At 41.5% G+C, this 70,793-nt stretch overlaps 5 protein-coding genes and 1 long non-coding RNA gene across 13 annotated transcripts; 4 read left to right on the forward strand and 2 right to left on the reverse strand.

The window, feature by feature from the left end:
- Positions 1-2,232: 2,232 nt before the first annotated feature.
- Positions 2,233-5,322, reverse strand: LOC143140590 (uncharacterized). Of its 7 annotated transcripts, none has more exons than XR_012990667.1 (10): positions 4,728-5,322; positions 4,261-4,383; positions 4,043-4,123; positions 3,655-3,762; positions 3,457-3,549; positions 3,309-3,350; positions 3,046-3,210; positions 2,860-2,952; positions 2,680-2,748; positions 2,233-2,578 (listed from the first exon to the last, which is right to left on the reverse strand). It is a non-coding gene; the product is annotated as an uncharacterized LOC143140590 (long non-coding RNA). The 7 variants fall into 7 exon arrangements; XR_012990664.1 differs by having other exon boundaries at positions 3,457-3,492; positions 4,261-4,388; XR_012990669.1 differs by having other exon boundaries at positions 3,532-3,549; positions 4,261-4,388.
- Positions 5,323-21,178: 15,856 nt separating this feature from the next.
- Positions 21,179-22,094, forward strand: uqcc6 (ubiquinol-cytochrome c reductase complex assembly factor 6). The gene is made up of 3 exons (XM_076301638.1): positions 21,179-21,287; positions 21,650-21,792; positions 21,898-22,094. Exons 2-3 carry the CDS (start codon positions 21,685-21,687, stop codon positions 21,985-21,987), a joined length of 198 nt encoding a protein of 65 aa, XP_076157753.1. The 5' UTR covers positions 21,179-21,287; positions 21,650-21,684; the 3' UTR covers positions 21,988-22,094.
- Positions 22,095-23,635: 1,541 nt separating this feature from the next.
- nt5dc3 (5'-nucleotidase domain containing 3) lies at positions 23,636-31,305 on the forward strand. Its single transcript, XM_076269385.1, has 14 exons — positions 23,636-24,075; positions 24,504-24,688; positions 24,860-24,934; positions 25,800-25,855; positions 26,032-26,122; positions 26,461-26,598; positions 27,388-27,448; positions 27,657-27,759; positions 27,861-27,962; positions 28,267-28,348; positions 28,549-28,635; positions 28,769-28,909; positions 29,418-29,482; positions 29,598-31,305. The coding sequence occupies exons 1-14, from the start codon at positions 23,769-23,771 to the stop codon at positions 29,839-29,841; spliced, it is 1,737 nt and encodes a 578-aa protein (XP_076125500.1). The 5' UTR covers positions 23,636-23,768; the 3' UTR covers positions 29,842-31,305.
- A 377-nt stretch (positions 31,306-31,682) lies between these two features.
- On the forward strand, positions 31,683-33,787 carry parietopsin. Its single transcript, XM_076298965.1, has 4 exons — positions 31,683-32,016; positions 32,566-32,894; positions 33,153-33,398; positions 33,578-33,787. The coding sequence occupies exons 1-4, from the start codon at positions 31,683-31,685 to the stop codon at positions 33,710-33,712; spliced, it is 1,044 nt and encodes a 347-aa protein (XP_076155080.1). The 3' UTR covers positions 33,713-33,787.
- A 2,069-nt stretch (positions 33,788-35,856) lies between these two features.
- On the forward strand, positions 35,857-39,564 carry LOC143138524 (D(2)-like dopamine receptor). The gene is made up of 3 exons (XM_076298974.1): positions 35,857-35,920; positions 36,343-37,538; positions 39,172-39,564. Exons 1-3 carry the CDS (start codon positions 35,857-35,859, stop codon positions 39,325-39,327), a joined length of 1,416 nt encoding a protein of 471 aa, XP_076155089.1. The 3' UTR covers positions 39,328-39,564.
- Positions 39,565-41,428: 1,864 nt separating this feature from the next.
- cax2 (cation/H+ exchanger protein 2) lies at positions 41,429-51,354 on the reverse strand. Of its 2 annotated transcripts, none has more exons than XM_076269387.1 (20): positions 51,205-51,354; positions 50,121-50,270; positions 49,815-49,921; positions 49,202-49,310; positions 48,906-49,022; positions 48,748-48,809; positions 48,186-48,338; positions 47,548-47,736; positions 47,364-47,463; positions 46,122-46,263; positions 45,429-45,612; positions 45,031-45,130; positions 44,755-44,885; positions 44,509-44,546; positions 44,242-44,354; positions 43,943-44,088; positions 43,749-43,843; positions 43,570-43,648; positions 42,625-42,733; positions 41,429-42,013 (listed from the first exon to the last, which is right to left on the reverse strand). In XM_076269387.1, the coding sequence occupies exons 1-20, from the start codon at positions 51,287-51,289 to the stop codon at positions 41,940-41,942; spliced, it is 2,283 nt and encodes a 760-aa protein (XP_076125502.1). In that variant the 5' UTR covers positions 51,290-51,354; the 3' UTR covers positions 41,429-41,939. The 2 variants fall into 2 exon arrangements, with proteins under 2 accessions (XP_076125502.1, XP_076125501.1); XM_076269386.1 differs by having other exon boundaries at positions 50,121-50,273.
- Between the last annotated feature and the right edge of the window lie 19,439 nt (positions 51,355-70,793).

Below are 70,793 nucleotides of genomic sequence, written 5' to 3' on the forward strand. Positions count from 1 at the left end.
GGTACAACACTGAGGCTGTGTACAAGAAGGGTAAGAGCAGACTCTATTTCTTGAGAAAGCTTAGGTCATTTAATGTGTGCAGCAAAATGTTGCAGATGTTTTGTCAGAGTGTTGGTGCAAGTGCAATTTGCTTTTCTACCATCTGTTGGGGCAGTAGTATTACAGCCACACTAAAAAACTGAATAAAATCATAAGGAAGGCTGGCTTTGTTTTGGGGACAGCTCTAGAGCCCCTGGAGTTGGTGGTGGAGAGAAGGATGCTGCACAAACTGTCAACTATTGGACAATACCTCACATCCACTACACAACTTACTGGTCAAACAAAAAAGTGTTTTCAGTTAGAGGCTACGGCAACTAAGCTGTAAGAAGGACAGATACAGAAAGACTTTTTTACCCACTGCAATCGCTATCAGCCAGCGCAGCTGTTGAGATGGCCCAGGAAGAGATTCCCGGAGCCACAGAGCCCAATGACACAGAAACAGAGAGCAGGGCAAATAAAGCTTATTAAAAGAAGGACAAGAGTGTGAAGAGGAGAGTTTTTGAATGGGTTAATAAACAATGGGAAGAGTCCTGGCAGAAGAAGGAGGCCAAAAGGGCTGAAAAGAAAAAGATGGAAAAACAAGAAATAAAGGAAATGGAAGAGTCACTGTGGTTTGCCGAGGACATGGGTTCAAGAGGATTTACACGGTTTGTAATTAGTCTTCATTTTTGTAGAGCTATAATATACAATAATTTGCCACATTTGAAGAGTGTTTTCTGAGCAACAACTGCTTGATGGCAGTTAACATGTACACATGTTTGAGATCAAATCTTCATAACGCTTTATAAACTAAAGTTTTTCTTCTTATTTTAGGGAGCAGTTCAGAAATACCCAGAAAGACTGCGCTCCAGACAATACAGAAGGTCTATAAACATCGGCATTTTTATGATTCTATCTGATTATCGTAATTTTTTATTACTTTTACTTTATTACTCAAAAATTACAATAAACACTATTTTCACATCATTTTTTGGACTGGTTTTATTTTGCTGTCACATCAGGATACAATCCTGATAAATGTTCATAACTGTTCATGTGGGTCCATACAAAGTGTGAAAGAGCCAGCTTGAACAGGCCAGGACAAATGGCCATAACACTCGGAGGGAGTGTCAAAAGGTTGGCAAAAGCTCCCAAGACACAACATAGATCAAGGAACTTGTTATACAGTCTGACTGGAAACGTCCTAAAAGCTATTTTCAAGAGAGCAGAAAAAGAGCACACAGCCCACCCTATACTAATGCCACTTACTGTATTCATCCTCAGAAATTGTGAATCCAGTGAATGAATATATCCAACACCTTTAAGTTGACCCTTTTGCTGGCCACCCTAACACAGAGATAGATAGACAGCTCAATAATCCCCATGGGGTAGTTTTCAGCACAATCACAAGGCACTTTGTCGTAGGGACTTAGACATAGACATCAGACATATAGGGCCCTATCATGACATTCTAAAGTGCATCGTCACTCGTCAAAAGTCTATTCAAATTTAGTAGGATGTCCAGTTCACATTGGGAGGGTTTTCGTCCTCAAAAGTGGAGCGCATGGCGTAACAAGGTGTTCCTAGGTCTTTTAATCAGTCATATGGGTGTGTTTGGGGCGTAACATCATTTTAAACCAATGAGAATGACATCTGTCATTCCCTTTAACGGCGCAACGCGCGATATGTCAAATAAATGCATCGGTATTTTGGCATTCAACGGGGCATTTGAAGGAGGCTGCTTGCGAGACCGTATGCACTGTAAAAATTATAAGATCCTGGAGGAACTTTTAGGGGTTCTTCAATTTGAAACTGTGGGGGAACCTCAAAAGGTTCTTCGAAGAACCTTCAAAGAAAGGTTCTTTGAAGAACCTTTTCAAAGGTTGCTTGAGGAACCTTTTGAAGTTCATTACAGAACCTTCATTATTATTAACCTTTATTATTATTATTATTATTATTATTAGAATGTATTAACCTTTATTGTTATTATTATTTTTATTATTAGAATGTGGGATAAATGTATGAAACAACAGATGTATTTAAGCAAGAATTTAATCAAAAGCGTCAAAGCATGTCAATGGCAAAATATTAGGAATACTGTACATGAAAGGATGGACAGATAGATACATAAATAAATATATAAATAAACAAATAATACACAGGCTACATAGATGAAGGCATGAATGAAAACATCTATTAAACAATGCTATTAACAAGAACACAATTAACTTCCTAATCTAAATGAAATAGTCAATAAATGATTGATTGAACTATTGAGTATTTAATTTAGAGTATGAAATTTGACATCCGAAATACGGCAATGGGGATTTTTTTCTTTTGTCTTAATATCACACATAGACTGTAAAAACAACAATGTCTTGTTCACGGCCTTTGGGTATTCCATATTGAAAATTAAATAAACTGCTAGCAATGCTCCAATGCCCATCAACACATCTTCTGGTGTTACGACGTCTTGTCCGTCCATGCAAAGTGTAATGGTGGTGTCTTCCTCAAAGGGGTTGCCTCTCATGTATAGGGTAGGTGTGGGTGTCTTGGATATCTGAAAAGTACAGAATAACAGTATTTAGAATGGGGATTGGTGATATTCAAGCCCATTGGCAGGGGAAGTTTCTAACAGTGTCAAATGACTGGTACTCTTACCTTATCCACAACGTATGAGCCTGTCAGGATTGTCCCCAAACAGATATGGCCGCTCTGCTGCAAAGAGTCCTGAATTTGAACAATATACTGGATAAGTCTTATAGCAGTAATAACATACTTGTAATTCCATACAGTTTTATAGCAGTAATGACATGAAGTGTAAATCAAACTTCTTAATACCTTTGTATTTGTAGGTTGTCTCCTCACAGGCCTGATTTAGTGCAGATTGGTACTTAGGTCAATGTTATGCAGGTGCTGAATTTCAGAGAAAACCTTTAAAAAGATAAGAACAAATTACATGTTTGCTTGGCAGAAGAACATCTGAAAAATAATTTGCAGTGAACTAAATGCCAAATGTTAACTCACAGTTCAAATGTGGTGTAAAGCTGGGTATTCAGTAAGGATTTCCTGTGTGGAGTGGCGTTGAATAAATGCCACTCTGTCACTGATTGTTCTCCTTATTCTGTTTTCAATCGTATTTAGATCAGGGTTTACTTTTTAACACTCCTCCTTCATTTTTGTCTCATTGTCCTGTAAATGTTACATTCAATTTAAAGTAAAGGTCAATTTGGTTAAAGAAATGTAATAAGTAGTAATATATGGTGTTTAATCATCATCTGAAAACTTACATTGGATTTGGATACGCTTTCATCACCAAGAACATCTACAACCTGTCAGTGTAAAAAGATCATCAGTGAACATATGCACACGCACGCACGAACACACACACACACACACACACACACACACACACACACACACACACACACACCATACCTGAACTACAGTGTTTGCATCCTGGGTAGCAGGTATCTGTGTGAATAGAAAAAAAATAAGTGTGGTTTCCCTCACATTGGATTGAGTTTTGTCCTGGAATCAAAGTAAACTGCAATAAGGATCACAGTGAAGTGTAATTCTGAAAGCTTCTGCTTGAGATACAGATGCATTTTGCTTTGTGAGGAAAAGGTGACTTGCCTGTGATGAATTTTGCCTTTTCCCATACTTTGCTCGATGGTATCCAATTTCAGGAAGGCTCAGTGGGATTCTTTCCTTCTTGAATTTGTTTTTAGCATTCCCAACCAACTATAATATGAAAGGTTATATAAACCAATTAGCCTAAAGGAAAATTCAAATGCAATGGCCTGTTTTATACAGGTGTTAAGCAACACACCAACAGAAGTGAAGAGTGTCATAGGCATACATGATTCAATTGCATCTGTAAGTGAGCAGACTACAACAACCTGAATACCCCTGACAGGAATATCCCATCCCATTATCCCTACTTGTTAGGTGCCCTAAAAAAGGACCCTCACTACAGCCAGTAGGCCTAACTGTATGTTTATTACTTTAATAATCTACTTACATGCATATCCTGGTCCTGTGCGATCCCGGAGGAAAGGGTGCTTAGATACAGCAGCAGCACAAAGGTCATGATACTGGATACCTTTGAAATTAAACATAGAGATGCAGTAGCCTATATTTTAAATGACTTAATGATTGAAATGACTGGTTGTTGTTTTGCGTGAATGCAAATGAAGAACAGTAAGTAAAGCTGTAGGCTACCTCATGCTACACACTTACCACATAGAAATTGAATCAAATAGGACCTGTATAATCTGTGTGCAGCAGTATGAACGTCAGGACTTCCTCCATTAATGTTAGCTTTCATTTCAGGAGAGTTGGAAACACGGGAAGTTGAAAAGTCTGTGCTGAAGGAGTAAAATAGACAGAATATTTGGCTAACATTCAGTTTAAGCATAGCATACAAGCCAAGGCATAATGCTATCTTATAACTTAAAAAAACTAACGGTAGGCTAAATAAGGCTGCTAAGCTCTAACGTTAACAAAAAGTTAAGGTTAAGTTAACGTTCACGAACGGTGACACGTTGATCTTACCTTTAGTTGTATGCTATAGCCTATAATGAGGTCATGGTTAAAACGTCTCGTTTCCATTTAATATGTAGAATATGTATCATTTAAGGTATAGTTTCTGACAAACGTCAACATTAAAAAAGCTTGAGATAGGGCTGTCAAAATGTTGCACTCACCTCCTGTAGTAACGTTGACTCAACTGTCAAATTCTGTTGCCATTTTTAAAGAAGATTCCACACGCACGTCATCGCCTCGAGCAACACCTGTGCGCCCATGGAGTTATCCGACCGTGTTCTGCTGCTATTTTGGCATAGGCAGTAGGCTAGACTATGCTCGTCTAGTTTTTCAAAATAGTTAATTACACACAATTAACAAAACACCACACAAGTAGCTGAATGCTTCAGATCTTTTGCGCAATTAAACACTAAGGCGATTACTCATCAAAACTCTTATTTTGTTGTCATAGCCTATCATAGGCCTAGCATCATATTATCTGATTAGGTTAGCCTATGTTTTGAATCAGTTAGGCCTAGGCTACACAGCAATATAGGCCTGTAAAAGATAAATTCAAGAAAATTATTCTTTCTCAGCTGGAGATCCTCCAGGAACCTTGATTAAATTGGGTTCTTTGAGGAACCTCCTTTCATACTGAAAAATCGTTAAGGTTCTTGCAGAGACCTCTAAGAGCATCAAGGCACGTTTGAGTTCTCAGAAGAGCCCCTGGGTTCTTGGAGTAACATTGAGGTTCTTCAAGGAACTATCCAATTTTTACAGTGTGGAATAGTCATTCTTAAACCATGCTTTACTAAAACTTAGCATAGCCTTCACGCATTTGCACTCGTCTATTATTTGAACTCATTGGCAAAGTGAAACTAACTTCACCAAGGAGTCAGTCAACGACAAGACAGTTATATGCAGTTACTTTCACTATTGACTGACAATGGGTTACCATCGAAAACATAGGCTGGAAAAAGCAACACTTACCCTAATGTTGCTCAAATGACTGAATAAAACAACATTTATCCTGCAGAGGAGTTGCTTATATCTCGTGACAGTGCGTCTTCAGCTGTGCTCCATACGTGTCTCTCACCTCTCCCCTAATCACTTTTAACCGTCATTACCAATTTGCAAATGATGGTGAATAACTACTCATCATGAGATGTACAGTATTTCGTAATATCTTTATTCTAATTATGTTTACCATTGTAATCGTGCAATTTCTAATGCTTTGCATGGACGTGCGCTGGTGTGCGTTCATGAATGATAGAAGGATGGTGCGTGCACCTGCCAATATGACTGTTGACATGCGCTCTTAAAATAGCATATGAACAACTCGCCATTGACTTCTGACCAGGTTTAGGTGGTGTATGATAGCGATTTTTAGACAACGCGCCAGGGCCCGCCCTAGGTTGTTAATTGCCACACCCCTGGGCGCAATGCTTAAAAAATAAAGGTGCAAAATACCGAATTCAATTTCGCGCGACTGAAAAACGAACTGTACGCCATGCGCTGGTGCCCCAAAATATAGCCCATAATCACATGAGGGTCATTCTCTTGCATGCCAGAGGACATTCTTCCCACCCACACATACCAACACCATCCACCATAGGTGCCTAGGCCAGCTAGACAATTAGCTTATTTTAACTGCCTATACAAAATTTGGATGTATTTTTTGGTCAGAAGAGGGGGCAAAAACATTGCCTATGGTAGCAATTTAAATGAAGAGGCAACCCTCATATGAAGACTTGGAAAACAGGAGCCTGTTCCAATTTTCTCTCAGGTCACCTTGAGCCGTTCAACATTCACACCAGAGGGGACACTGGTCATGGAAAACTGAGTTGTGGCACCATCTAGTATGTCGGTGTAGTGGATGAAGCATTTTCTGAGGTCTCTTTTTTTCCAGAACTCTTCACACCTTTCACACAGCTGCACACAAACACATGTACAACAGCACACATCTTGCATGTGTCCAATCACTACATTCTATTGTGATAAATAAAAAACTCAAGGCCTTTTGCAGCGACAGTATCAGAGTGCATTGTATAGAGATATCTGACATAACTGGTACAATATATAGCTTACTGTAAATGCATAAATAATATGCTCAAATGTGCTTTTCAGTCGTCCAAAACACTGTACACACTGAATGTGCCTTTGTCATGTTCAGTGCTACATGCCCTGATTGGTAGAGAGAGTTGTTGTCAACCTTTTTGTGTTTGAAAGGGGCTATGTAACAAAAAATATATACGAGCATGACGCCATTTAAATCCAGACATCTTTGCACGGCCTTGATATATTCTGTTAATTTAGAGACTTAGCATTATTAGTTATGCTCCTCAATAAAACAAATTAAAGGGTTCTTCACTCCAAATCATTGTCTAGGTGTAGGTGATCATAAATTGAAATGGAATTAACTTAAACGATTATTTCATAGGCTACTGTATGCCATAAAATCTCTCTACCAATGCGTTTCTAAAATTATTTGAAATGCAATGCACCAGGCTAAAATGTCTCATTTTATCTTCACTTTGCACATAACTGATTTGACTAGGGTCTGTTTGTGGATAATAACAAGTGTAATTTCTCATTTGGGACCAAACAACATCAATTGGTGCAGTTGGTCCATGGCCGACTTCCTGAAGAGCTCTGTCAATCACTGAAGAAGGGAAGATCAGTTAATGAACCCTTTGATCAAATCTGCACAAATGAGGATGACAGCACTGTTGCTACTTCAAGGTATGAATCCCTGTGACATAACTCTGATCACTGCAATCATCATTGAAAAATCCATTTCAGCATCATGATTTTTTAGCACGGTACTTCATGGATTTGAACATCATGAAACGTTTTGCACCTACAGGGCTGAGACACACCGAAAAGAGGCAAAAGGGGTGGTGTGGGCCGAGCACATGCCTATACTGTGAAGCCAAAGGCAATGAACAAGAAGCAGGGCAGGCAAATGGACAGAGAGAGGCAACAACTAAAAGTTCCTTCCAACCTGGAGACATATGATTATGCCCAGGACCTGCCAGACAGAGGAAGGTTCAAGGTGGCCGACCATGTAGACATTAACCTGCAGTACCAATCTGACAGTGACGAAGAGTCCATGAACTGCTGGGGATGCTGGAACAAACTGAGAACTCTGCTGAGACTCAGAGAGGGAAGGAGGCAGCCAGAGGAGGGCTGGTACAGGATGGGCATGAGGGCCCAGGAAGAATGGGAGCTGCAGAGAAAGATGGAGGTGGAGAGGCAAAAAGAGCTGCAGAGAAAGATGGAGGTGGAGACGCAAAAAGAGGTGAAGAGGCAACAAAAGGCAGCACAGCTGCTGGAGATGAGGAGAAAAATGGAGAAAGAGATGGAGAAAGAGCTGCAAACACTGAAACAGGTAGTGCTGCAGGAGTGGGCCAAGACAACCAGTCAACAGACCTGGAGACTGACCAAGGAAGAGATTGAGGAGTTGCAGAGGCTCCGAGAACAGGAGGGAACACTTCATCTTAAGATCCAGAGATTGCAAGATAAGGAGGCCAAGGCTGAGGTGTGGACCTCCTCGGACAGTGAGGACATGAGTGAGGATGAGAGAGAGCAGCAGCAGAGACTGAGGGAGAAGGAAAGACAGTCGCGCCTGAAACAACAACAACTGGAGAAAATGACGAGCAGCGAAGCTCTGAGCAAGCCCCAAGGTCAGCCCAACTGGCTTCTCACTGAGCTGAGGAGATTTTGGGAACAGCAGGACAGGATACTTTTAAAGTTCCAGAGACTGGAGGCCAAGGGGGCCGTGCCAGAGACTCGGATCAGCAAAGAGAGTGAGGATGGGAGAGGAGAAATGGAGAGGCTGACGCAGAGAGAAAGATCATCCCACCTGGAAGATGGAAAGCTACTGGGAGACATGCAGCACCTAGGGAAACCAGTCACAAAGACAGACAAAGTAAGTGTAAAGCCATTTAACAATAGCGATAGAAAATGGCTGTTAAGATGTGGTACAATACTGTATGTTATCATTATATATTTACTATATTAAAGCCACAGACTATATGATTGTTAAAACATAATATGGATTACTTTATATTTTAGGAACAGATGGGGAGAATCGGCACCAGTGAGATCAGCAGAGAAAGGATAAGCAACTTCTCGCTGGAGGGAAGGAGAGAGGAAAAGAGAGAGAGATAGAGGAAGAATGGATCAGGCAGAGAGAGAAGAAGCAAGAGGAAGAAAAGAAGAAAGATAAGGAAAGGGAGTGGTATCAGAGACAGAAGGCACTGGAGACACAAATTGAAGAGCTAAAGAAGAAGCATGAGCTAAAGATGCCGCTTAAAGACATGGAGAAACACTAAGTGAGAGTTTGATGAAGAAACCCAACAGTTTGAGGCAAAATTTTTGGAGAAGGAGCAAATACTTGAAAAACAGGGAGCAATGGCTCAGAGAAGAGAGGAGGAACTCTCTTCAACATATTGAACACTTGGACAAAACTCACATGAAGGAGACACAGTGAAACAAAAATGGAAAAAGAAAGACATAGACCCCTGGATATTGGATCAGAGGAAGAGACAGACAGACAGGCTGCTATGAGGGAGAGAGTGGGAGAAGAAAGAAGGCTGGAAAATGAGTGTGAGAAAGAAATCCGACGAGAACAGAATAGACAGCAAGAGCTGAGAGAACAAATGGAGCAAAACTTTGTGATGGAGAGAGAGATGGACAAAAAGAGACAAGAGGAAAGATGGAGGGAAAATGAGGAGAAAAAACAGAAGGAATGGGAGGAGAAGACCAGAGAGCTGGAGAGAAAGCTAGAGGCCAATCAGGAGATGTTGAAACTGAGAGAAGAAGAGCACAGCAAAAATAAAGTGATGGAAATGGAAAGGCAGAGAGAGACTGAGAGGAATGAAAGAAGAGCAACAGTGGTGGAGACACACAGAACAACAGAAATGGAGAAAGTGATCGACAAAGGTAAAGAATGGATGAGAGAAATCAAGCAAAAGGTGGAGAAAAAGAAAGATACAGAGAGAGATTTGCAAGAGGGAGAAAATAATCCAGAGAAAAGACAAGTGAGGAAGATGGAAATAGAAAATGAAGAAATAACATCAAATGAGGAGAGAAAACCAACCATTGAAGGGATGGACTGGCTGAGTGACATGAGGCAAAAAGCAGACAAAAACGAAGATGTCACCCAGCAAGAGGAACAGATATTTCTGCAGGACACCTCAAAAGGAAGAGCAGAAGACAGAAGACAAATTAACCCAAGGGATGGACTGGCTGGGAGACATCAGACAAAAACAGGAGAAACTGGTGGATTCAGGAAGTGAAATAACGATCAAGGAAGAAAGAAAACAAAGAAGAACAAGTAGAAGAATGCTCACAGAGGGAAAGGGAGAAACTGAGCGAAAACACGAGGAACTGGAGGATGACTGGCTTGGAGATGTGGGCCGTCAGAAAGGTGAGGACAAATGGAGTGAGATCAGGAGGAAACATCAACAAAGCAGAGAGCAGAGTAGACAGGAGCTGGAGAAGCAAACTGAACCAAATAAAAGCACTGTGGTGAGAGCAGGAGGACGACGTGCGGCACAAACAGATGCTGAAGAACAAAGACTGACTGAGGTGAATAAAGCGGAAATAAAAGAGGCAAAGAACGTTGGAGATGAGGGAATGGACTGGTTCGATAAAATAAAACAGAAAAAGGAGAAAGGAAGGAGAGAGAATTTGGAAGAAGAACAGCAAGTTATAGGTGAAGAACTATTTATTCAGAAGAAACGTATCCATGTCAAGAAAAACAAGAGAGAAAGAGATGGGGATAAAGAAGTGGAACAACAGCACGTGAAAGGAAAATCAGATGACAGGCTTAGAAATATTGACAAAAATGTTGAAACAGAGAGAGTGATGGATCAAAACAAAAGTGAGGAGAGGAGTGAATGTAGACAAAATCGTCAGAGGAAGTTTGAGGAATCACAAGAACTTGAAAAGCAGCAGAGGCAGGAGGCAGAGATGCAAGTGACTAAAGAACCAGAGCTGGTGAGACAGACAGAGGCAGAACGCAAAGCCACAGAGAGAGAGCTGTGTGAGAAAAAGGCACCGTGCATCAAAGAACACACAGAGACTCAGAGACAGAGCCAGGCAGAAAAGCAGAAAGAGAGGGAAGAGCAGCTTGAAATGGAAAAGCAACAAGAACTGTTGCAACAAACAGAGATGGAGAGAGAGAAAGAGATTGCAAGGCAGAAAGAGAAAGACAGAGAGAGACAAATAGAAAAGCAGCTTGGAATGGAAAAGCAAAAAGAACTTGAAAGACAAAAAGAGATGGAGAAAGAGAAAGAGATTGCAAGACAGAAAGAGATACACAGATAGAATAAAACGGAAAAACAGGACCTGGAGCAACAAAAGACCCTATTCCCAGAAAATGATAAACTTGTGGAGTTCAGTAGGCAGAGATCTGAATTCCAAAACACAAAACAGAGACAAAATAACATGGAAAAACAGGACCTAGAGCAACAAAAGATGGCAGTAAAGACCCCATTCCCAGAAAATGTGGAGGTCACTTGTGGAGTTCACTATAGGCAGAGATCTGAATGCCAAAAGCCAATGGATAAAGGAGCAATCCCGTCGTACCCTGCAAAGGTGAGAAGTTCTAGACCACTGTATCAGCCTGTCGTCCAGCCTACTACAATTAATCGAAAGCCAAAATCCCGCCGTGGGAAGCCAAACAATCCTGAACGGTCACCTAAGGCTCTGCCTGTTACTGAGCCAACACCTTCTACAAAATACCCAAAACCGACCTGTCAGGTAGAAGATCCCAAGCAGGAGGAAAACACTGTCATGCTATCAGCATTTGCCACAGTGAGTGAGAGGGTGGAACAAATCTCAGAAACAAATGAAACTGCAGGTCAGTTGGCACAGGTTGAGGAGGACAATGAAGCTCAAGTTTGCACAGAAGATACGCTATCCCTGGGAAGCTGGGGTCAGTCGAGTCACACATCAGATGTGAGGGATGAGGAGGAGCAGGCTGAAAATACTTCACTGAAAGCGCTTCACTCAGCTGATGAGATTCCAGGGGAAGCAGAGACTAAACAGAAAGACAAGAGTGTGAGGAGGAGAATGGTGGGGTGGGTTAATAAAAGAGTCAAAACCTACTACCAGACAAAAATTGGTAGGACACATGAGAGAGAAGAGAAGGAGGGAGACGACAACTTCTATCCATGTAAGATATCCAACATGTTTATGCTGTTTCACTTGTGCATCCCTGAAGAATTTGTCTGTAAAGAAATGCAACATCTTCAGAAAGATCACTGTTGTTTTGTGTAGCTACAGTACTAACCTTTTGTTCTGTGTTCAGGGTATCTAGATGCACCCATTTCCAGAGCAGAGAGGGAGAGGCAAAAGAGAGAGGAACTACGGAGGTCAGAGGAGAAATGGCAGCAGAAGGAAGAGTCCTGGAAAAAGTGGGAGGCTAAACGGGCTGAGAAAAAGCAGAAGGAGAGGGCTGAAAAGCAAGAAAAATTGGAGCGGAAAAAGGCTAAAAAACAAGCATACCAGCAGCAAAAGAAGGACATATACGAAAATATGCGACAACAACGCGAACAAAAATTGCAGCAAGAGGCTACTCGTAACCAGGTCTGTATTCTGTTATTTTCTCTTTTTTCAGATATTCATTTCATAGCCGTGCCAGTTGGTGTTTTTATTACTAAAAGTTATTTTCTCATTTCAGTGAGCAGTTCAGAAATACTCACCCTCAAAAAGGATGTAAGCTTCTCTGATGAGACAACAACAACAATTTTTTCAGGGACTTTATTTTTCTTTCATTCATTTATTTCCAAATCATAATGTTATGGCTATTGAATAAAACATATTGCAAGCAAAGGGGTATTTGTTGTTTATAGCTGGTTGAGTGTTGAGTATTATTCCTCTAAACTCATTCTTACTTTGAGTTGAAATAATCAATTTAATGGAATCAATAATAGTAGACAAAACTAGAAATGTAATGCCAGAGAAATTACAATAGTGGATGGAAAGCTGCTGGGTTAATGTTGGTGGGGAGATTCCTGAAAAAAAAAACATTGAATCACTTAGGGCTGTATTTTCGGTCACCAGCGCATGGCGTAAAGTTCGTTATTCACTGGCGCGAAGTTGAATTCGTTATTTTGCACCTTTATTTTTTAAGCATTGCGCCCAGGGGTGTGGCAATTAACAACCTAGGGAGGGACCTGGCGCATTGTCTAAAAATCGCTATCATACACCACCTAAACCTGGTCAGAAGTCAATGGCGAGTTGTTCATATGCTATTTTAAGAGCGCATGTCAACAGTCATATTGGCAGGTGCACGCACCATCCTTCTATCATTCATGAACGCACACCAGCGCACGTCCATGCAAAGCATTACAAATTGCACGATTACAATGGTAAAAATAATTAGAATAAAGCAAATTGGTAATGACGGTTAAAAGTGATTAGGGGAGAGGCGAGAGACAAGTATGGAGCACAGCTGAAGAGATATAAGCAACTCCTCTGCAGGATAAATGTTGTTTTATTTAGTCATTTGAGCAACATTAGGGTAAGTGTTGCTTTTTCCAGCCTATGTTTTCTATGGTAACCCATTGTCAGTCAATAGTGAAAGTAACTGCATATAACTGTCTTGTCGTTGACTGACTCCTTGGTGAAGTTAGTTTCACTTTGCCAATGAGTTCAAATAATAGACGAGTGCAAATGCGTGAAGGCTATGCTAGGTTTTAGTAAAGCATGGTTTAAGAATGACTATTCCATACGGTCTTGCAAGCAGCCTCCTTCAAATGCGCCGTTGAATGCCAAAATACCGATGCATTTATTTGACATATCGCGCGTTGCGCCGTTAAAGGGAATGACAGATGTCATTCTCATTGGTTTAAAATGATGTTACGCCCCAAACACACCCATATGACTGATTAAAAGACCTAGGAACACCTTGTTACGCCATGCGCTCCACTTTTGAGAACGAAACCCCTCCCAATGTGAACTGGACATCCTACTAAATTTGAATAGACTTTTGACGAGTGACGATGCACTTTAGAATGTCATGATAGGGCCCTTAATCTTTGAGTTCATACAAACCCTTTTACCAAAAAACCTTGTGCGTCAGGCATTCTTGAGATATCACACTCAAGGTGGGCTTGGCCTTGACATTTGACTTCATCATTGAGTCCATACAAATGTTCACACCAAATTTGAAGCATGTGCGTCAAGCCGTTCTGAAGTTGTGACACAAGCACGAAAGCTGGCCTTTGGAAAATGTAGTTCAGAGTATGCAATGCAGGACTACTGTACCTGCAAAACGGGGCTTTCAGTTGGTGTTGATGACTGCTCATTCTGCACCCAGCTAACAATTACTTTGTCAACATTAAAATAATTGAATCAACGTCGCACTGCAACATTTATTCTACATCACTTTTGCACCCTTCATTAATAAACTGTGTACAACTGTTTTGTCGTTGCCTATAAGACCACAGTGAAGTTAGTTTCACTTTGCCTATGAATTCAAATAATAGGCGAGTAAGTTGAAATTCTGACTACAGATCAATGGGATTTCAATGGTATTTCCACTAAAATAAATATTGAAACAATGTTGAAATTACAACCAAACTAAAGATCAACGTGATTTCAGTGGTATTTCAATTGATATTAAACCTCAGTAAACCACTATTAGCCTAGCCTGGCCTTGTCTTCCTACGTATTTCCGCTCAATTTTCATCTCCCTCCACGACTCCGTCTGGGATTCCGGCCATTGGCCTCGCTCGCAACGAGCAATTCGACCCCGAGCCAATCAGTGAGCAGGAGGCGGGAGTGGTGAGAGACGACGTCGAGATTCTGCGCTGTGTTTGACTTATAGTATAGTCGCTGTGCGCTGTGTTTGACTTATACGTATAGTCCTCAAAGAGTTGGAAATGGCGGAAGTTAATAAAGCAATTCAGTCCGTGCTGGCTACACTTCCAAATATTCAGGAATTGAAGTTCGAACAAAAGGAGTGTTTAACACATTTTATTTTGGCCAAAGATGTCGTGGACCTACTCCCTACGGGATTTGGGAAAAGTTTGATTTGTATCGCGCAGTAGCCTCGATATTAAATTAGCCTACCGCATGTGTGGCAGACCCGGTAGCCTATGAACGAAGCGGCGTGTTTTCAATGATCACAGCTGATATATTGTAGCGCCGAGGCTATTTGCTCCCGTGTTGGGCTTTCCCCTGTGTCCTCTGTTTTCCCGGTGTGTGTGTGTGCGCGCGAGAGTGTTTGTGTCTCCCTCTCCCTCCTGTGTCATGGAATGTGTCAATGAGTTCTGATGTGTTTTGATTGGGGGGAGGTCCGGGAGGGAATATTTAGGGGTTCAGATAAGTTAGCGATTGATAAGGGGAGGGAATAGAATAGGGGGTTTTAAGACGTCTAGTAAGTTTAGTCAGAGTAGAAGTGGATTACTTGTGAGTGAGTTGTGTTGCGTTGTGTTGTTGGCTGATGAGTGTGAATGACGAGTGATTGAGACCGTGATTTATCAGCGATCAGTTTGTTGTTTTGTAGTGGACACCTCCTGTTGCCCGTGGACTAGCCTGTAGCCTACATCTATAGGAAATAAATGACCGGAGTTTTGGAACGATATATCAGCCTCCCCGTCTCCTAACTTCTCATCGGCGTTAGGCCTACAATATGTTATCTTCAACCTTACTGTTGAATAGTAATCTGCAATTTGCTATTCTTCCACTAACTCTTAAATTTGTATCGCAAAGCCGGCATCGGTCATTAACATCCATCTTGTTCGCTCTGGTGGGGAATGGTTGTTGTATACAGCAGCACACGTATAACCTGCACACAAGTGAGCGTTGTAGTGTAGCTTACTTCACGATCGAGGTGGCGCATAACATACGTCACGGCCAAACGTTAGCAATTGGGTGAAATCAGATCCAATCGTTTCAAAGTTCTACAGAGTCTATGCATCCAGCTTGCAAACATTCGTCAATAGCCGAGATCCCAGACCCTTGTAGAAGCGAAGCACGTATTCATCAGTGTGGTTTATTTTTAGGTCTTTCCGACATTGCCCTTTGCATCTCGCGTAGGCCTACCCCCTAGTGGAAGCTCGCGTACCACCTGTGGTACGTGTAGGGCCTACCACAGTTTGGGAATCCCTGGTTTTAACCCTTAGAACCCGATTGACGCAAAGTGCATCAAAAAACACACCCTTTCTTCTCTGTTACATTGCTCCGGAATGGTTCATCGCAGCGAGATGAAATCTTTATTGCACGACAGAGCAGAAGTGGGGCTTTCCAACGAGACTACACACTTGTCTGTACGATCAAGTATGAAAATAAAAAAAAATCATGAAATTAAATCAAATTGCATCATATTTACAGTTTATACTTCTCTGCGTTCACCTGCACACACATTACTCTAGTTTGAATTACTCGCGAACCCGTGATCGCATCGATATGGCAAGTATATCAGATGAAAGAGGGGGCACAGGGCTATCCATTGGTACCATGTTTATCGATCCTTCTGGCTTATAAAACCAGACGAAGTGACTGCAAAATAATAACAGTCATGTACACAAACCAACGCTGCACACTCATTACTCTGGTTTGAATTACTCGCGGACCCGTGATCGCATAAAACAGACGAAGTGACAGCAAAATAATAACTTCATATAGCTGGACTTACCCCACGTTTTTGTCTGTTCTTGTGGCAAAGCATGTTTATAATCCAATGCTATCATGTGTTTCTCTATGGCAAAGCATGTTCATATTCCGGTTTTGTGATCCTAGCAAATTCCTGCATGGCATCCAATTCAAGGCTCACATTGCATCCCAATTTGTTCAACAAATAAACACCTTTTTTGCCTTTACTTTGTTCATGGCAATGCAGTAAAGAGTTGAGAATTATTATGACTGCATACACACAGGCACGCAGGCTAACATGCAACCTCGGGTCAAGTCAGGTCAGATCAGTTCGTGTCACAGATATGGAGCGCAGAAAGGTCATTTTTCATCACTAAATAAAAAATGGCATTTATTTCCGTAAATCACACAGCAAATATTTCTGTAAATTGCTCAGCCCCAGAGTATCCCTCCAACATGGCAATTATATTGCCCGATTCAGGACAGTCTGCCCTACACACACATGAAATGCATGTAGAGCTGTGAGCTTGCTGTGGTGAGATACATGTCGAAATATAAGCATTTTTATAATACACTTTTTATATTTTAATTCTTTAAAAATCCAAATAAAATCAATGCTAGTATTAATACATGAAATGATGGCAGATCTGAATAGCCTAAACTCTCCTGAAAAAAACAATATATAATATATGTGTGTGGCACTTACAATGACCAGAATAAATCCTTATGAATAAAGGTAGTGAAAATGCCCTAAAAACAGCTTAGGGTTCTAAGGGTTAATTGGAGACCTGTGGAAATACTTGGTAACAGATATTGTTATGTTAATTAAGTTACTTATGAAGTGATACAGTTGCCTCTACATCCTAGATAACATTCACTGACTAGGCCTACGATGTAGTGTGTCATAGGTATATGACACAGTTAATGGCAATATTGATGTATTAATGATGCTGGTCTCTTGTAGTTCCCCTGTCCTCCCTGCGTCTCTGCGTGTCACCACTGTGGCTGCTCTCAGCCATTATGTGGCAAGTGGCAGAGCAGTGCCAAGTCAAGTACTATACCAGGCTGGAGGAGTTTGTCTGTGTTGTTTTGGAGGTGCTGCCAGATCTCCTGAGTGCTAAGAAAAGGGCTGAACTACTTCTTGGTCTCAGAGCAAAGGTGGAAGAGAAGTGAGCATGTTGGGTGTTGCATTGCACTCTTGTCTAAAACTATTTGCCAATTTTATGGGAAACTTCCTTTCTAGAATGGTATACAATTTGGTATAATAACACATCTCTTGCATATTCATTAAACAAATGCACTCAGAGAATTCAGAAGAAATCAGATAATGTAGAGGAGGCTACATGACCAAAGCCTGGCATAAAGCATACATTTTCTGGTCCCATTTATTCATTCCATTTGACTAACAAACATTTATGTGTACAATATTGATTATGCCCTCTGTGGTAGATTTCAGGCAGTGATGTTTGAGACGATTGAACTCCCTAAAGTCACAAAGATCTTACCTTATTTTGCCATTACAGGTAGCTTCTTGGTTTGATGAAGACCCCTTACACTTGGAGGATTCCCTAAAAATAGAACCAAAAGAACTTCAGAATTTGTTGCAATACGTCAAAAATGGACTTTTAGATCCAGGTTAGTACAAAACAAATGTAAACCACTGTGTATTATTTTATTCTATCAATCATATGATTTTAGGTTAACTACAAGTTTGTAAAGATAGGGTATATTCTGGAATTAGTTGTCAATTAATTATTAACATTTTAATTGTTCGGGGTGTTCCAGGATCCTCATCTTCAGCCATCAAGCCAAATACTATTCTCTCCACACTGTCTGTGTCCATTACTTGGCCCCGTGAACAATTAGCTGACTCTGAGAAAAGTGTGTCATTGTCCAGTGACACCCAGCCTTCAGTCAATGAAGAAGATGGACAAAGAGCTGTGGATAAAAACATGGGCAGATAGATGATGAATGATGACGATCTGGATGAAGAAGACATTCTGAGATGCTTAAATGAAGATCCACAGAGAGACTCGCATGAAAAACATTTGAATGAACAGAAGGTGGAGATGACTGGACATAATGGTGAGATTATTGCTGTCAGAGTAATTTCTCAATGAAATCACTCCAATCATAAGTTGGCATTCTATTCCTGATGTTTACTGCCCAGAAGACATATTGGGCAGCCGTGGCCCACTGGTTAGCACTTCGGACCTGTAACCGGAGGGTTGCCGGTTTGAACCCCGACTAGTAGGCACGGCTGAAGTGCCTTTGAGCAAGGCACCTAACCCCTCACTGCTCCCCAAGCGCCGCTGTTAATGCAGGCAGCTCACTGCGCCGGGATTTGCTGTGTGTTTCACTAATTCACGGCTTGGGATAAATGCAGAGACCAAATTTCCCTCACAGGATCAAAAGAGTATATATAGCCTACTTATACTTATATTCGTACTCAAGGCTTAAAATGAATAAACCTGCAGGTTATACGAGTAATCAGGAGAGCACTAACACCAGCAGGAGTGAGAAGAGGGCCCCAACATCCACAGGAAGTGATACCGGAGGATCCTCACCAAACAGCAGCTCGCCGGGGACGGTCTCTCAGAGGACTGACACAGCTGTCAGCTGTCCACACTCCCATCCCAAAGAGAATTTACATGTCTCAGTCACTTTTGGGAGGAATCACTTGTGCAAAGTGTGTGGATTTGGGTTTGCAACTCTGTTGGATCTGAAACGGTATCAGACTATTTACCCAGAGATGCTCACGGCGCAGCACTACCGCCTGTGCTCCTACTGTGTCGGTTCACGTTGGATTCCCACACACGTGTGCACACAGGGGAACGACCATACAGCTGTTCAGTCTGTGGGGGAGAGATTTACCCATCATTTAATTCTGGCCTCGCACAGGCGATTGCACAGGGGAAAAACCCCACATGTGTTCTGTCTGTGGAAAAGGCTTTGTTAGCTCTTTTGCAGCTTCATACCGGAGAGCGCCCGCATAAGTGTGAGTTGTGTGGAAAAGCTTATACCTGTAGGATGGCATGCCATCTGACTGTACACAAGAGATTCCACACAAAAGAGAGAGCCTATCCCTGTACTGTGTGTGACAAACGATTTAGCACAAGTAACCTGCGGACGAGACACATGCGTACACATACAGGGGAAAAACCCTATCGGTGTCAATTGTGTGAAAACAGATTTTCAACTTCAACCACTATGAAAATACATTATAGTGCATGGGTGAGCTAGTAAGCTGTCAGACATCAGAGTTTTTTTTTAATAGTTTGCATTACTACGATAGTGCCACAAATCTCAGTCACATGGGTATAACTTTTGTGACTAATATAAAAGCTTCCTGAATTGTGTATCAAGCAAGCATTAAGATGAAAGCAAGCTGTATGTTTATAAGCAAGTGTTTCCTTCTGTGTCTGCTGTTAGTTTGTTTTTATGAACACAAAGTCACTTTGTCTTGTCAACAAGTTCCCATTCTTGGACGGTTACATTTAAGTATTCTAAAATGAACAATTCTGTTAAAATTGGTGATTATACCTGTAATGACAATTGTATAAAAAAGATAAAGTAGAAATTAAAAAGCCTTTGTATTGGGTTTGGGTAGCATTGGCACTGGGACATGTGTGGTGTGTGTGAATGCACAGCATGTTCCATACTTGTGTATTAGTCTCTCGTTTAATAGGAATCGGCTCTAGAAATGGATTATTCATGGAAGTTCTTTACCAGCCCCCACAGACTCCTTCTTCTTAAATAAATACAGGTGCTTAACATATATTTCAAGCTAATTTTTGTTTTATTCTTGATTGATTATATCTTACAGCTCATGAAGCTACTGTCCGACTGAGGCCATTATTAAATGTAATTAAATAGCATATAAATATTATATCAGTGTATGATGCTTGCATGAGGGAAACATCCCAAAACAACGGCACCCATATGCTGTTGTTTTGAGAAGTATTTCTCATGCAAGCATCATGCAACAATGCAACAACAATTAAACTATTGTATACTATAGGCCTAATTATATTTTACATTAGTAAAGCAGTACTCTGATGTGCATGTTTTCACAAACTTTTGTGAACAATCTTAGCACTTTAAACATTGACTGTTTTGAAGTGCATGTATAGCAATATAGTATAAAAATAATAATAATTGTGATATCATTATGATAATTTGATGGGGGGTGGGAGGAGGGGGTGGGTTCATGTAGGTGGGCCCTATGACCCCAAAGTATGCCTTGACTGGGCCTCAGGTCAACAAAGAAGTTTGAAAAAGGCTGATGTAGACGACAAAGCAGCAAGGAGGCATCATATGAAAATGTAAACAAGTTTTATGACAAGGTCGGTGAGGATGGAAAAAATCGTACATTTCTGTGCAAACTTTGCCCGCACTTCAGTGACAGTCATTATTCATTTAATCATTAAATAAAATACAGTAGGCCTACACGTCTTGGTTCAATAGGTTACGTGCAGTCCTTTTAATATGTTTTAATAAACATTGAACCAGTCCGGCCCCCGGCTTGTAGCAAATTTGTTTTTGTTGCCCTCTAATGTATTTGACTTTGACATCCCTGACTTAGGCTATTCCGCTCCAGGTCCCTACTACGCACCCGAACCAGCAGGTTCAGAGGAAACGTATTCCTACGGCTGTCACCCTACTGAACACTAACTCTGTGCATCGATGACAACCAACCAAATAAGAGCAAGTGAAGAGGGCAGTAATGCACTTCAAGCATCATTTGATCAAAATAATTCAAACTGAATTAAAGATCGCATTGTCACTTGTAGGCTATACTACACATTGCACAGTGTATTTTCAAATTGCATGAATAAGTTGCTCGGTGAATTGCCAACTACAGATTAGAACGCATTGCCATTTTCTGCCAATACCATAGTAGAGTATCGGATCGAAAACAAAATTAGTGGGATCATCTAATTTTTTGCCTCTTCCAAAAGGTGGCGGTAGCGCATTACAGCCATATGCCAACAATCACTAACCAAAGAAGAAGATGATTTTTTACTGTCTATGGTTGGTTGTGCCCAAGGTGGTGTGGTGTTTCTTTTACAATTAAAGGATGTGCCTGTTGCATAAACTATTAACAGATTATTGACACAATCCGTGCGGTAAGTTTGGTCGTTGATTATCTGTGGTATCAGAAATGTCTCTAAAATATGTCGGTCTATAGCCAGTTAGTGAACCTAGCAAGCTGGCTAGTAATCCGTCATCAGAGTCAATGACTCACTGTTGTTTGGATGTCATTGACATTGCTAGTCAATATGTAAGAGCACTGTAGAGACTAAGTAATTATTTCAAGTAAGACTATGTTTATATCGAAGGTAAGCTGCTCACGACGAAGCCTGTTTACCAGTTGTTCGCCCAGTGTCCATGTCCATGTCCATGATGCAGCGTTAGCATGCAAAGTATTTTCTGTTATGTAAAAGGCTGCAGTTCTTAAGTAGGCTACTGTTTATGGTGTCTTCTTTAGATTCATCTAGCTGAATACCACCGCAGTCATTTAACATGCCAGCTGGGGTGTCATGGCCGAGGTATCTGCGAATGTTAGGTGCTAGTATACTGTCCATGTTTGCAGGAGCGCAAGTGGTTCATCAATACTACAGACCAGACCTGGTATGCATTATCCAATGTTGTACTATTTATTGTACTACTATACTAACATTGTTGTACATGATGTGTGCAACATTAAACTTAATCTGTTTTTATGTTTCTCTTAAGACCATTCCTGACATCCCACCCAAGCCAGGCGAACTGAGGACTGAGCTGCTGGGGCTAAAACCAGCAGACAATAACACTCAGAAACAATGACATTTTTTCTTGATCATTTTTACATGTATATATGTACAGTACATATAACTCTAGGGAATGATTCTGTATGCCATCATAGGCTACCTCTATTAAATAGATGCCAACTATTTGATTGTGCACATCAAGCTCTTTTGTTTATCTTCACAAAGCTTTTAAAAAAAGTTATATTCTGTTATTTTGTTGTCTTTGCTAAGATTTGTCACATATTCAATAGCCTAACTAATTGAGGTCATGATTTCCAATCCCCTATCCTTGCCCCATCATTTCTGTGTCCCACTGGTCAGGTAATCAGACTTGTGTCTGAAGAGTGGCCGGTTTCATCCCTGGCTGGTAGGAATATGGATGGGATGGGGGAGTGATTGACCAGTGCAATGTTGAAAAGTAACAACTCAAGGTATACAGTACATTGACAGATATTGGAGGAGAAGCAATATGATGATGTTTTTCAGTGGTCCACAGCCTACTGATGGTCTATGAAGGTGCTCCCTGGGCCAGAATCAGTTGAACATCTCTGGTCTATGCAATGTAAGCGAGCGACAGCTTAATCAATATTGGACTCTTGTGATGACACATGCACAAACAGGGTACTCTTGTATTGTGAATGTTATACGTTACTGTCAGGTTTGAAGAATGAGAGTAGACTGCAAAAAAACTACCTTACAGACCGTGTCTGATTCAGCAATAGAACCTTATTGATCAGATTCTCTCATCAGTGTGGAACGTGAATCTTGCTGTGTTGTAGCTGAAAAGAAAAACATCAATCTTTTGTCTGAATATATGATGGCACACTTCATATCACCACGGAGATACATGTAGACCTTCATATTCAGTTAAATTTCATCTGAAACACTGAGAAATTCAGAACACCAATCTGAAATAAGCAATGCTCTGAATACAATACTGCGCAAACGTTTTAAACACATTTGAAACAATGCTGGGGGGTATTCCAAGTATGTGTTTTAGTGGCAAACCTAGGTAAGTTAACTAAGAGGAAGTGGTAAACCTCCTACAAGAGCCCTATGGCATTGTTTTGTTAGGAGAATGAACAGCTCTCCTATCAGGAGGTTTACCACTTACTCTGAGTTAACTCAGAGTAAGTGGTAAACCTGATAGGAGAGCTGTATCAGTGCTGTATGGCTTCATTCTCCTAACAAAACAATGCCATAGGAGGTTTACCACTTACTCTTAGTTAACTTACCTAGGTTTGCCACTAAACCATGTACTTGGAATACCCCCCAGCTACCCTGGCAGAAGGATATCATTGTATAATATATCCTTAAAACTGTTGCACAGTAGGCCTACTGCACACATGAAACTTCAGATCAGTTGTGAACAGTAGCCTAGGCTACACCGTAAACTAAAGTTTTTTTTGGATTACAGTAAACCAAAGGTAAGAACGAGTAAACACCGGTAAACACATAACACTGGGCTCATTCGACTTCATGTAGCGCTTTGCAGATCTGGCTAAACGAGATAGATGCTGGACTTCTGTACAGTGTATTCAGTCATCATGCGCAGCCTGATCTGTGCAGCGCAAGGGCTCTGTAAACGGGCTCTGACTGAGCCGTCAGAATCTGGCCAATCTGCTGCGCGATTGGCTTGGTAAATCCAGGAAATGACGTTTACCGTTTACGACTCTGGCCAGTAGCAGGGCTCTGGTCTGTGGTCGTGAGGTCAACAAAATTTTGACTGGTGCGTCCCGTCAAGAACTTTTGAAGACCAATGTGATGTGGGATCCTGGACAGTTATAGTAACAAGCAGGGCTGTCTATCTGAAGAATCATGCCGCCCTTGGCGCCCCCGCTTTCGAAGCTTTTTAGATACAATAATAAGGATAATTTGCAAAGGCTAGCAACATGGTGCTGTGCCTTACACACAGACGGTGGAATTTGGTCACTTGGTAGCAACAGATCCTCAAATAAGGCTAATTTAATGGTGGCGACATTTGATTCGGTGCCTTTAGCGCAGACTGCTCGCAAAGTCTGGGGACATTTGTTAGCACCAAACATGTGCTACAGCTCCATCAGCAGCGAGGAAAGGACGAACTGGTTGTGGTCAATATACAACGAAAATAAAACGCAGATAGAAGGTGAGTTTGAATTGTGGTTTTTGATGATGTTGTCAAACTTGATCTTATATTAAATAATAATGGCATTTGTGGCCTATAGTGGGCCGCCGTATATTCCTTGTTGGTGAAAGGTTACCATGTCATGTGTTGTGTCTTGTGTGCTTTCTGTGGTGTCCATCATATCATGTCAACGTAATGGAAAAGTAATGTCTACACACATGACATCCTATGTGTGCTATTTCGTCTTGATGACTTCACTGCTACAGGGTTACCCAGAAACTTTTGTTTACATTAAGAGGGTAATTGGACGAGTGCAGACTGAGTAGGCTACTCAAGTAGGCAATAATTTGTCAATTATTGTTAATGTGCATAACGTAGCCTACTGATGATGTATGAGTAGCAAATTACGAGGTGAAATGTTGCATTATGTGTTTGTTCATTGTTTTCAGCATTGGTCCCTGGTATGTTAAACAATTCAGTGAATCCTGACACAATATTTGCCAACAATGAAATGAGCCTACAAGACATTGAGATCTATGGTTTTGACTATGACTACACGTTGGCATTTTACTCCAGTCACCTTCACACACTAATTTTCAATATTGCACGTGACATCCTCATTGAACAACACAGGGTAAGTATACCTTCTTCATCCTATTTATTGGTTAAAATGAAATGCATTCATTTTATGGCACCACATGTTTTTAAGACACAGATAAATATTATCTTTGCTAGGATGTGTCTGGTTTTCATTTAGCAGTTCTATGTTTGTAGTGATATTCATGTGCTTTTGACTTTGTTCCAGTATCCTGAAGGATTACGGGAATATGAGTACATCCCCAACTTTGTGGTGAGAGGACTTCACTATGATGTGCAGAAGGTAAGTGGAAGTTTCTTTCTCAGGTGATGTTTCTCCTATGACAGCAACTATTTTTTGTGTCCTGTATACCATTACCTCCGATTATAATTGAATGTATAAAGCTCCCTTAAATTGACCTGTTAGTTGTAAACAGAATAGTGGGCTGGTGGTAGCACAGGGGTTAAGGAGCTGGGCTAGTATGTAGTAGCCTAAAACGTTGCAGTTTCAATTCCTGGCTTGCACCATTGTGCCCTTGATCAAGGCACTAAACTCTTAAGATGCTCCTGGGACAACGGCCCTTGTAATATAACTGACATATGTAAGTCGCTTTGGATAGAAAAAACTGTATTTTTTTTTGTGAAGAAAATCAAACATTTTTCATTGGAATAAACTAGGATCAAGAATCTTAATATAGTGAATGTTTGTAATGGTTGATTTTGAATGGAATACCAATACCTACAATACTTAACTACAAAAGTTGTGTCCTTGAAGAAAACAAAAAGTTTGGAATTAATCATGTGGAAAAGGGCAAGCGCCCTATGATTTAGAGAGCAATGAAACGGGCCTCCTTGGGGCTATTTCTATCCTAGTAAACATAGTCAATGTTTTTGATTGTCCTTTTAAATAACGTGGCACCTATCTAACCTTAGATAGAAATATGGGTCTTCCTGGAAAACTTGTCACTTTTTAGGTTTACAGTATACCTACCCAAGAAGTGTACTATATTATGTGATGTGCACTTAGTGGAACTGCTACATTTGAAACTGTAAAGTTAGCAATATAAGACTAATAATCTTATGGAACAGTTCAGCATCAGGTTTTGTTTTGTGTTAACACTGTTAAAGCTGCAATTACAATGTCTAAACTAATTATTTGTATGATCTAGGCTTTACTAATGAAGATAGATGCATTTCATTACATCCAGTTGGGCACGGTGTACAGGTATATTGATATGATATCAAACTGAAATTTACTACTGTGTTATGTGGTGTGTAAAGAATATATTTAAACCCTATTGACAATGATGGTGGTGGTGTAGCTTGGAGTGACTAACTACCCATGCGTTCACAGCGTTATTGAGCAGTAGCTGTAGTGCCATGTGTGTATTTGTTTTTCAGGGGCCTTCACCCAGTGCCAGATAAAGAAGTTATCGCAATGTATGAAGGTTCCCATGTGCCTCTGGAAATCATGAGTGATTTCTATGGCAAGGTGAGATGTTGGGTCAAGTTGGCTCAGAGGTTCTGGTTGGTTATGTTGGTGTTGGTTAAATCAGTGCCCTTTTATGCATGAAGTGTAACAATGCAATGTACAGTGGTTATATGATGTTGTCAAACTTGATCAAAGTTGTTTATAATGAGTTGACGTATGTCATTTCTTATACCTTATTTTGTAAATATAAACTGATTGCAAACCAATAGCCAAGACAGAAGTCCTAGAGGGCAAATGTTTTTTAATGGATATTCACTCTCGTGTGAACTGTTTGCCCCCTGTTGACATTCTAAACCACATTAAATTGCTGCTGCTTCCCTCTCTTCTCTCCTTACTAGAGCTCTCATGGCCATACCATGAAACAGTTCATGGACATTTTCTCCCTGCCCGAGATGAATCTTCTGTGTTGTGTTAATGATTACTTCATGAAGCATAACATCGATTATGAACCAGTTCATCTATACAAAGATGTGAAGGTACAGTAGTGATTATTATGGCATTGCAGTATGTTTAAAGGTGCTCTAAGCGATGCTGGGTAACGTCACTTCTGTTGACTTTCAAAACAGTGAGCTAGCTCGCTACTTCCTCCCCCTCCCTCCCGTGCTGCTCCTGTGCAATTGAAACTCTCCTAAACGCGCATCTCTTCTGGGATTTGCTGGAACAGTTTGTTATGTTTTTATGGGCTAGGTTTGCCCAGGTTGTTTTTGTTGCCGTTTTGGAGCCTGGGCTGTCCACAGAGATCACTTTTTGTTTTTACAGTGTATTCAGGACACAGACAGCTAGCGGTTGGTTAGGTGATGTTTGCAGTAAGTGACATAAAATGTTTTAGCCTAAAAAACGCGTGGCATCGCTTAGAGCACCTTTAATGTTGATGCTAACTGTTAACTGTAGCCTGTATTTATGAAATATTCAGATGCATTAACTTTAGATGATTCTCACAGTCTGTCAAGTGACAAATTACATTTCACTGGCTGCTTGGGGTCATACAAGGTAGTGCAGAATGTAATTTAGGGAGGGCTGGTCGGACGGCACCATCTGTCGGGCCCCTGGTGGTTATCAACTGTCTATAGGTCAGATGGGGTATGGGGGACAGTCAGTGGGATGAGCATTTGTATTTAGTGGCCTAAAATGCTAAATTGATTTGCAAATGAGGCAGTGTTCCCTTGTTGTTGTTATAGGATTATTAAACTGGGCTATTGTTTGTCATTGTTTTGTACCTTTCCCTCTGTTGTTTTTATTATGATTATTTATCTCTTGTTCTCTAGGAGGCCATAGGAGACGTCCATGTGAAGGGTATCATGTATCGAGCAGTTGAGGCTGATATTGGTAAGACTGCATTAAGACTTTTAAATAAAAGTAATTGAGTCACAGCATATTACATTTTAGCAGTTCAGTGCACTCATGAGGAAACGCAGCTAGGTCACGTCTCTTCTCTTGGCATTGTTTCCCGGAAAGCAAAACTGTTTTGATATTTATTTCTCCAAAGCAAATGACTAATTTGTCCTGTGATCTTTCTTTGATCTATGTTTTGTAGATAAGTATATCTGTTATGGTGAGCAGACCCATGCTGTGTTGCGAAAACTGTTTGAAAATGGGAAGAAAATGTTCTTGGTCACCAACAGTCCATTTGACTTCGTGTAAGTAAACGTGTCTGGTTTTTGGGTATGATAAGATATTCTTGCCTTAGGTGATTAATTATATCAGTCTTTCTCCTTTGTTGTGTGTCATTAATTGACAGTGATCGAGGGATGAACTACATCGTGGGGAAGGACTGGAGAGATCTCTTTGATGTTGTCATAGTGCAGGCGGACAAGCCTGGCTTCTTTAACGACAGGAGAAGGTATGTTTAGGTTTATGGCATTTTGTCCAAACCAACTTACAGTATATAAACATTATATTATAAATTCAAAATAATAGTTTCAAATAATGTCCAAAAGCCTACATAAGTATAATAATGTTAACAAATTTCACCCCAGGATTACATCAATTCTGGATAAAAATGAGTCATGAAGGCTCACAGAAAGGCTTTAGTCTATTTAATAAACATACTTAACTTAATAATTACTTTGCCCACCACAAAAACTGCATTGCACAAATAAATAAGTCCAAGCATGTTAGCTTGTATTGTGTCTGTTTGTTTGAAGGCCATTTAGACGTGTTACTGATAAAGGAGTGCTGCTGTGGGACAGGATTCATCGCCTGGAGAAAGGACAGATTTATAAACAGGTACTAAAACCGTTATAAATTCAATGGAAAGTGAACTTACTGTGTTTTTGATGTACAGTACTAAATGCACACATAGTCATTGACATGCATTTAATCATATGCTTAAATTATATATATATTTATTGATCTGTACTTACTATAAATACTGTATCATGGCAGGTTTGGGTGTGTTGGTTTAATGTAATGTTTTCCTTTTGAAGGGAAATCTGTATGAGTTCCTTAGACTCACAGGTTGGAGGGGCTCTAAGGTGCTGTATTTTGGTGACCACATATACAGTGACCTGGCGGTAAGAAATTTAAGATATATGTGAATAAATGAATCCATGTAAATGTAAATCTGTTGTTTCCCATGTTCACCCACACCTGTGTGAAGGGGAAGGTCAGTGATTCCAACTAAGCATGGCGTCTCTGCCCTCTCAGGACCTGACTCTCAAGCACGGCTGGCGGACGGGGGCCATCATCCCAGAGCTGCGCAAGGAGATCAAGAAGATGAACACGGAGAAGTACGTCCACAACATGACGTGGCTCCAGGCCCTCACCGGATTGGTGGAGCGCATGCAGGTTGGACGGTCACTTCTGATACGCATTCTTATACTTGTCAGTTGTTATCCAAAGCAACTTAATAGAACATACAGTATGCAATTTATTATAAGGGTCAGTCACCGCGGAGCAACTCGGGGTTAAGTGCCTTGCTCACGGAAACGATAGTGGCAGCCAGGAATTGAATCAATAACTTTCCTGGATATTGCATGCTAGCCCAGCAAGTGTGATGTCCCACCAAACCATCAGTAACCATGGTTCATATGCCTCTCCAGTTCCAATGGGTTTCCAAACAATCCTGTTAGTTCTATGGATCTTGTTTCAGATCTTGTAAAACATGTCTTCTCTTTTTCTGCCATTATTGTGGGTGTAGAAGCATTTTTATTTACCATGACAAAAACACAATTTTCTTACATATTTCAGGATACACAGAATTAAGTATTTAACAGGTGTCAAATCATTATCATTATGAAGTCGGCTTGTTTGCCGTATACTGCTTCTTAAATGGCTTTGAACATTTTTTTGACAGGTGCACCGAGATCCAGCATCTCAGGCAGTAGTTCAAGAATGGATCAAAGAGAGGGAGCACTTAAGGTAAACCAGACTGCACCACTCAACCTCTAACATACAAAGACCCTTCACAATTTATCAGCTTTGCGCAATATTGAATCAAAGTGCCATGGGATTTATGTTTGATTGATCCTGGCAGATCCCAAACCAAGGACATCTTCAACGCCCAGTTTGGGAGTCTCTTCCGCACCTACCACAACCCCACGTATTTCTCCCGTCGCCTCTCGCGCTTCGCGGACATCTACATGCCGTCCCTCAGCTGTCTGCTCAACTACGACCTCCAGCACACGTTCTTCCCCAGACGCACTCCGCTGCAGCACGAGTCCCCCCTGTGGCCAGAGCAGGGCAGTGCAGGCGTTCCGTGCACTCCCCCTCCATCGTAGAGATCAAACGGACTGAGCACACCTCCCACATGCTAATCCCTGATTGGCATATTGCACCATGACTTTTTGGTCAGGTATGTTACCGTTGGAAAAGAAGCACTCTGTGATGTTAGCACTAAAGGGAACGTCTTTATTTTTTAATAATAAGCAAAAAAGTCCAGAATATTGGCTTTGCTTTGCACATTTGCTCGTCATTGGTGCATGTTGAGTTCTACACAGCCCTTATGGAAATAACAGATACAATTTATATTGTAGTAGCATGTAATTTTTAGGTTGGGGAAAAAAGAATAGTCTCTAATGTTATATGACTAGAACTTACATTTAACTTCTTACGTACTACATGGATTTCCTTTCTTGTTCAATGCAGGCATAAAAAAATGGAACTAATTCAGAATGGGAACACAGGATAAAGTTTGTGTAGTGTCAGAATGTACTACTCACTTGCCTTTGTATCTGTGGTATCTGTGTTTGGAAATAAGGGAAGACTTGAAATCCTGTTAAGTCACTCAGGACTCCAGGGCTCATCTCTCTGTAATGCTGCTTAAGACCAAGCAGCCTGTAATGGAAGATGACTGGATCACTGCTGATGTGATTGTGTACAAGCCATTTAACCTTTTCCTCTGTAAATGCCTTATGCTCTCACAGAAACGGCACCCATTGCGTCTTGAGCATTGTAATAACCTATATATTTAACATTTAGTAATTTAGCTGATGCTTTTATTCAAAGCTTCTTCTGCAATCAAATCTTAAGCTCATCTGCATAGAGCTTTTGCTTCGGTGTCACATGTCACTGGATCACATTACACTCTTCTTATACATGAGTAAGGCCTACTACCTATTTTTATAGAATAGTTTTATTTCTAGAGTGCTGAAGTGGTGTGAATGTGTGTGTTTGTGTCTGTGTTTGTGGCAAAGGTTTCCATTTAAATGGATTACAGTTTCTCGCCCAGGAGTTATGAATAAATAATATTTATTCTGAAGTGCAGAGAGATGAGAAGTTCATGTGGAGCTCTATGCAGAGGTGAGAGTAGGTATTTATAAAGGCTTGATTTGCAGCTGTAGTATGACTTATAGCAATGTTGTAAATACATGAACATCTCATGTACAGAGACTTTTGCTGTTTTGAACCAAAGTGTGTTACTGTAAAATCTGTTCTATTTATTTAGTGACAGGACTTGCACTGAATGTGGTCTGTTCAAACGTCTTGCACATGAGTTAACCAGTATCTCAGTAAGCAATACGATTAGACTAGACATAAGTCATGGTGTAGGAGTCATGTTTTATTGAGACTGGGAAGAATGCTCTCAGGATATAAAACAGTTTGCAGTCCAGCAAATGTATTGTTTTTAGTGGAATTTAATATTGAAACTGAATGATAACTTCTGTACTCTATTTTACTTCAGAATGTAACTGGTCCTTCGTTGTATATTAAAACTAGTTTGGTTCTCAGTCAAAAATGTGAAACAGTTGTGTTGTTGTTTATCACTTACGATCAAAATATACCACTTTTTACATGAACAACTGAAATATTACTTGTGAGATGTGTTATAGTTATGAACATTCATATGTGTGACAATAAACACTTGCTTCAGAGAAACAGAACATGCAGCTGAGATTAATTCATAGTAAACCCCAAAGCTACTTTGTCAAATTGGAAAGTAATCAATCAGATAGCACATAAGTGGAACCATGACAATCCTGTCAAAGACAAATCTGAGCCTTCCCCCTTCTTGGGAATTAAATATGGATAATAATCAGATCACTAGCCTTGAGCAGAGCAGACACACTGATGAGGAAGCCTAGTTCAGAGCCTAGCTGATTCACTGGTGAATGAATCCAAGATGAAGAGCAACTTCACCCCGGCAGACATGGACCTGTGGACTGAGGCTCCGGAAGCGCCCACTATTTTCCCCCGGGTGGGCTACAGCATTCTCTCTTTCCTCATGTTCATCAACACGCTGTTATCGGTCTTCAACAATACACTGGTGATATCGGTGATGCTGAAGAACCCTCAGATCCTCAACGCTATGAACGTCATCATCCTGAGCCTGGCCACGTCTGACCTTATGATTGCTTGTTGTGGCTCTGCCATTGTGACACTCACCAACTACAAAGGCTACTTCTTCTTGGGGGAGGAATTTTGCATATTTCAAGGATTTGCGGTGAACTATTTTGGTAAGTTGCCCAAGTGTTTGTATTTTTTTTGCAGGGCTCTGTACTGTACCTGTAGTAATAGAAATGCTAGTTTGTGTGGAAGGTGAGAGAAGTTGTTTATAATTGTTATTATCAGTGTACTGGTAACATTAAGCTTCACACTGACTTCTTCATCTTGTCTATAAAAGATATTGTAGTCTCATTACACCTGTGGTATCCTCTGAAAACCCCTTTGAATTGGTGTCACAATATCACATCACCTCCTTAACACTTTAATGTCTTTTTCATCAACTTATATTAGAAAGACATCATGCTCCTGACTTGAAAGTTCATTTCCATTAGCACATCACTACACACATTCACATGTATTCATTTAGCAGATGCTTCTATCCAAAGCGACTTATGTCAGTTACATTTCAAGGGACTATTGTCCCGGAGCAACCTGAAGTTAGGTGCCTTTGCTCAAGGACACAACAGTAGAAGTTGGGAATTGAACCCACAACTTTTCAGGCTACAACATGCTAGCCCAGCTCCTTAACCACTACGCTACACACACCTGTGTTGTTGCAGGTCTGGTTTCCCTGTGCACGTTGACGCTGCTGGCGTATGAGCGGTACCGGGTGGTATGCAAGCCCATGGCTGGCTTCAAGCTGAACGTGCGGCGCAGCTGCCAGGGCCTCATGTTTGCGTGGGTCTACTGCCTGTTCTGGGCTGTGGCGCCGCTGATGGGATGGAGTTCGTACGGCCCCGAGGGCGTGCAGACGTCCTGCTCGCTGGGCTGGGAGGAGCGGTCCTGGAGCAACTACAGCTACCTCATCCTCTACACCTTACTCTGCTTCCTGTTGCCAACCGGCATTATCATTTACTGCTACAGCAAAGTCCTCATCAGCATGAGACAGGTGCCTCTCTTCTGTGAAAACTGCACATGAAATGGTTCTGATTCAGTTGACCGGGTATTCAGTTGTACTCACTAGATTGGTTCACCTTACAATAAGAAAGATTTTTCACATGTATGTAGGCTTGTTGGCTTTTGAGTCTTGCTATAACTGCTTTGATTTTGTGTGCACAATGCATGTTATATCCCAGGAAACCTAATGACACGGTCGTAATTGTGACTGTAGATGTGATGTCATGACGTGAATGTCTTCACTCTCCAGCTGAACAGGAGTGTGGAGCTGCAGGGAGGCCGGTCGAGCCTGGAGGAAAATGAGCGTGCCGGTCGCATGGTCTTGGCCATGATTGTGGCGTTCTTTATCTGCTGGCTGCCTTACACTGCTCTGTCTGTGGTGGTGGTGGTGGAACCAGAGCTGGAGATCCCTCCACTGCTCGCCACCATGCCCATGTACTTCGCCAAGACCAGCCCTGTCTACAACCCCATCATCTATTTTCTATCAAACAAACAGGTGGGACAAGATCTCTTCCTCAATTGTCTTCTCTTTCTCTCTCTCTCTCTCTCATTCACACAATCTTTGACACAAACACACACACACACTGGGATTAGAATCACTATTAACATGCTTAACCAACTGAACCCGACCTCCTGCTGTGTGTGTGTGTGTGTGTGTGTGTGTGTCATCTGCAGTTCCGTGACTGTGCCCTGGAGGTTCTCTCGTGCGGCCGCTACATCCCCCGTGGCACCCAGACCGGCAGCCTCATGATGGCGTCCCTCCAACGCAGCCGGATCACCAGCATTCCAAGTAGAATCCAGCCCGTCTGACCACAGTTCCATATCAGAACTCAGAACTTCACCATATATCCTGTAGCATGTTCCCATTTCCAGTGCACAGATAAAGTGTCTGTGGAGGATAGGGCTGATCCAAGGAAAACATCTTTTATCACAATGTTTTGTTGTTGTTTTCTTTTGTAAATAAAAATCAGTTTGTGTACTAAACCATGATTGGTAGATGTTTGATGGAAAAAAAGGTTAGAGGTTAACAGCTGGAGTGGGCCTGTGTAAAGCCCTGCTGCTCCTACTCATTCCATTACTGCGGATGACATGGGGACCAAAGAAACCCTTTAGCTAGTGGTCTGGCTAGTGTTTAAAGGCCTGAACCTTTGCCATGTTTTTTTATAACACTTTGTCCATTCAGTAGCCCGCCCATGCATTTGGGATGAATATTTTGATGATATTTGATTTTCCAACATAATAGTGCACCGTACAGGAATAAGTGTGCTTTGTAGAGAATGGTAATTTGATCTTTTTGACTGATTTCACAGCATTGTATTAATTGTTGAATTCTTGTTCCTTGCATATTCTTGTATTTCAATTAAATACATTGTGTACCTGTTACACACAACACATCTACCAGAAAGCTAATGTATGAAATGAAAGTACAGTATTATTCAAACATTTATTTTATTTCAACAAATATTTTAGGTGAATAATGGTTTGTATATGGACATACATGTGGAGTGGTGGGTGATCTAACCGCCCAGCTCAAACTAAATAATTTGGGGGCGGGGGGTTAAGACGAATGTGTCAGATGGGATAACTACGACGGAGTATTAGGGCCACACATGAAGAAAAAAAATATTTTTGCCATGGCGAGATTAAACTCGACATGTTGACTTTAAAGTCGACATGTCGACATTAAACTCGATATTTCGAGAATAAAGTTGAAATATCATATCTACTTTAATCTCGACGTGTCATGCCGACATTAAACTCGAAATACAGTTTAAACATAGCCTAGTTTAAGCTATGTAGCCTACACTAACATACAATATGTGACATGAATAATAGGCCTACTTCAAATACGTGTTATTTCAGATAGATTGCTAGATTGCAGATATTCAGATAGGCTAGCCTACTGTAGATTCCGTCTTCTGTTAACTCATTTCCGTCATCGTAAAGCGCTGTATCTCGCGGTTATACCATGCACTATTATATAGCTAGAATAATACATGTTTCCAATGATATAATGTTTCTATAGTAGGCTACAAAATGTTATTTCACTCTGTTTTACGTGGGTAAGGCCACCGCACATCCAAATAACTGCCCTTCATGACCCACAGGCCGTCACTCTCCATAGGTTAACATGGCAAAACTCATTTTTCTCAAACTGATTTTTCATGTCTCACCTGCAATACATATAGGAGGCTGTAAACACAGATATGTATAAGTATATAGGCCTATACTCTTTTGATCCCGTGAGGGAATATGTGTGCATTTACTTAGAATGGGGTTGCCTGCCGGGAGGAGAGCTTCATTAGTCCCTCCATAGACATTCAGCAATAGGCTGTTTTGCATCCATTACAAACAAACATGCAATGTGAAAGTCCGGGATTGGGGAGAGCACTTAGTATACCTAGTCTAGTGCATAAGCATGAAGTTGAACCTTTAGATGAAAAACACTCTTTTAGGCCTACAATAAATAAATAAACCGCAAATGACTTACTTGCGGTTGACCATCGCATTTATCGCCTGTAACTCCGTGATAACAGGAAAGTAGCCTATTTGGCTGAGCAATGGAGGTTAATAGGCCTATGTTCTATGTTTTGTCCACATGATGTAGGCCTAGCCTATGTCTAACCATTGTTGCACTCGAAGAAAACTGCAATGTTTCATTCGTCCTCCCTTTCAATCGTCCCGAGCGGTCGTTCTCTCTCCAAACTAACTTTAAACTCAAAATGTTGAGTTTAATGTCGACACGTCGAGATTAAAGTCATCATGATATTTCAACTTTATTCTCGAAATGTCGAGTTTAATGTCGACATGGCGAGTTTAATCTCGTCATGGCAAAAAATATTTTTTTCTTCATGTGTGGCCCTAATACTCCGTCGTAGATAACACAGTTTGTTTCACAATATGTGTTGAAAATAACACAACTTACAGTACATGGAAAACACATCTGTGTCCAGATGGGGACAACACATTCGTTTAAGAGTGTGGAAGTGGAAGACGTAACCAAGAAGTCTTTATTGTGTAAGATGCAACTCATTCCCGAAGGAAAAGACAACATCCAATTAAATTCACCCCATTCTGAGATAATTGCTATTATATCAGCAAGTACATACAAGACCGGGACCAAACTTACGAAATTCTCGAGGAGTTCCCAGGTGGTCTCCATTGCGCAACGGGGTGTTAATTGAAGAAGCTGTCACATCCATGTCAGAAACATGTGTGCTCTGTTCCTGTGCTCCCACTACTTGTGACTAACAAAATATTATCCATGTGATGGGTGTCATCGCCGTGTGGTCTCTTATTCTTTTAACCTGAAATGCAAGGAAACGTTTCACATGTACTGGGATATTTAAACATATCAGTACGCGCAAAGTACGTTGATTTAGTTCTGACGGTATCCAGTTGCGCGTTACTGTTCTTCACTCTATTCGTTGGAATTGTAGCAAATTTGTTCGTGGCATGGGCAGTGCATAACCAAAAGTCTCTACAAACAGCCAACAATGCATTGTTGGTGAATCTCGCGGTGATAGACTTTTTACGTTGCGTTATCGACTGTCCGTTAATATTGGCCATTTTTCTAAATGGAGAACGCATCGATAAAATTGGATTTTCATTGTGCAACGCACAGTTTGCCTCCTTCGCCATCACCTGTTGCGTCCAACTGCTTACTTTGGCTAGCATCAGTGCAGAGCGATACCAAGCTATAGCACACCCTTTTAAAACAACTGAGCGGCGAAAGCGGGTCAGGGTATGGATTCCTTCAACTTGGATAGTGGCAATTATTGTATCTATTATTTGCTCAATATTTGTGAGGGACTCTCCGGTGTATGTGAGGTGCAAAGGACTGGATGTAAAAGAACTCCCGTCGTACGAGACATTTGGAATGTATATTTTGATCCCACTGTGGGCTGCTTGTCTGGTGGTCATCACTGGATTCTATTCTCGCATCTTTATACTCGTGAAAGCCCATAGCAGAAAAATATTTGACAAAGGCACGACTCTTGATGACATAAACAGCAAAGCAAAGAGCTCTGATGCGACTAAAGTGGACGACAGCACGATAAAGGATATTGTTAAAATGGTACCTGACGTCACTGTCAAGACGGATGTTTCTCCTCGTGCGCAAGAGGAACGTGCTTTTACAGCCAACATTCTGGCAAGTGGTGGACACACTGTGTCCGCGCCCCTACAAGCAGCCGACCAGAATTTAACTTTAGACAAACATCTTCCAGAAACAAACAACACCATAAGAGTTCTCGCCGATACCAGTAATTCGACACAACATGCGTCCCCTTCACAGAGCAGAACACTTGTACTGATAGACCTTGAGAAACGCGAGGTCGACAGCACACCCCACCCACAACCTTTGACCGCGCCCGGGACAGCTACTTTGGAGTCAGCTGAGGAAAAGCAACCTGGCACACAAACAGCACCCGTTCCGCCTGAACCTGAAGAAGATATAGCAGGTGCCGTCTGCATGATGCCACCGCGCTTTAACGCAGACAGGGCGAAGACAAATAAGGAAAACAAATTGGCAAAACGTTCGGGTTACATCATTCTTACTTTCATCATACTTTGGACACCTTTCATCTTGACGGTCCTTGGCAATTACGTTATCGGCTGGTCCAGTTCCACAAGAGTAAGTATTTATCTCCTTAGAAGGCCAGCAGACCTCTTTGTGGCCTAGGTAGGCCTACGTAGCCAGCCAGCCATGACGCACAGTAATTGTTTGGCTAGTCATTCTTAGTCAGAATTGAATTTGAATGAAAGAGGGCGTATTTCAGTCAGCTAACTTGTAACATAATTTTGTTAGACACGATACATCATGTTAATCAATGTAGGCTATTATCAAAAAGGCAATCAATATTCTAATTCATTAGATTACACATAGGGGACTTTGAAATGATATAACAAATAGGCGTATCTCTAAAAAGTAGAATATCACTGAAAAGTAATTTTTTTATTGTTTATGTCAAAAAGTAAAACTTTCATATACAGTATTCTAGATTAATTACACATAAAGTTAAATATTTCAGGCCTTTTTTGTTGTTTTAATCTTGATGATTAGAGCTTACAGCTCATCAAAATAAAATAAAAACATCTGCATATCAAAATATTAAAATAAAGAGTTTATAATACAGAAATGCCTTCTAAAAAGTCATTAAAATCTGACTTAACTGAATGAATGCACTCAACAGTTGGTCAGGGCCACCAGAGGAGGAACAGCCAGTCTCATACCCGAGCAGCTCTCACTGCAAATTGCTTGTGGCTGAAATGCTAAATGTATTTTCATTTCCTGTAAAGAGAACTTGGGACCACTGAGCAATGATCTAGTTTTTTTTCCTTCTCCTTAGCCCTGGTAAGACCCTTCTAACATTGTCTCTGGTTCAGGAGTGGTTTGGCAAAAGGAATGCAAGACTTTCTGAATATAGGTTTGCTTGACAATCCTCTCATGGTTGCAGTGACCCCTGTTGCTAAACGTTTTCTTACACATTTCCCTTCCAGTCAACTTTCCATTTAGCCTAGAAATCTAGACGCACCCTAGCGACAGCAAATTACATTTGCTTCCAGGGCTAGTCTAGCAACTCTCCGTTGGCTTGTGAGGTCGCAAAAGTTTGAACTAGCCAACTAGCTCCGCTGGTGGGAAAACGCATGGGACTCAGCGCTGTCCTATTGCGTGCAGAGGGAATTTGAAAGACAACCGATTATCCCGCCCCTCGGACTGAGCACTGCGAACGGTGAGTGCCCAGACCCTACATTTTAATGTGGGTCTGGCTCGTCAGGCTACTTTCCATTAATATATGTTTTGATACAGCACTCTTAGAACAGCCGGCCCTTTCAGCAATAACCTTCTGTGGCTCACCCTCCTCGTGGGGGGTGTCAGAGAGTGTCTTCTGTACAACTGTCAAGTCTTTCCCACGATTGTGGGTGTGAGTAACAGACCGAGAGATTAAAGGCTTGGGAAACTAAAAAAAAATAAAACAAAAAAAGGCTTGAAATATTTCACTTTATGTAATGAATCTAAAATACATCAAACTTTTTAAAAATTAATTATGTCAAAAAGTGAACTTTTCCACAATATATTTTTTTTAGATGCGCCTATATATGTTAAAAAATATGTTAATAGAAAGATAATGAGTTCAGATGCATAAAATAGAATAAAAATTAAATAATATAAGTTGTGTAAAAAAGTAAGACAATACATTAACATTTAAGAATTATTTGTATTTTGTGTATGCATTGTTTCACAACTTCACAACTGTATATTTCAGATGGAGATAGCACTGGAGTTGAAGATATTTACTATCTCTCTGGTCTGCATGACATCTGTCACCAATCCAATAACTTATGCTGTTGTAAATCCACAGTTTCGCACAGAATTTTATAGTCTTAGATCTAAATTTAAATCAATGTGTTCAACAAAATAACAATAACAACAAACACATTTTTTTATGATTATGATGCATCTTCTTGTACTTATATGACATTGCTTGCATTAGTGAATTAAGTGGGACCTACAGGCCCAGTTATCCCGATTTTGCCCTGGTGAACTCCCCACACCTCACAAGTGTTGATTAAAGCCTGGAGGTTTCCCTGTTCTGGAATCCTCCTGAGCATTCCAAGCCCAATCAAGCCTCACAATTCTTCTGGATTGCACACAAGATTAAATGCAAACCTGCAAAGCCATTTCCTCAGCACTGGATTACAAAGGCTCCTTTGGAAATAGTGGTGGATTGTAATGCATTTTTTTCTACATTACTTGTCATTTGGCTGACATTATTAGCCAGAGGGACATCAAACTGACAGCAAGGACAGTCCCCCTGGAGCAAATTGAGGTTAAGATTGAGACAACACACATTAAGGGTGAGCTGGAGATTGAACCCAGCACTTGACGGACCTACAGACCAGCTGATAAAACAACAATAAGCCCTAAGAATTTATCAGATTTAAAGGATTTATCAGATTAAAGAAAATCCATCATAAGGAATTGTATTTAATACATATTTAAGAAACACATCCATTATAATGCTAAAAGATAAGACAAGTTTTTTTTTCAATTGTCTGAGGAAAAATGATGTATAATCTTCCATTAATGTTTGTTTATAATGAAAAGGCAATCTTCTCCTTTAGCTGTGTATGTTACATTGGATTGGAAATTTAGGAACAACAAAGTAATTAACAGTGGTGTATGTCATTAGAAATAAAGTTATTTCAGAGTGTGTGGTGTGACGTCCCAGTGTGATTTGTGTGTGTTCTTGCTTCAGTTTTCTCTCTCTGTCTGTTTGGCTTTCAGACCATCCTGTGGGTGGATGACGCTTAATTGCTTGTTTTCCTGTGGCAGTGTGATTGGGGCCCCGTCCTGTAAAAGGGCATCATTATGCCCTATGCTGGGGGATTGCGCACTTTTGGGAGATAGACTGTGGGGCCCTCTGTGTCCTGTCCATGTTATCACCGTCACAGAGCTGAGAGTCTGAGAGGAAGGGCCTGCTTCCTTGGCCTTGTTTCTGGACTTTGTTATTGGAGCCTTCATCTCTTAGTCATTCTTCTTTTTTCTATTTTATTGTACAATACATTAAACATTTACCATGGTCTTCTTGATTTATGTCCCTGATCCCTAGACAGGAACATGACATTGGTATGACTATGGCCAGAAAAGTCTTCTAGGATGTTCCTAGAGAAGGAACTGAAGTCAGACACTGAGACAAAGTGATTGCATTCACATTCCATGTAGGGCCCTGTATTTTGAATGAACCCTGTCACTTTTACATTTATAGCAGTGAGTCGATAATAAGGCTTGTGAAAGCTATAATAATGCGTTCCAGTGTCCACATGCAAATGTTTTTGAAAACACCACCTGTGTGTCTATAACTGCTTTCAGACATAAGTGTAAGTCCGCAAGTTCTGCGCATATCAAGATGTTGGGCCTTATATCTGAACAACATATCCCGACATTTGGAACTCCAAACTTATGTGTTTCTTAACACTAGTCACCTCCAAGTATTTTCGACAGACATTATGCAAATGAGCACAGATCTGAACGAAGCGATGAACATGCGGGTAGGATTCACTCAGTGGCGTTGTTAGGTATGGGCATTGAGGCTTTTTTTCTTTTTTTTCCTTAGCCCCAGATCTCTCACAACATTTATTTTTTAAAAGAGCAAATAACACAGAATCTATTTATAGTTTACATCCGATCTTGCATTAAAACCTTGATATGAGATGGAACTATTTATCAAACATACAAGCAGGACACGGGTGTCCTCTCACTCTCTTTCATGCAGCAGATCTAACTTGAACGTTGCCTTACCCTAAAGTATAATTTGGAACCTATAGGCTATTAGAGCAGGCACAAGAGAGAGAGAGAGAGAGTGCGCTCCTATGTTTGTCATGTCATAATGAGTTACAAATGTCAACAGCTAATGTGAATTCAGCCACGCTAGCTGATTGAAACTTTTTTGGTGAGTCCAGTAGTGTGACACATAAGCAGATCAGAAGTCTTGATTGCAATGCACAGACTCATACAAATGATAACGGTTTAGTAAGGCTTAGTTTATGTTCAACAAAACAAAACAACAGACTGGCCATCGTACAGTACAAACATATCATGTCATATTCTCTTTGAAGAACATAATTGATACATTTAGTCAATATAATAAAATAAAACACACAAGTCAAATGACAGTTATGCAGTTGATGCGCTCTACCTTAAAGTTATGCAATTGATGATGCACTTGGAATGTGTCAGATAAAGGGTTTGCTCATGATGATTATTGAATTTCCTCGTCCTTCTTTGTACTTTTGAAATCAACAGCATATTTAAAACAACATAAAATACAGTACAGAAAAACAAACCAAAATGGTACATACAGTATACAGAATCTCAAAAGATATTTGATCTGAAATATCTGTCAATGAAGTGCAAACAAAGTTCTTTAAGGAGTAGGGATGATTCTGCAGAGACATTTTGGACCATCCATTTGTGCTTTTCAAGTAAGTTACTGTAACAGCGCTTTTGTTCTACTGTAAGTGACCTCATCGATCAGCAGCCTGCAGGGGAAGGTGCAAAGTAGTACGTGGCCAACAGTATGAGATACACCACCACCAAAGAAGTACCTGCAGAGATCAATTAACCAATCAATCAGCCAATCAATAAACCAATAAATCAATCAATTGGTAACACTTTATTTTAATGTGTCACTGTTACAATGTACCTACCTAATTAGGTACAGTGGTACAACCTGTGTAACAACATGTACTATCAGGTACTATCATTTTACTTGCATGTATTTGTGGGTACCTACATATAGTTGTTACATTGTAATACTTAGTGCTTTTAAAAATCATGACAAGATTTACCCCATCCAGCAGGTCTCAGGTCAGCTCTTTGCCTCTGATGAAAATTTAGGCAAATTGGCAAAGTTTTGTAAAAGCACTCAGTATTACAATGTAACAACTATATCTAGGTACCCACAAATACATAATGCAAGTACAATGATAGTACCTGATGGTACATGTTGTTACACAGGTTGTACCACTGTACCTAATTAGGTAGGTACACTGTAACAGCGACACATTAAAATAAAGTGTTACCAGGTAAGGTAAGGTATTTGACTGCAAGCCATTTAGATGAGCAATTGTGTATGTTCACACATATACACACAATGTCAGATTTCTCTGTAGAGGACATGGCCAGTGGACAAGGCAGACACAACGGAAATTCTCACCTTGAAAATAATCAGACTTGCCATCCATGAAAATATAATTGACAAGAATCACACTGAAAATGCTTGCCCATAGATGGAGATCACTGAATATAAGTACAAAGCCGACATCCTACAAACAAAGACATACTTTGGTTACTGCAATAAATACAAATGGTGATAGAAATGATGTGTTCATTCAGCAGGTCCAGTATAACATACACTAAATTCATGCAAACCCTAAATGTGATATTATGTGATTAAGGGCGCTTTCATACCTGGCTCGTTGAATCAGAACGTGGAGCGCTTCCCCCAAAGATCAGTTAGATTGAGATTGGGTATATGTGAAAGCAGCAATCGCACTCTGTTTTTCGGAACAAAACGCCTGCAGGAGGTTTGTCTCGGCTCGTTTCCAATTGAACTCCAGAGTGGTTCGTTTGCAGTGAGAAAGCAATCAGGTAGCGGGACAACTATATGTGCCTACATTTTTGTAGGCCTACACATTAGGCTACAAGTTTATTAAATTTTCAACAGAGTAGAGATCTAGCTAGCCTATGTTTTGAATTTCAAGCGAATGTGTAATTTTAGGCTAACTTTACCGGTGTTACGCACAAGAACGAGAGAGAGTGGGAGAGTAGCCTAGAGACTTTGGACATACACACACACACACACACACACTTCGGGATAGTGTCTTCAGCTGTGAAATGTGATCAGGGAACAATTTAATCACGCATGGGTTTGTTTGTAGACAAAAGTTTAATCTCACATGGGTTTGTTATATAATTTATTCCAATATAAATGTTGCCATGTGAACACAAACGAACCCAGGGACAATGGAGAAAAATGTATAGATTCAGCCTGTGATTCAGAACAAAATAGGTATGAAAGTGCCCTAAGTGTCCCAACTCAAGTGCCTGCAAATGTCCACTTCACAAAACAACTAAGGTGCTGATGCTTTTTGAGACTTACATAGATTGCGTTGAAGAGAATCAACAAAGGGATTTGAATCATACACACTTGCACGGCAATGCAGCTTCCCACCTCCAAACTGTGGCAGAATAAGAGAGAATCAATCAGCTAATCCATGTTGAGTGAAATACATTACAGTACAAAGATAGTAATTTATCTTCAGCTGAGATTGATCTGACCTCAAACTGATATTATTCTGAAGTGCAAACTGGATGCCATTTACAATCTCTGGGATTTCAGGTACCATAGCCAGCACAGTGACACCAATAAAATACTGTCGAGGAAAAAAGAGCAACACATGCAAAATGGGTCAGACGTGCACTTGTGTTATTGTTTTCGCTTTCATATCTCGTACTGTCAAGTGTGGACTAACTTGGGAGATGCCGGGCTGACTGAGGATTGGCTGGATATGCTCTGTGGTCAGATCTGCACAGGCGGACATTAGCACCGTAGCCACGATGAGAATGAACAGAGCTCTCCACCGAGACCAGTGGACCACCGCACCAAGGTGTCCGGAGGCTGCTCACAGAGAAAGGGGGAGGACACAAAGCGAGAGAGAAGAGAAAGAGGGAGGGAGAGAGAAAGAGAGAGAGTGACAATGGAACCACTTCCATGCTTTATGACAATGAATGACGTGACTTTATCACTACATCTTGAGGCACTTTCCCTTACCGTTATTGTCACCAACATGGATGTCGTAGATGTGTGAGTGTGTCTTCAGAGTAAAGATGAGGCCGATGATGTAAGCCAAAGGTAGGAGGACAGAGACAGAGTGCACCAGTGGCCTAGAGGGCAGGAACGATTTACATGAAACGTCACGTTTTCAATACAAATTCACAGAGATACAGTGCACTAGTGGCCTAGGGCAGGAGGATTTACATGAAACGTCATGTTTTCAATACAAACCCACACAGAGCCAGACAGGAGGGTAGCACTTACTCAACATGGCTATGGAACATGGTGTAGTTATTTTCACTCTGGGGAAAACAAAGGACGAGATGTCAGCATCAACTTTGTATCACAGTTTGATTGAACACACTAAAAGGTTTCTGCATGTTTTCTGCAATTGCGATTCCAGTCCTAATTTACAAATGGTAAACTAAAATCATTGTAGTCTGTAATAGTATATCTGTAACATATGTGACTAGTCCAAATGGTGCATTGCAACAGACAGAAGCGGCTCACCAAGTCATAGTGACAGTTGTGGCAAACATAAGGACCAGTAGTATTCGTGGTGGCATTGGTCCCTGTGGAACTGCAGCCTTCACAGGTAAGATTGCCGTAGGCTTTAGAGAACAATGTTGGCGCAAACACCCCTGCAATGACAGGCCGGCCAACAGGATTGTGAGAAATGCTGTACAAGTTGACAGCTTTCAGGGCACATTATCGATCCCAAACAGTGTAGAGCAGGTGAAATACACTCAAAACATGCATGCATGCACCTATCACTACTTTGCCCACCTCCAATGGATATGAAAAGCAATGATGAGCTGACTCCAGCAGAGCGACTGTTGAACCTTTGCTCGCTGTGTCTCAGTCCACCAATGATCATACAGATTCCCTGCAAAATAAGCAAGCCGCCAACATGAAATGGGAAAATGAACCAATATCATGAGTAGACAAACAAATGACCCCCCCCACACACACACACTGTTGATTATTATATGGATGTCCAGAACAGACTCCTTCCTTCTAAACCATATAGCACTTGAATCCCATGTAACGACAAGGGGCAGATCTAATACGTGTTGCTAATACAGTTATAAGCACATTCCTGAAAAATGTTGCATGATGTTTCTACGTTTCTATGTAACAGAGCACCCAGCCTGAGCGGCATGCGAGAGCTCCTCAATACTGACTGGGATGAAGAGAATGCAGCCCAGAAGAGTTCCGGTGAGGGCTGCCTTGACTATCTCCTGCAGACACTGGTTTCCTTCGCGGTGTCCTCGGAGCAGAGCGGTGATGTAGAAGGTCATCTCTGTGATGGAGCCAAATGTGGCGTTCACAACCGCACCAACAGCAAAGTTACTCTGTGCTGAAATACTGGCAGGGATAGGGATAGGGAAAGTCAGTTTACTAAATTGAGCCATATACTCGGAAAACTGTTCAGTAAATCGATGCTCTTTCTGATTTAGAAAGAGCATACTCATGAGACTATATATGAAGAGTTCAGATGCAAAAGCCTCTAAACGTCACCTCTGTCAAAAATTAGATAACGATGGTGAGTGAATGTTCTCCATACATAGTTATAGCTCCATACATTAATCTAATAATTTCGCTAACAAAAACAAAAACAAAAACAAAAACAAAAAAAAAAAATATATATATAATTTCGCTTCAAAAGCTGCTAAATACCACTCTCTTCCTGGTCTGAAATATCGATTTATAGGCAAAAACCTTTAGGAGCCTGATAAAAAAAAAATTGGAAAGAAAAGTGGTCAGGCGGATTTAGAGGGTTTTGCACCTGAACTCCTCATATATTCCAAAGCATGTACTAAATTAACGTGCCACAATAGCAGTAGTGAGTGTATGAAAGTTGACCATGTCCTCACCTAGCGATACCCATACCGATGTAGTAGGACAAAGGAATGATTGAGCCAATAGCTGTGGCAAATTTGACCTCTGAACTAGCAAACTTATTGTCTTTGTCTATGTAACCAATCACCAGAGCAAAAATGACCAATGGTAGGAGGTCTAAAAATGTCATAAGTCAAGGAATGCAGTGGAAGAAAAAGTGGCAATAGAGAACAGCATCCTCTCTTTAGTTATTGGAAACTCACTAGTACATTTCAGCAAACCATTGTACATACATACTCTATGCGCCTAATCACACAAGCAAATGTACATACTCTATGCGCCTAATCACACAAGCAAATGTACATACTCTATGCGCCTAATCACACAAGCAAATGTACATGCTCTATGCGCCTAATCACACAAGCAAATGTACATACTCTATGCGCCTAATCACACAAGCAAATGTACATACTCTATGCGCCTAATCACACAAGCAAATATACATACTCTATGCGCCTAATCACACAAGCAAATGTACATACTCTATGCGCCTAATCACACAAGCAAATGTACATACTCTATGCGCCTAATCACACAAGCAAATGTACATACTCTATGCGCCTAATCACACAAGCAAATGTACATACTCTATGCGCCTAATTACACAAGCAAATGTACATACTCTATGCGCCTAATTACACAAGCAAATATAAACACTTTTCTTCATCCATCTACTGAACCAATAATTGCCCTGCCAATTATGGTATTATGGCCAATTATGGTATCATTAAAATCCGGACACCTGGACAATGTGAAATGGGCTTATTGTTCATTATTTAAAATGATTGTATTTGATTTCTGAACGTCCAGTCAGGTCAGCCGTGGCCTACTGGTTAGGGCTTCGGGCTTGTAACCGAAGGGTTGCTGGTTCGATCCCTGACCAGTAGAAAAAATGTGGGCAGGGGAAGTGGTTGAGCACTGCTCTCCCATGCCCACATCCACGGCTTGAGCAAGGCACCTAACCCCTCACTGCTCCCCGAGCGTCACTGTAGCAGGCAGCATACTGCTCGGGGTTAGTGTGTACTTCACCTCACTGTGTGTTCACTTTGTGCTGTGTGTGTTTCACTAATTCACAGATTGGGATAAATGCAGAGACCAAATCCCTCCCCCCCCGCAAAAGACTATATATACTTATATACTTATAAAAAGCATGTGATAAAAAACACACTGTGCTTGACCCATAAGTTGAATTGCACCACACTTTCCACAAAGGATACTGACAGCAAACACATTGATCCCATCCACTGTGTACTTGTAGTAGTAGCCATTGAGAGCATGGTTGCAGCACAGCAGAGCTTTATCCTCTCCAGTCTGAGGCTAGAACATGTATTGGTGTTAATGACATCACTGGTCAGTCAGTTTGGTCATTGATATTAATTTTAACCAACGTTTACTAAATACCTCCTCTGTAATGCGACTGATGTGAACTTCTTCAGGTGGCAGAAGTAGAATTGAGCCCACCGCACGGGCGTTCATCTTGGCCACAGGTATGGTGACGACCAACAGCCAGGACAGCAGGCAGGCCAGCGAGTGGAAGATAGCCAGGACAGGATAGCCCAGCAGAAGCCACACATAAGTGCTCACACGTCTCTGAAACAGCACAACATTTGCAGAGGACCAGACCCACAGAGAACCAACCCATATCAGTAATGTGCTATAAATAGGAAACATCTACTCAAAAGATGTCTAAACGCTTAGGGGTGCGTTTCCCAAAACCATAGTTGCTAACCCGTTAGCAACTTAGTTGGTTGGCAATGGGAAATTGCATTGCTAACTTGTTAGCAACTATGGTTTTGGGAAACGCGCCACAGATCGGTTAAACAGCCGATTTCACAAGATGTCACCACTGTGTGTAAACAACACAGTCCACAGGAAAGACAGAAGCTTGAAAACGTTTTCCCCTGCCTATTATGGCATCATTAACATCAACGAGGCCGGACACCTGGACAATGTGAAATTTAAAATGATTTGTATTTGTATTTCTGAACGTATAAAAACAACATACAAATCACATATAAGGAGCAGCTTTCTCAGCTCACCCAGTGAGAGGTTTTGTGTGGTGCCTGAGATTCTTCAAAAACATCTTCCACAGGTGTTGGCAGCAAAATGGATGAGGCTCCGTTATGTTCTTCTACCTCCTCAGTAAAGGTGTCTGGGCCTGCTCTTTTAGGTCTTCTTTCTGAAGCAATACCCTGTTAAATCCAAAGAGAAGGAAGTTAGTGCCTAATAAGCAAATAAAACAGCAATCAGCACACACAGAGTATTTAAAATTCTACTTCACCACACTAATAATAAGTGATGCTTTTATATTAAAAATGCATTTTAGTTCATTCAATGAAAACTGAGAGTTACAATATGATGTCCAATAATTATGAAAACATGTCAGATTTCAATGCTGCAGTATATGGAGCACCAATGTAAGTGCACCACCACTGAAAAACCCAAAGTCAGTTAGCTCTAAACACAAATGCCGCTTTTATTCAAAAGCGGCATTTTGAATAAAAAGGATCAATCAAAAGTGGTAAATTGAAGAGCTTTAACTTTCAATAACACCGTATGTTAGAAAAAAAAGAAAACAAACAAACAAGCATCTAAATGTACCTCTGTTATGGACTTCCCAAATGGCCACAGAAAATAACCTGACAAATTCCAGCAAAGTTCCCCTGTAATAACACAAAGTAACCACCGCAGTTGCATTAATTCACAAAAGTTTAAAACAGACATTTGTCTGAATCTTCTTGAAAGAGATTTAAACTGACCGTATGGGAATCCAATGAGAGTAAAGAACATCAGAAGACTGACCAAAGCGTACAGCAGGGCAAGCCACCATCCAAATAAAAACACATACAAGACATTGCCACAGGAGATCAAGGAACCTGTAATTATAACACAGAGACATTGTTACTTAATTTAACGAAATGTAAGGATGTCTTTAATAAGAATGTTTATTTCCTGTGTCGCAAAAACTTCCAAAACAAACCTATTAGTGTTAGTGATGGTGGTGACTAAGGATATAACCTTATATTATATATCCTTGTGCAAGTCACTGACTTACCAGTGTGAACTTTGATGACATTCAGCTCAGAGTAGAGCTCCTTCACTACCTCTGATCTGACCTCAAAGGGTCGCTCGGTGATATGACTTTTCCACTTCCTGAATCCAAACTGAATGGAAAGAGACAGTGAGAGGCAGTGTCTATCTTTTTAATGAGTGTGTCACTGTAAGGATGGAATGAAAGCCCTGATAAACAGTGACCATATAAAAGCCAATTTTTGACTCAAACGCTGGTGGGGAACTAGCCTGGGAATACCCATATGACCTTCCACAAATTTGGGATTTGGTCTGCAGGTCTGTCTGGCCAAGAGGCCACTGAAGCCCACTTCCAATGTTCCTAAAGCACGGGCACACAAATACAATCGCTAATCCGGCATGGACATTTATTTATTTGGAATTGAGTAAACAACTGCATTTAAAACCTTTGTTTACAAGATTGCTTAACTTTTGAAACAATTTTGTAAGAGTTTAATGTACCAATTTAAGTTTAATTTCACTGCTAGTTGCGCCCCTGCTGGAAGTCATAAGTCAATCAACCTTTTCCAGACCCACACTTCCAATTGTACAATTGTGAAGGTTTGGGTGTTCCCAGGCTGGTGGGGATGTGTTATCACCTTATAATTGTTAGCCTGTTTCTGCGCCTCCACTTCATTTTCTGCACTTATAGTTGTCTTGCAGCGGCCGTCGTCCCATGTATCATCAAACGCATGCAAACTATGACCTGGTAAAGAAAGGAAGGTAGCTTTCAAAAACGGCAAATAATAATCCAGTATACTACTTGCACAGACGTTCACAAAAATGTATGCCACGTACGTATAATAATGCATAATGCAATGCAACTGCCACTGCCACTTAATGTAAGCACTAAAAAATAAGGCTTGGAACACAGCAATAATAATAAAAAATATATAAGACCTTACTTCTTTGTCTACATAAGGAAGCGGATGAGTAGGGACCCAATGGCGGTGAGATGCAGGGGAGAGAGTGTCCATCGAGGCCCTCGTGGAGCAGGTGAGTCGCGTCACAGCACAGCCCTCGACCTCTGGGGTTCGGCTGGTCCCAAGGTGGCTCTCCTTGGACAAAAACACCCTTTTTCAAATAACTATTGCAGCTTTACACTTTTTTGAGATTGTATGTTGTGTTGCCTTCCCTAAACATGTTATTTATAAGTTAAGGTGTTATTACATAATTGCATGCAAAAAAAATAGGTATGCATCTGATGCAACAAATCCACTGTGCAGTCATTTCCTTCACATTTAGCAACAACTTTCACCAAACACAACCATGTAGCCTATGCCACAAATAGCTTACAGCCAACAGCTGCACTCTCAGTTCCTCCATCACGCAGGGTCTACCCTACCTACATGCGTGTGTGCTCTCGATCCTGTTCATGACATACTGAAACAGGTGCTGTTGCCGAGTGCCAACGACTCACATGTTCACAGTTTATCACTACAATTAAGATATGTTGTGTCATGTTGGCTTTTGAGCCCACTGTGTTACTTTCCACACAAGTAAACAAATACATTGTTAAAGTGGTTTTATCTATCTAGCTCAGTAAAATGTCTGCCGCTAGCTCTCACTTCCTCAGCCCTAATTCTCCGAGCTATCGGTATTTCATATCTTTCCTTATCTAGGCTGCTGTGTATAAGGACGAAAACACAACTTGAAGGTAGGCTTTCAACTTAATATTTCGAGTGAGACAGACATGCTCACGCCGCCGCCGTCGCCGCCGCCCCCCACAAAGTTCTGCAGCTCATTCAAAGGAATCAGATAACTTTTAATGTCATTGATATAATGCCCTGAAGAATAATCAAGTATCTTTTTATACTACATAAACGCAAGTGCACATTCCAAACGTTTGAAAACGTTTAAATCTTAGAAATAACATCGGTCAGAACCATTTTGAATAGACTGAGTTTCTCAACCTCAAGTTCAAGATGTGACACCGCTCCGGTGACTACGGAGTAAACAAGTCTTGGCTAACGAGTGTAACGCTTCTACCTGCTGTTTCATCTGGATTGTCAGCAGCAATCCTTCTTCTTCGTGTCTCGCTGTCAGCTGACAAATGTACACTTTCAGAGGACATCTCTGTTATGCACAGTAATGGCTCCCATGTGATGATGGATAATTCGCGTTATCCCTAAGAGCGCAGTCAACGTGTGCGCTAGTGAGTGCGCAAGGAATTGTGGGAAATGTAGTGAGGATGCTTCCCACCAACGTCAATACTGTGTTGACCATACAGGTGGGTCTCAAAAAATTATGTTTTCCCCATTATAATGATAATGATATGGGTTATATGATAACCCATTGTAATACTTTTTTTTAATCTTAAATTATTTTAATAATGACATTTATTTTCTGATTATTGTCAAATATCAGATATGATTTGTTTTGAAGTTACATATATGCCTTAATGATTAATAGAACAAAACATGTTTGCATTGAATATTTAGAGAGGCCCCCCACCCTCCCCCCAAAAAGTAGATGCTATTGTGCATAAAAAATGCTATTGTGAACTATACGTAAAGTTAAGAAAATTATTGTTATTGTTTATTCATTATTATTATTGTTATTATTATTATTAATATAATATTATTATTATAATAATAATTATAATGACAATAATAATGATTATTATTATAATATAATGTGTTATTATATAATTATTATTGTTACCCCCCCTCCCCCCACCCCCTTAATTTGGGGACTTTTCCCTGTAGTTTATTTTTTTACTTTTTTTTAAACTTTTTTTTTATTTATATTTATTTAATTGTCTTCTTTTAATTTCACAATATCAATGGTAAACTAATTGCACAACACATTTAAAAGTTCCTTAAAAGTAGCCTAATTAAAGTCCTACAAAAATGATTAGTTGATTAATCAATCATTCAATAATGAGACTGTCACTAAACACAATCTTAGCTTCCATCTGAGTCACAGTCATTATTATCAGAGTCTTCACTGCTGTCTTCACTGTTGCTGTCAACTAATTCTTCTGCATCACTAGGAGGCTGGCTGTCACTTGGTGGGAACTGGCTACATGTGTACCACACAGGAACGATGCCATGTTCTTCTTCTTTCCATTCCCATGTGTCATTCAATGGTGGATAATCAATAATTTGCTGTGTGCACCGATGCCATTATGTGTGCTTGATAACAACTCCGTATTGGATTGTACTGTTTTCATCTGGAATTATTCCAACACTTCATTTCGCTTTCTGGTTTTCATACATTCGAATCCTGATATCAACATGCCTTTCACCTTTTCTAGCAGAGTATCACAGTGGGAAAGAACTTCTTAGCACCAGACAAACACCCTAGATTTCAGATCCAAAGTTGCTCAGTAACATGTAGCATTTTAAGTCAACTTTTTCCATGGCTTTAATTTTCCAATACCAAATGGGAAAGATATCACAACCAGTAATGCTGTGGTATGCTGGAAATGGCACACACCTCTGGACCAAGTTTTGCACATATTGAGTCAATATTTATGAATGACTGGGTCCTATTTTCATTTGCCATTTTTGATTAAATGTCAGTTTCATATGCACCAGCAAACACCAAAACATCAGTGTCTCCTGCATACACAATTACAGGTGCATTCAATTTGTTTACCTCTTGGATTAAGCATGTGTCTGCTTCATAATTGTTGCAGATTTGAAGTTCTGATATGTTCCCACTTGAGATGAGCAAATGAAAATATGACACAAGCGATTTCCCTTAGTTTCATAATGTCCTCACTCAAACATGAAATAGGGACCACACTTTATTAGAAACAAAATGACAGTTTATTTGATTACATGAAAATCAGATGCAAGATTTCTCTACTTCGTCTGCTGCACCTTGTGGTGGTATTTGTCATTGATTAATTTATGCACACAAGGTTCTGTTCTTTGATAGTGATCTGATCCTCCATGCCTCTTACACCAAAAAGACCCCCCCCCCCCCCCCCACTACCACCACAACCACCACCACCACCAATCTCAGTTAAAGATCCAGCCTTCTTCCCCTCTTTGTTAGCATCCAGCTTGGCGTCCTTGCAAAATGGTGGTGGGATGAACACATTAGGATCTGCCCCAAGCATGTTGTCGAAGTAGCTGTTCAAAAGAAGACGAAGACATGTCAGATTTGCTATGGATAAGACAGTCATTTACTTGCTTTGCCACAAGACAAAGAGCACACGGGGGACAAACAGGCACGTGCACTGGAGATAACTGGGGAAAGGATACAGGCACTGCACTGCAGTGATGTCTTCTCCATCTGGCCAGGCGGTTAAGAGGTGACCAATATGGCAGTTATCTACACATATCCCGCCCCTTCCTGTAATCTAAGAAACCAACCTCATTTTTATCCACTAGCCTTATTTTAGTGATTTGGGGGCAGATTATTTTATATAATTTAATTCAGATATAAACACAAATTCACCAGATGTACTTTTTGTGTATATATCACCTCCATTACGTATGCCTCCCCATTCACTCGAATAGGAAAATAGCTACCCGAAATAATTGCCCAAGTGCATTACCAAGATGGCCACCAAGTGGAGGGACTTGCCTATAAGGACTTTGTACTGACCTCAGACTTATCCATGTTTTGTCATGCACGAGAAAAGAGACAGGCAGGCAACCATCATTAGTGATCATCAGGTATGAGCCTGGAGTGAGGAGAAAAAAAATTGAAACAAGGGAAATAAAATAGAATAAAATCAACCAAATCTGTTTTTATAAATTAACTCTTTTTACTATACTGTCTGTACGTGTCTCACCACTCTTGTCAGGCATGTCTCCTGACCAGGAGTTAACCACAAGACCCTGACCAGGGCTGGAGGAGGTTCCCAGAACCACCTGGGACAGGAAATTGGCCCCCTTGGGGACCTCCATTGGGTGGAATTTGGACTTCATAATCATCTTCACGCAGGTTTGGTCATATGAGTTGATTCTGTACATAACATAAAGGAAAGGTTTGAGCTTGATCGCACAGAGCAGAGAGGCTGAGTTGTGTGTTCGACATTGGACACAACATCAACCAAACAGTATCGCTGAAAAGGAGGTTGGAGAGGGAGGTGTAGGTGGCTGGCTTGATACCAGTGGAGGTGTCGGTGAGAACAGTTCAGTCCAGTCACTTGTAATTCCACAATCCTTTTTTATTGATGCTACATCCAGTGTGGTTATGGTTGTGTGTGTATGACTGTCTGGATAGGAGTAGGTATGTGTGTGTGTGTGTGTGGTCTCTAAGAGGGAAAGGGATATGGGATACAATTAGCTCCATAATGCCACAATACAAGGCCACAATTTAATTAAACAACAAACATTTACACAAGAACATAGAATGCAGGAAATAGGCTAAATAGTCCAAAGTAAATACATAATTTCCTTTGCCCCATAATTAATAAACTAACAATGCATATAAACAATCAAATTAATTAAATTAACAACATTCATTGAAGAAAAACATGACTTACATAGTTCAAAAAACGCACACAAGGCAGGACACGACATTCGCAGCAGCAGCAACGAACAAGGATTCCTCCATGTGGCTTGAACAAAGGAAGGGCTGTGGGCACAGGTGTTGCCTAATAAAGTCTGTGGCTGATTGGGCTAATTGGTTGGAGCTGCAGTGGACTGAATGGGGAAATGAGTGGCAATAGCTCTGCAAATGCAGCACAGAGCTGAAACTTCCAAACAGCCGCCCCCAAATTTGGATTCCAATTTTGCTAGTACAGTAAGTCATGGGGGTTCAGGTCGGGCGGGGAGTGGGTGTTGTGTACCGTTTGTCCCCCACCTGGACATCTGCAACCCTACAACGGCCGTCCTTGCCGGGATGGAGGGAAGTCACTCTACCTACTGGCCGAAGGGATCAGGGGAGCTGAGGGTCAAGAATGAGAACAGTGTTAGGTTGAAGGTCAGGATTATCAGTGCGCCACTTCTGTCTAGACTGGAGAGAGGGAAGATAATTTTTAACGAAGAGGGCCCAAAAATGATCTGAGAGGATTTGACTATGACGCCATTGGCGACGGCTGCGCAGCTCAGAGTCAGGATACGTTACCAAGGGGAGGGAGGAGTCGTGCCGCCCCATAAGCAACAGATTAGGAGTCACCGGATCAGGATCAGCAACATCAGAGGAGACATAACCTAGGGGCTTTGAATTGAGAATACCTTCAATTTCAATCATGACTGTACGTAGCACCTCTTCCGCGACAGCTTGGGCACCTAGGGTGGTCTGCAGGGCAATCTTGATTGAGCGTATTTCACGCTCCCACGTCCCACCAAAGTGGGGCACGTGTGGGGGGTTGAACTTGAAGGAGATCTTCTGCTTGGCCAGGATTGCCTGGAGGTCAGGGGTCAGGGATTGGTAGGCCTCCTGTAGCTCTCTGGTGCCACCGATGAAGTTGGTACCTCGGTCAGAAAGCAGCTGTATTCATATGACTGAGTAGATCTAGATGTACACACCTAGTTGTCAAGCATTTAAAAATAATTCCCCACCTTTTCTCTACTCGTCTGCCAATCTTCACAGTGTAGGGCCCGAAACAATCTGTACTGGTGGAATAGAAGGGAGGTTCACAGAGGCGTAGGCGAGCCAGGGGGAGATCAGCCATTTGGGGAATAAGGGGTTTGGCACGGGACTGCTGGCACTTAGCACACCTGTGCTGATGTTTCTTGACAGCCTCACGACCCCTCAGGATCCAGAACCGTCTCCTTAGCTCAGCAAAAAGTCTCTCCGGACCAGTATGGTGTAAATGGTCATCACAATCTTTAATTATAAGCTTCGTGATTGGATGGGCAGGGTCCAGCACAACTGGATGTATGGCATCAGGAGGCAGGTCATTGCTTTGCCGTAACCTTCCACCTACTCGGATGAGACCTGATACTGGATCTAGTTCAGGAGCAAGGGAGAGAAGACGGCTGGAATTTGGAAGGGGTTTGTGGGTCTGAAGGCATGCCAGATCATTCCCAGAGGAATCCAGCTGGGCCTGTCTTAGGATGGAGATCTCTGCATCGAGGAAGGTTTCTGCTGATGGTGTTGCAGGAGTCTCTGCCGCCCCATGACAGGAGGCAGCGGTAGAGTCAAGGAGATCCTGAAAGGTAGTGAACTGGGTAGGATCTGGAATGGAGTGGTTTGGGCCAAGAAATACAGCACCACAGAAACTGGGCTTACGTAGCTCTGATGGATCTTCGGACTGATCGATGATGGGACTAATTGGCCACAGGTCAGGGGGTTGCAGGAGGAAGGCAGGTCCTTGGTTCCACCTGCAGGGCTTAGCTAAATCAGACAGCTGCTTCCCTCTAGTTAGATCGTCTGCTGGGTTGTTCTGGGAATCCACATAGCGCCATTCCTGGCCTTTGGCGAGCTCCTGGATTTCAGCCACCCTGGTTCCAACAAAGACCTTATAGCGGCATGAGTCTGAGAGAAGCCAATAGAGGACGGTGGTAGAGTCACTCCATAAAGTAACCTGTCTGATGTTGAGGGTGAGCTCTGTTTGGAGGAGGTTGAGTAGCTGAGCTTCAATGAGGGCTGCACACAATTCAAGTCGAGGAATGGATAGCTGTTTTTTGGGTGCAACGCGGGACCTCGCCATTAGGAAGGACACATTCACCTGTGGACTATCTTCTGTGCGCATGTAGGCGACTGCACCGTAAGACTGCTCTGATGCATCACAGAAGATGTGCAGGTCTTGAGTGGCTAAGGAGGGCTCTACTGTCTATATTTCAGGGTGTCTGTATGGCAATTCCAGTGAAGGCCTAGAGTAGACTCCATGGGATCAAGGGAAGGATGGTGTGACAGCCAGAGCTCTGCCTGGTCTGACCTGGCATCTGGAGGGAGGTCACAGATGACCTTGGGGTCATTACTGGCCCATTGCCTAATCTCAAAGTCACCAGAGGAGAGGGTTGTGCGCAGGCTGTGAAGGAGGTCCTTAGCCTTCTCTGGTGTGGGAAGACTTTGAAGGCAGTTATCCACATAGAAACATTGGTGTATGGAATGGGTAATGTGCTCATCTGCCTGTGCATCCTTGGCAATCATCTGGAGGGTGTAAATGGCACAGCATGGACTGGAGGTTGTGCCAAATGGGATGACTTGCCATTCATGCACAGTTGGAGGGGATCTACTGTCCAGGTCACGCCAGAGGAAGCAAAGGAGGGGTTTATCTCTGGTTAGCAGGCGCACCTGGTGGAACATGGACTTAACGTCTCCGCTGATGGCAATCTTGTGCTGCCTGAAACGGAGGACAACACCAAGGAGGGAAGGCCCAAGGGTTGGACCAGGGAGCAGCTGTGAATTCAGGCATTGATTCTGATAGGAGAAGGAACAGTCAAATACAATGCGGTCTTTTCCATTATGACGCACAATATGGTAAGGTATGTACCAAGACTCAGGAGCATCAGCTACTTCAGATGAGGATAACTTCTTGACATACCCAGCATCAACTAACTTCTGGATCTCTCTGGTATAGGTCTCCGCCTGTGGGGGGTTCTGGAGGAGTCGTCTCTCACAGCTGCGAAGACGGGACATAACGGCTTCCTTGGGGGCTTTCAGAGAGGGCCAGGGATCTGCTCGTAGGAGAGGTGTGGCATACCGTAGGACGCCATCGACCTGAATTCGGATGGTTTGAGCCTCCAGCTGTTCAATTGCCTCTTGGTCCTGTTTAGAGCGGACAACCATTTTTGTGTTCCTCAGAGGTAACGTGTCCAGCTGCCACAGTTTTTGCACATTGTGGGGGATGTCATCTGGTGGGCATTTAAAAGAGATATAATGACACTTGATGGAGGGAGAGCTAACAATATCTCTAGCAGGACCCTGTAGCGTCCAGCCGAGACGGGTTTTGATTGCTGCAGGGGCTCCAGGAGGGCCTAACCTTACAGGCTGGGTTGGAGTGATGAGGTGAGTATGATCAGCTCCTATGAGTAGCAGAGGGCTTATCATGTTGTTTCAGGGGAATCTGCCGGAGATGAGCATAGCGCCGCTGGAGGGATTTCACAGGGTGAGAATGTTCGGACAAGGAAAGCTGGTCAGCAGTGAATGCGTGCCTGATGGCATAGGATTTCTCTGGATGGGCCTTTGGAATGAGGGTGAAGGACACGTCGGCACCGTTAAGAGTCTGGATATCCTGTCTCACAGTCCTCAGCATCAGGCTCTCAGGCTCTCCTTCCAACTGAAGTTTCTGGGCAGCAGGATTCAGCAGGATCGTATGTTCAGACCCATCATCCCATATGGCATACGTGTCTAAGGACTTGTTTCCATTGCGCAGGGTCACATCAACCACCTTCAGCAGCACTTTATTGCAATCGCTAGGATGGTCTAGGTAGAAATTCTGCACTTGCCTCTGGTTGATGTTGCATAGGACCTGCAGATGTTTCCCATTGCACTGGTTGCAGCGTCCCTTCAGATCACACTGGGTTGCAAAGTGGTCTCGGGCACATCGCCAACAGCGTTTCTGCTCTTTGATCCAACTAGTTCTCTGATCTTTCGTGAGGTGGAGGAAGTCCTCACATTTACTGACATGATGTTCAGGGGAGTTACAGTAAGCACACACTGGACAGCGTTCGGATGAGGCGTTGGGGGGAAAGCGGACTGGCTTTAGGAGGAGCAATCTGGACTTTAGGAGAGTTCACTTGAGAGGAAGTCTTACTACCATGGAGTATGGCTGTAGCTCTGAAGGGGTGAGAGGGTGGTTGCTTTGGCCAGACAGGCTGAAGGGTTCTCTCCCTTCTGGGCTGGCAGCGGGCTTCATGTCGCAGCCAGGAGGAGAAATCTAGGAGGTTATAGTAAAGGGGACCTGGTCTGCTCAAACTCATGCTTCTCTTAAACTGGCAAAATTGCTCACTGGGTAGTTTCTCTAATAGCCTCTCAACATGTGAGCCACAAGTAAGCTCAGAGAGGCCTTCGTGGCCCATGGACTGGAGGAGACCCACTAAGGCCTGTACTCTAAGGGAAAACTGATCTAGACCTCTACCATCACCTATCCGGATAGCAGGCATCTCCATTATAGCCCGGAGCTCTCTCAGAGCAAGCTGTCTGGGTTGACCATAACGCTCATCTAGGGCCCGAATAGCTTGAGTGTAGGGATCTTGGGCATGGACATAAGCTAATGCAAGTCGCCTCGCCTGATCTACCTTTAAGTGATCCAGTAAGATGTGGTATTTATACTGCTCAGACTCTCCTGGGTCTAACAGGTTAGATAGGACCATCTTTAACATCATATACTGGCTTTCATCCTCACTAGTAAGATAAGGAAATGAGGGACCTTCTACCTTTCTATATGACTGCAATCGGCCTGAAGGAGGAGCTAAATGGCCTAGAGGGGCCACAGAAGTAAGGTGGTGAGGCTGCACATTGCAGGACTGGTACACTGACTGGGCAGAGCGGGCCATTGCTGCAGGGACAGTTTGAGGTGGCAACGTGTAGGCTGGGAGAAAGGGATTACGTGAGACTGAGACTTGAGGTGGCAGGAAACTGACTATGGTCAGGAGGATTCGTAGTCTGCCAGGACTGAGCTAGGGGCTGAATGGAAGAGGCACGGCTTACAGGAGGGGGAAAAGAAAGCTGCTGCTGAGGTGGAGGAGGAAAGGGCCTATGGTCATTTGTGGTAGCCTGAGGTGGCATTGCAGCAGGCTGGGCTGGTGATGCTACTAACTGAGGGCCAAGGTTATCAGGGCAAGGGAATGGCAGTGAACGAGACCGTGAGGACTGGCCACTAAGCATACAGCGCTGGATTAGTCTACCTTGATTTCTTACTTCTACGAGTAACTGCTGTAAGAGCTCAGTTTGAGGGTCAGGAATCAAGGCTGAGGCTCTTCCAGAAGAGACAGATGAGGGAGGGTTTGGAGAGTCTGCCTGAGTCCCTCTCTCTGTCGCTGGCTCCGGCTCTTGGGGTGGGTCCAGCTCTTCCTCTTCATCATACTCGTTGGGTAGTTGAGGTGGCTCTTCCTCCTCCTCATGCTGTGGTTGATACTGAGGTCCAACACCAAAGATGTCTGTGGAGTAAAGAGGTTGTGGCTCTGGTGCTTCAGCAGGATGTTGTGGTCGCTGACTATATTGCAGGATAGTCATCGTACCGGGCAGGAAGCTGGGCTTGGCGGCATGGACGATCAGGCTGAAGTAGCGAGGGCAAGGAGTGACTGGACATCTCCACTGGTCATCAGTAGGCTCCGGCTCGAAAGACCATGAAAAGGAGGTTGTAGAGGGAGGTGTAGGTGGCTGGCTTGATACCAGTGGAGGTGTCGGTGAGAACAGTTCAGTCCAGTCACTTGTAATTCCACAATCCTTTTTTATTAATGCTACATCCAGTGTGGTTATGGTTGTGTGTGTATGACTGTCTGGATAGGAGTAGGTATGTGTGTGTGTGTGTGTGGTCTCTAAGAGGGAAAGGGATATGGGATACAATTAGCTCCATAATGCCACAATACAAGGCCACAACTTAATTAAACAACAAACATTTACACAAGAACATAGAATGCAGGAAATAGGCTAAATAGTCCAAAGTAAATACATAATTTCCTTTGCCCCATAATTAATAAACTAACAATGCATATAAACAATCAAATTAATTAAATTAACAACATTCATTGAAGAAAAACATGACTTACATAGTTCAAAAAACGCACACAAGGCAGGACACGACATTCGCAGCAGCAGCAACGAACAAGGATTCCTCCATGTGGCTTGAACAAAGGAAGGGCTGTGGGCACAGGTGTTGCCTAATAAAGTCTGTGGCTGATTGGGCTAATTGGTTGGAGCTGCAGTGGACTGAATGGGGAAATGAGTGTCAAAGGAGAAGAGGGCGTGGCAATAGCTCTGCAAATGCAGCACAGAGCTGAAACTTCCAAACAATCGCCTTGTGTCATTATATGCATGAGTGCATGCAAATGGTGGTTGCAGTTTGCTACTAGATATGGGCTTATTCTATTTACCTCTTTGAAGAGTATCAGGCCATCATAAAAGAAGGTTTTGTTCTTCCAAATCTCTATTTCTTGCAAGTGCATGTGCTTGTTAATGGCATCATACGCATAATTCTGAACAGTACGTAGTTGTTTGTCCTGGGTTGCAAATTACAAATTACTTCCATAGTTATTATTGACATAAATCTACACACAGAAATGGCATTTTACTTAATAAATGATATTATGGGAAAATTGTGAAACTTACCAGAAGCATACGTCCAGTATACAGAGTTGGAGCCCCTTCAACACAACAAGAACACATTTAAGTTGGATTTGTGAGTTGTGAGCCGATAATTCAATGCACATTAAAATTATGATCATCTTTGTAAAATTTTCTGGCAGTTTTAAATTTAGAAATGCAGAACTACAGAAATAAAGAGACACACACACACACACACACACACGCACCTTTCCCCTCACACTCAGACTCTCATTCGCTCACTATACCCTCCACTTTCACACTTACTGCAAGGCTTTGGTCTTTGTGCAGAACAGAAACCTGGAGCCAGGCACATCATCAGGGTTATCCAGTATGCCGCCTGCATGTTTTCAATTCTTCAACTTCACTCTCTCGTCTCTCTCGCTTCGCTTTCTCTGGCCCGTTTTGGGTTCTACAAGAATCAACAGCCATGGCTGCAGCCTCTAGTACCCAATCATGTCCTTATTTCTGCAATCCAAGACCAGTTTAGGGTTGGGCTCTCATGTCTTTACTCCTCCACATTCCTTATTGATGCAATTGGGATTCCTGACCGTGCAGTAAGCATTACCAGAAAAACTTGTGACGAGCATACTTCAAAATAAGCATAGTTCTGGAGCATTTCCCAAAACCACTGTTGCTTAAGAATGTGAAAAGGCTGACAGATGCATTGCTTCTCACAGGATGCTGCCTCTGCCTGCATGGTACAGGAATTGTAGCCATTTTCATACACTACTGATCAAAAGTTCAGTCATTAAGACATTTCCATTCCACGCATTTGACAATACCAGCTGAGATCAGTTGCATTGTTTTTTAATCAGGGCAGCAGTTTTCAGATTACATTATGTGCTTACATAATTGCAAAAGGGTTCTCAACTGTTGTACAAATAAATGGCTGATCTTTAATGCAATATCTACATTGCCCATTATCAGCAACCATTCATCCAATTTTCCAAAGGCACATTCTGTTTACTAATCTGATATCATCCTAAAAGGCTAACTGAGAAAACATTGGAAGATGATAAGAGTCCTCAGGTGGGAACGATAAAGTAGGGTAAAGTTGAGTGTCGTCCGCATAACAATAATAGTCAAATCCATGGGAGTGAATCAGAATCAGAATCAACATTATTGGCCAGGTTTGCGAAACAAACAACAACAAACAAACAACAACAAACAATTCAACTCTGGTTAATCTTTGCTCTCATAGTAGCTCAAACACTCACTTAACAAAAATAAAAAATAAAAAAACATCAAAAGAATAAAAACAGAACAGTAAGAATAGAATGAAGGGCGGTAGAACATGGCTATCTATGTATAAGAATAAATACAGTATGTACATTTGCAAATAAATAGAACACTGGGTGGGATACAGGGATTAAAGTGAAAAAAAATCGTTTGACTGAACTTTTTTCAGGCCATAAGTCATACGTTGTTGGTTGTTCATATCTACCTATAGAGATAGCACCCCTTTTGCGGTCGCGACCTATTGGTTTTTAATGTACAAAAAGATGCAAACAGCAAAGTAAAGGGGGTATTCGCCTTATTCACACGGCGGCCATTGTTTAAACCAAAACGAGGCTACAGGGTACACTTACTATAATTAATGCCACCTACAGGTGAATGCATAGAACATAACAATCCTATGGTTTGTGTACCCTGTAGCCTCGTTTTAGCCGCCAATGGCCGCCATGTGAATAAGGCGAATTGAGTGTTCTTGATTGAGATTGAGTTTTCCTGATGAACAAAAATATATTTTAGTACCATTCCTGACCATTGCTGATTAGCCATTGCTGTTCTTTTCTACTGCAGCAATATTGTAGAGAGGCTTTAACACACTCTTATTTAATTACTTCAGGCCAAAAGTGTTTGAAGGGGAGATTTTTTTCTTGTTAATATGCAATTCAACACCAAGTAAAATCTATAAAATCAAGTTTGCAAGACCCATTTCCTCATCAAAGTAACGAATCAGAACATTCTAGATATTGTTCATATTTCCATTTGTTGCCTCATCCGCATTTAATGAAAACATGGTAATTTTGAGTTTTACAGACAACTCAGTTTTCCAATGAGCAGTCTCTCAGTCTGTGTGTGCTCATGCAGGAGGTCTGCGCATTTGATAACGACAATCTGGAGACGGTGCTTTTGTCTTCAGCAACAGATTGTATAAGGTTGACAAGAGGTTGCGATATGGTGAGGGACAGGTCGTGTTGCGCTATGAAAGAACATGCGTAGCCTACTTTCTAAATGTAAAAACGGTCAGCCATAGATAAACGTAGCCTACCTCTGTCATGGTGACTAGTTGCACCAGGTAGGGAAGATGTCCTGAACTGCACGAACGTTAACCTTATGGCGGTCTTCTGATTGGTGGCGTGCTAAAACGTTTTCCTATTGCATCCATAAACAATTTTCTTGCAGCGAACCGTGCAAAAGCAAACCCCTGGCACTTTAATTTCTTTACACCATGGCTTGTTCGTTCTCCCCCGTTTCCAACAGCTGCCCATCTCCATTTATTTTTTAACTTTTGACACCTGCCTTGCCTTCCTTTAGCAACAACGCATCCATGACAGCTAGTGGTCTTGCCAAATAGACGCACACAAATCATGACGCTAATATGCGAGGTTCTGGTAGGCCTACTGGTTATGGTTTTGTGCTATAAACTAATAATATTTTATAGCAAAGTTTTAAGTTGACTATTTTAATTGTATGGTTATTTTTTGTCAACATACACTCACAACCTACTGTCGTTAAAAGTGAGGCCTAAGCAAAATAGGCTACAAGGCTGTCTGTGCGTCACAAACAGACGGACCCCCTTACTCAACAGTTCGCGATGATGACAGTGATATTATTTTTTTTTTATGCTAACACGCTCAGTCAAAACCTTCCGTCGCAAATTGTGAAAAACATTGTTGTACATGTCATAACAGACGGGATAATAAATTGCATAGGCTACGGTTTATATTGCGTCGCTTTACACATAATGTTAGTTGCATTGATTAAAAACTGTAACAATAATAGTAGCCTACATCGGGTGGCATAGCAGGCTATCTGTTCAAGTCATAGGTGACACCCAAAATGAATGACCTCCCCTGACAAGAGTTCGCGATAGTAAGAAATTGTCTGACATTGATGCATGGAAAGAACACAGCCTACGCTTCTTCTCCGAATTCGCACATCGAGCTCACAATATCATATCCAAAAAAAGTTAAACGGATTGGCCAACCTCATCAGCTGTCTCTAATGTGTCACTATAATCCAACTTTTAGACCGTTATAGTCCTCCATACGTGTTCTTTTTTTTAAGCAAACGCCCGAGACAAGTGTGTGTAGCTACAACATAAACAAAGCGAAACTCATGGCTGACGTAGGCTATCTTCTTGAGCGGTCACTGATTGAGACACAGAAAGTTCTCAAGAACACTATTTAACACACACATTAATTCATCGGACCTAATATTTGTAGTTGCCTTAAAAAAGTTAAAGCAAAGGTGATACGAGGGGGGGGGGACGACTATTTTTTTTCTCATCGGATCTGCATCGATCTCAAATAGGCTATGACATTTCTAACATCAAATTGACGGAAATCCGTCCTACGACGGAGAACTTTAATCCTTGGGGATAGGGTAATGCAATTGTCCAGAGGGGGAGTGCGGCTGGGGATGTCCACCTCCTTGTTGTCCCTGTCAAGGTTGCCATGGTTGTGAACACCTCAACAGGCACAGGCAAGATGCAATGTACAATTGAAATAGGGTGGAAATAGTGCAATATCAGTAGACAGATTTAAGATTACATATAAATATAGTGCAAGGCAATTCAGTGCAATGATAATGTATATCAATACCAATATTGTAAGATTGAGGTACACATGAGGTAGATGAGCAGAACAGTGTTGATTGACTTTGTTCAGTGTAAGGGTGGGGGCTATTTCTGAGGGTTCAACAGAGTGACTGCTTGGGGGAAGAAGCGGTCTTTGTGTCGGCTGGTTTTGGCGAACAGTGCTTTGTATCGTCTACCAGAGGGAAGGAGGTTGAACAGTTTGTGACCAGGATGTGAGGGATCTGTAGAGATTTTTGCTGCCCTTTTCCTGACCCTAGTTGGGTCCTGGATGGAGGGAAGGTCAGCTCCAATGATCCTCTCTGCAGCCCTAATTTTCCGTTGCAGTCTGGCCCTGTCCCTATTGGTGGCTGACCCAAACCAGACAGTGATGGAGGTGCAGATGACATACTGAATGATGGCTGAGTAGAAAGTGGTCAGCAGCTCCTTAGGCAGATTAAACTTCCTTAAAGTAATTGTGGTGAATAATTACTTAATATTAACTTAGACTGGCAAAATGTAGGAACACTCAGGAATCAGGTTTATTCTGTTACAAGCAGAGAGGGTAAAAAATGGTCTATGGTCTGTGTAGGCCATGGCACAGAGGCCATGGCCTCTGTTGGATCAACCTCTCCCTCTCTTCCTCAGTTCTCCATCCTTCTTCTTCACAGTTCAAGTTAGTCACTTTTGTATGGGTTTAACAAAGAAAGAAATGGCGGCAAAACAATCCCACGTGGTTGGTTCTCCAGGTGGCATCAGACACACCTACTCACGCACAAGAACATGAGGAGAGATATCTTATATATCAGAAATATCACTTATAGAATGTTCCAAACATTCTCACAATCAAATCATTACAATCCTTGTACTGAGACTATTACAATGATACCAAACATAAATATATTTACATTTCATGGCACAGGATACATTATAGCAAAGTAACATCCTTTGTCTTGTGGATCTGATAGCCCTTGGAACCAGTACATTAGCATTTCATTGGGGGAGGGGAGGGTGTCTCTGTTTAATGCCAAGAGGGGCCACATGGCTAACTGAAACTAGTCTTGAATTTTAAATTACAATTAAAATTATTGCTATCAATTCCCCCTTTTCAAGTCTGAATGACTTGAATTTTAACATTAGATTCCATAAACATGAGCATTCTTGAACAATTTTACATTTTTTTGTTGTTTTTTTTTTTATTTTTATAAAGTCCATAATCAGTCCATAATCAATGTAAGTGTGTGCGTGAGCAAGGATAGCGTGACAAGAAAAAAATGTAGCGTTCAGCATACATCCCTTCTTGCGTTTCTCTTCCGTTGAAGAAGGGTCCTCTTATGAAACTTGAATGTGTCTGCATTGTTTCAGTGTAAGTGTATGCGAGTGCAAAGGGTGTGCATGGCAGGCCGCGTTCGGCGTGCACCCTAGTGTCTGTCCAAATATGTCCACATGTATTGCGGGCAGTGAACAATATGCCATGAGTGTCTTTGATGATGCGGGAGTGCGAGGCTGCTTTCAGCACCCCCTTTCGTTGCTTCCAGTCAGTCCAGTTTCATGCCAGAGTCATGGCAGTTGGTTCTGCCACAGGTTCCGTTGGACCTGTGGTTCCTGAGCGTCGTCCAGTCTCGTCTCGTCCAATGACTTGGCCTGACCGCTGCTCTGGGCTGTACCTGACGTGGTAGCTGAGCCTGGTTGGTGGAGCCATCCGTCAACTTGAAAGGATCTTCTGAGATGTTCGCTTAGTGGTCTGTGACTTCAGAGTCATTAAAGAAATCACCAGCCAACCTCCCTTTGTCCCTTCTGGCATGAAAGAGATCTGGAGAGTGGTTTCACAACAACTTGGAGAGACATTAGCATGAGTGTAAACAGAGTCAAGCAGTGTCTTGTGAATGCAGTTTCACAAGTCAACAAGAGTATGCTAATGTATTCAGTTTCTCAATTGGAGACAGTCACACTAGCAGGGCTATTTACCTCCAAACAGAGACATTTGCATCGGATCAACAGCAAATAAAACAAATTAGTGAATAGGTTTGCATCTATTGGCAATATAAAGAAAATAAATACACTTTTGGTTAAGTTTAGATGTTTAAAAAGAAAAATCCACAGACTCACGTGGGTAGGGTATCCCTGTCTTTTAAAGAGATTTTGCATTAGAAGTGAGGGTCAGTAAAACAAAACATTAATAATTAAAAAATGACAATTTGAGCAATAAAACCAGTAAACTTAGAGAAGAAAGTATTTCAAGTCAATACCATCTATCTCCCCCTTTTTATAGTTTCTTAACTAACAAATTCTGATCCCAATATGAATGAAGAAAAAGAAAATACAAAACTAAAAACAAATAAAAGGTAATTTAAAACATAAAGAACTCAAGTATTGGGTATGAATCCTCTCAATTGAACATTTGCCCACATCAAACAAGGCGTAAACATGTAGCAAACATTTCCCATTGGCATACAAGCAAAAATAAAAATCTGTCTTAAAATGTTAAACCCCAAAAGGTGTCCCTTAAAAGACAAAATAATGGCAATGGTCTCCCATTAACACTCCTCTCATAGATCCTTATCTCCCCAGTGAAGCTCCTTTGTGTCCATGGGGGAGAGGCTGGGGGGTTGGGTATAGAATACAGTGGTGATAAAAACAAAGGCGGTGAGATAACAGATAGCAAATGTTTGAAAACTTTTGACCCAAGAAAAACAAAGAGAGCATCATTTCAACATTCAACATTTCAGATAATCCTGTTTCATAGTTGGGTGAAACTTAAAGGCAAGAAAAGCATAAATAAAATTTGAAGATTTAAAAGAATGAAAGACAAAATAAATGTTGTTTCTGAAGAAAATAGGAATCATTAGATCAGACTTAAAATAAATTGTATCTCATCAAGTAGGCCTAAAACATCTTAAACAGCAATCCATTTCAGCTGGGAAATAAAAGTTACAGGAAAAGAAAAACTACTTGATACTATGGAACATAAAATAAAGGTATTGAAGTCCTTGATCCTGATAAGATTATAAACTTTGCAACAATTCCTCACCCATACATTTCAAAACAGAAGAACTTGAAACAAAAAATGGAAACAAACACATATTATATATATAAAAAAAAAAGATTAAACGGCCCACACGCGCATTCATTCATACTATTAGTAGACACACAAGGACGCACACAGCTCCATGGAGCTGGAGGACAACTTAAACGGGCTGCAAGAAGATTTTCCTGCTTAAAAAAACAGAGACAAAGAAGTTGAAAGCATTTTTCATCATGTGCTCATGTTAGCTCATAGACAAAGACATCTAGATCAGCGGTCCCCAACCACCGGGCCGCGGACATTCCTAACCGGGCCGTAGCCTACGACAAGAGTTAAAAAAAAATGCATGCAAACTAAATAAACTGAATTTAATTCGCAATAATGTCACATTTGCAATAATACCCACTGACGATGGTGAGCCAGATACCTCAAAGAAAAAGAAGGGGTCATTCAATACGAAATATGACGAGTCATATTTAAAATATGGTTTAGCAGAGACCGGTGACTCGCATGCACCAAGTCCTTTATGTGTGGTATTTGGCGATAAGTTGTCAAACAAAGCAATGAAACCATCAAAGCTAATTCGACATCTAGAGTCCAAGCATCCTACACTTAAAGACAAACCCCTTGAGTTCTTTGAGCGTAAGAAACGCGAGCAAGAAGGACAAAAAACTAGTGCGTAAAGCAACCACATCGGTGAACGTGGCTGCGCTAAAAGCCTCATAGTGGCTAGTCGGATTGCTAAATCTAAGAAGCCCTTTACTATTGGGGAAGAGTTAATTCTGCCTGCTGGTAAAGGCATGTGCAATGAACTCCTTGGGGAGGCTGCAGCTAAAAAAATAGCTCAGGTACCGCTTTCTGCAAGCACTGTCCATAGGCGAATTGATGATATGTCAGAGGATATTGAGGCACAGTTGTTAGAGAGGGTGAATGGGTCACCGTGGTACGCTATCCAAGTTGGTTGATTGCAGGTCACTGGCCAGAGTGTTTGAGTTGCGAGAGCCGCTGCAGAGATTTCTTACAGAAAAAAAGTCACCGTTAGCTGCATATTTTAGTGATGAGGGCTGGGTGTCAAAACTCGCTTACCTGTGTGACATATTCGGGTTGCTTAATGACCTCAACCTGTCACTGCAGGGGAGAATGACGACTGTCTTTAAACTGGCAGATAAAGTCGCTGCATTTAAAGCCAAGCTTGATTTGTGGGTACGACGAGTGGATCGGGGTGTATTTGATATGTTCCAAACAGTAGTGGGGGTTTTAGAAGAGACTGAGCCAGGGCCCTTTCTCTCGCAGCTGGTGCGCGATCACCTTGTTGCACTTTCAAATGAGTTTGAGCGTTACTTACCATCCTCCAAAGATCCACGGCAAACCCATTTGTCAATATCCCGAATAGTCCTAACTTGTCAGTGCAGGAGGAAGAGCAGTTGATCGAAATTGCAAATGACGGTGGTCTTAAGAGTGTGTAGGCTATGAGGAAACCTCGCTGGCGGGTTTTTGGATGAAAACCAAAGCAGAATATCCCGAGATAGCCGTAAAAGCGCTGAAAACGTTGCTACCATTTCCCACCACGTATCTATGCGAGGCCAGGTTTTCGGCAATGACTGCAACTAAGACCAAATTGCGCAATCGACTGGACATTTCAAACACACTGAGGGTGTCACTGTCTTCCATCACCCCCAGATGGAACCTTCTTGTTGCAGGGAAACAAGCACAGGGCTCCCACTGATTATATTCGTAATGCACGTTTAGTTCCCATGTTTTGTTACCATATTTTGTTAAGCATGTTCACACATGATAGATGTAGCTTCAAGTTGTTAAATTTTCATAGTTCATATTGTTCAATTTTCACTTCTTCAAGTTCACGTTTTTCAAATTTTTAAGAGTTTGTTACCTTCACTGTTCATACATAACTGGAGCTAGTTCTTTTCAAGTAATGCATGCACAACACGGAACATGGAACCCCCTAGATCCATAGGCGTTCGTTTATTTCCGGGTGGGAGGGCACAGTTTGAGGTTTAAAACATAGACAGTAAAGGTTTAAAATCATTGGAGTTCCTTTGAACCAATCACTAACAACCGGCGTTTCGTCATACAGAGAAGTTTCTCTGCAGCACGCCCATAACAAGCACGGGTGCATCTTATCAGCAAACAATCACACGTTTCATCTGCGTAACTCTCGCCAAAATGCATCATATAGTGTTTTGTGAATGTACCCAAGTCAAACTTTCATATAAATGCATAAGTACGTCCAAAGCGCCACTTTTAAGCTTGTATGCGTTGTCGTTTTCGGGTGAAATGACCTTTTGAATGGGATTCCTATAGGGCTACTACTTTTTTGATACAATCGCTATTTTTCAAATACTATGAAGGCTCGACACAACATGAAACTTTGATCGAAGTATCATCAGTGTCTCTACACATGAACTCGAGCATTGAGAACATTGTTGGTGTACACAGAGTACTAAAAGAGAAGTTTTGAACAACTCATTTGTTTTTTCTGCTCGCTGCCATCTTGCCATCTTGCAAGGAGTGAGTTGTCCAAAATCTTTCTTTTTAGTTAACTATGTGTACACGAACAATGTTCTTAATGCTCGAGTTCATATGTAGAGACACTGATGATGCTTC

The sequence above is a fragment of the Alosa pseudoharengus genome, unplaced genomic scaffold, assembly GCF_046254945.1.
Source record: "Alosa pseudoharengus isolate Yale_2024_CS ecotype anadromous, Long Island Sound unplaced genomic scaffold, YU_APseudo_1.1 YU_APseudo_1.1_scf_10, whole genome shotgun sequence".
NCBI lineage: Eukaryota > Metazoa > Chordata > Actinopteri > Clupeiformes > Clupeidae > Alosa > Alosa pseudoharengus.

What these genes read in the sequence shown, in the direction of transcription:
- uqcc6 (XM_076301638.1), top strand. Translation starts at nt 21,685, where the DNA reads ATGCCAGCTGGGGTGTCATGGCCGAGGTATCTGCGAATGTTAGGTGCT. An exon ending in AATACTACAGACCAGACCTG is followed by an intron (nt 21,793 to 21,897) that starts GTATGCATTATC and finishes GTTTCTCTTAAG; the next exon opens with ACCATTCCTGACATCCCACC.
- nt5dc3 (XM_076269385.1), top strand. Translation starts at nt 23,769, where the DNA reads ATGCCGCCCTTGGCGCCCCCGCTTTCGAAGCTTTTTAGATACAATAAT. An exon ending in TCCTCATTGAACAACACAGG is followed by an intron (nt 24,689 to 24,859) that starts GTAAGTATACCT and finishes ACTTTGTTCCAG; the next exon opens with TATCCTGAAGGATTACGGGA. An exon ending in AAAGAGAGGGAGCACTTAAG is followed by an intron (nt 29,483 to 29,597) that starts GTAAACCAGACT and finishes TGATCCTGGCAG; the next exon opens with ATCCCAAACCAAGGACATCT.
- parietopsin (XM_076298965.1), top strand. Translation starts at nt 31,683, where the DNA reads ATGAAGAGCAACTTCACCCCGGCAGACATGGACCTGTGGACTGAGGCT. An exon ending in TCCTCATCAGCATGAGACAG is followed by an intron (nt 32,895 to 33,152) that starts GTGCCTCTCTTC and finishes TTCACTCTCCAG; the next exon opens with CTGAACAGGAGTGTGGAGCT. An exon ending in ATTTTCTATCAAACAAACAG is followed by an intron (nt 33,399 to 33,577) that starts GTGGGACAAGAT and finishes TGTCATCTGCAG; the next exon opens with TTCCGTGACTGTGCCCTGGA.
- LOC143138524 (XM_076298974.1), top strand. Translation starts at nt 35,857, where the DNA reads ATGGGGACAACACATTCGTTTAAGAGTGTGGAAGTGGAAGACGTAACC. An exon ending in AACCAAGAAGTCTTTATTGT is followed by an intron (nt 35,921 to 36,342) that starts GTAAGATGCAAC and finishes TTGGAATTGTAG; the next exon opens with CAAATTTGTTCGTGGCATGG. An exon ending in GCTGGTCCAGTTCCACAAGA is followed by an intron (nt 37,539 to 39,171) that starts GTAAGTATTTAT and finishes TGTATATTTCAG; the next exon opens with ATGGAGATAGCACTGGAGTT.
- cax2 (XM_076269386.1), bottom strand. Translation starts at nt 51,289, where the DNA reads ATGTCCTCTGAAAGTGTACATTTGTCAGCTGACAGCGAGACACGAAGA. An exon ending in TCTCATTGGATTCCCATACG is followed by an intron (nt 48,810 to 48,905) that starts GTCAGTTTAAAT and finishes GTGTTATTACAG; the next exon opens with GGGAACTTTGCTGGAATTTG. An exon ending in CAAGTCTGATTATTTTCAAG is followed by an intron (nt 42,014 to 42,624) that starts GTGAGAATTTCC and finishes TGATCTCTGCAG; the next exon opens with GTACTTCTTTGGTGGTGGTG.